The sequence below is a fragment of the Ovis canadensis genome, chromosome 14, assembly GCF_042477335.2.
Source record: "Ovis canadensis isolate MfBH-ARS-UI-01 breed Bighorn chromosome 14, ARS-UI_OviCan_v2, whole genome shotgun sequence".
Classification (NCBI taxonomy): domain Eukaryota; kingdom Metazoa; phylum Chordata; class Mammalia; order Artiodactyla; family Bovidae; genus Ovis; species Ovis canadensis.
Genome location: NC_091258.1, coordinates 70,004,574 through 70,061,813, shown reverse-complemented (window position 1 = coordinate 70,061,813; position 57,240 = coordinate 70,004,574). Strand labels below are relative to the sequence as shown.

The 57,240-nt window shown below is 52.3% G+C and overlaps 6 protein-coding genes and 1 non-coding gene across 12 annotated transcripts; all 7 read left to right on the top strand.

Moving 5' to 3' along the window:
* Window positions 1-932: 932 nt before the first annotated feature.
* Window positions 933-1,005, top strand: TRNAG-UCC (transfer RNA glycine (anticodon UCC)). Its single transcript has one exon. It is a non-coding gene; the product is annotated as a tRNA-Gly (tRNA).
* A 2,814-nt stretch (window positions 1,006-3,819) lies between these two features.
* On the top strand, window positions 3,820-11,929 carry KLK13 (kallikrein related peptidase 13). 3 transcript variants are annotated; one of them, XM_069551395.1, is made up of 5 exons: window positions 3,820-3,871; window positions 7,764-7,953; window positions 8,269-8,315; window positions 10,084-10,223; window positions 11,741-11,929. In XM_069551395.1, exons 1-5 carry the CDS (start codon window positions 3,820-3,822, stop codon window positions 11,927-11,929), a joined length of 618 nt encoding a protein of 205 aa, XP_069407496.1. The 3 variants fall into 3 exon arrangements, with proteins under 3 accessions (XP_069407496.1, XP_069407495.1, XP_069407497.1); XM_069551394.1 differs by having other exon boundaries at window positions 8,269-8,537; window positions 10,087-10,223; XM_069551396.1 differs by lacking the exons at window positions 7,764-7,953; window positions 8,269-8,315 and having other exon boundaries at window positions 10,087-10,223.
* Window positions 11,930-20,970: 9,041 nt separating this feature from the next.
* Window positions 20,971-26,036, top strand: LOC138419140 (kallikrein-12-like). Of its 4 annotated transcripts, none has more exons than XM_069551403.1 (6): window positions 20,971-21,605; window positions 21,770-21,825; window positions 22,387-22,546; window positions 23,392-23,651; window positions 24,538-24,671; window positions 25,576-26,036. In XM_069551403.1, the coding sequence occupies exons 2-6, from the start codon at window positions 21,789-21,791 to the stop codon at window positions 25,729-25,731; spliced, it is 747 nt and encodes a 248-aa protein (XP_069407504.1). In that variant the 5' UTR covers window positions 20,971-21,605; window positions 21,770-21,788; the 3' UTR covers window positions 25,732-26,036. The 4 variants fall into 4 exon arrangements, with proteins under 4 accessions (XP_069407504.1, XP_069407507.1, XP_069407506.1 ...); XM_069551405.1 differs by having other exon boundaries at window positions 21,377-21,605; window positions 22,387-22,513; window positions 23,395-23,651; XM_069551404.1 differs by having other exon boundaries at window positions 21,377-21,605; window positions 22,387-22,513.
* A 2,747-nt stretch (window positions 26,037-28,783) lies between these two features.
* Window positions 28,784-31,373, top strand: KLK11 (kallikrein related peptidase 11). Its single transcript, XM_069551419.1, has 5 exons — window positions 28,784-28,835; window positions 29,255-29,411; window positions 29,756-30,021; window positions 30,549-30,685; window positions 31,210-31,373. The coding sequence occupies exons 1-5, from the start codon at window positions 28,796-28,798 to the stop codon at window positions 31,360-31,362; spliced, it is 753 nt and encodes a 250-aa protein (XP_069407520.1). The 5' UTR covers window positions 28,784-28,795; the 3' UTR covers window positions 31,363-31,373.
* Window positions 31,374-33,063: 1,690 nt separating this feature from the next.
* KLK10 (kallikrein related peptidase 10) lies at window positions 33,064-38,093 on the top strand. The gene is made up of 6 exons (XM_069551385.1): window positions 33,064-33,269; window positions 33,722-33,832; window positions 34,979-35,162; window positions 36,068-36,342; window positions 36,531-36,664; window positions 37,533-38,093. Exons 2-6 carry the CDS (start codon window positions 33,736-33,738, stop codon window positions 37,683-37,685), a joined length of 843 nt encoding a protein of 280 aa, XP_069407486.1. The 5' UTR covers window positions 33,064-33,269; window positions 33,722-33,735; the 3' UTR covers window positions 37,686-38,093.
* Window positions 38,094-41,847: 3,754 nt separating this feature from the next.
* On the top strand, window positions 41,848-48,256 carry KLK9 (kallikrein related peptidase 9). Its single transcript, XM_069551407.1, has 5 exons — window positions 41,848-41,890; window positions 42,025-42,181; window positions 44,677-44,942; window positions 46,715-46,851; window positions 47,484-48,256. The coding sequence occupies exons 1-5, from the start codon at window positions 41,848-41,850 to the stop codon at window positions 47,634-47,636; spliced, it is 756 nt and encodes a 251-aa protein (XP_069407508.1). The 3' UTR covers window positions 47,637-48,256.
* A 1,493-nt stretch (window positions 48,257-49,749) lies between these two features.
* On the top strand, window positions 49,750-55,520 carry LOC138419134 (kallikrein-8-like). Its single transcript, XM_069551392.1, has 6 exons — window positions 49,750-49,825; window positions 50,245-50,322; window positions 50,777-50,936; window positions 51,124-51,383; window positions 53,272-53,405; window positions 55,312-55,520. The coding sequence occupies exons 2-6, from the start codon at window positions 50,253-50,255 to the stop codon at window positions 55,465-55,467; spliced, it is 780 nt and encodes a 259-aa protein (XP_069407493.1). The 5' UTR covers window positions 49,750-49,825; window positions 50,245-50,252; the 3' UTR covers window positions 55,468-55,520.
* Window positions 55,521-57,240: the final 1,720 nt, after the last annotated feature.

Below are 57,240 nucleotides of genomic sequence, written 5' to 3'. Positions count from 1 at the left end.
TGCCTTTTTTTTTTTTTTTTTGGTCTCTCCTTGCATTTCCTCTGCCTACCCTCTCCCATCCACTTTGTTTTTCTACCTCTGTGTATTCTCCATGTCTTTCTCTGTCTCCCCTTCCCTTAGCGTTTGCACCACCGGGGCCTCTGCTCCAGGCCTGGGTGTGGGGCCAACTTTCTCACCCCAGCCAGCACTTCCAACCAGAACTTCCAGTTCCTGCTTGACAAAGAATCTCATTTTGAAGCCAAGCTAGGGTGGGGCACCCCCCCCACCCCCCATCCCGGGAACCTTGGGCTGCCTCCATCTCCAGGTTTACTTATATAACAAGTCACGTTTGTGGCCTTTGGTTCATATCAAACTCTGGTCTAAGCATCTTCAAACATTATTAACTCATTTACTCCTTCTCTATGAGGCAGGTGCTACTGAGAGCACCGTTTTACAAATGGGACCCTGAGTCACAGAATGGCCAAGTCACTTGAACCCAACTCTGAACCACTAGGAACACTGTCTCTTTTTCTAGATCTTTCCCTTTCTTTCTCTGATCCATGAGACCCTCCTGGATTCAAATTGGTAAGTGCCTGTCAGCAGCTCACTGCCCTCCATGGGCTCAGATTCATCCAGTGAGGGGGTGGAATACTCCTAGTCCTTAGTGGGGTCCATGACCTCACTTCAGCAAGAGTCAGCCAGTCATAAGCCGTAATGTCAGTGTTGACCTGGTACTCACCCCCTCAGCAAATACCAAAACCAGCCACCCCCACTCCAAGTTCCAGCTCTTCCCAAGTGAGAGAGCTTTTTTCTGGAAATGTGAACCCAGGCCACCAGAGGGCACAGGTACCCCGACTTCCCAGGCAAGCCTGTCACCTCACTTAACCCCACATCTTCCCTCCTGGCACTCATCCTGAACCCAAACTGATTGGAAAAGAGTGAACTCGGGGACTTCCCTGGTGGTCCAGTGGTTAAGACTCTGTGCTTCCAATGCAGGGGATGCAGGTTTGATCCCTGGTCAGGGAACTTAAGATCCCAGTGCAACCAAAAAACAGGGGGGTACTGAACTCAGTCTCTACTCTGGGCCCAGTCCAGGGAGGTGGGCTAATTCCAAGGTGGGGAAAGACAGGGACCTCTCTGTCACCTTGAGAGGCATTCACAGGTATGACCCAGCCCACTCCCACCAAAACCTGATCCCAACACAGACACGTCTAGTGCTCATTATCAGTGTCAACGCACAATATCAGCTCAACCGTATTTCAACACTTCCATATCCAAACACTCAGTCTTGGCCTCTTCTCCAGCCCCAACCCAACTGGACTCCATCAACAACATTATTCCCAGACCCATCCCATCTACAACTCAATCCTATCCCCCAAACCAACTCCAACCCCACCTTCACCCCACATCCATTCTCTTCCCCCCACATCCATTCTCTTCCCCAAACTTGCAGGCTAGCATCAGATCCCCCCCACCCCCAATTACACCCCCTACCATCCTAAACCTGACCACAAACTTTTCGTCCTAGTGTAGGGAAAATTTGTGAAATGCCTTAACATGGACCCAATGATACCATCAATGGAACACTAGACGAGTTATGATTGGGTGGGGTCCCAACTTCCTTTACTGTCTGAGCTACTTTACCACCCTGTGAATGATAAACAGTTGATAGCAGGGCAAATAATTCTCGTCCATAACCGAGTGGATGACTTTTGTCAGGTGGAAGTACAACTCCCCCCCCACCGCCCCCCATATAGAATAGGGCTTCCTAGGTGGTGCAGTGGTAAAGAATCCGCCTGCCAATGCCGGAGACGCGGGTTCCATCCCTGGGCCGTGAAGATCCCCTGGAGAGGGGAATGGCAACCCACTCCAGTGTTCTTGCCTGGGAACGCCCGTGGACAGAGGAACTTGGTGGGCTACGGTCCATAGGGTGGCAGAAAGTTGGACACGACTTAGCGATTCAACAACAACACAGAATAAGCCACTTTTGCATCTCTTTGTTAGTTCATTTCAGCACTTCTTGTTGCCCCGATGTGTATGGTTCTTTGTAACACCTTACTAGCTCCATCACTCATTAGTGAATCCAAATAACATCTTTGACATATGTTCATTTTATAGACGCAGGGGTGTCATGATTAGAGCCTCTGTTTTTGTTTTAAAAATCTTTTACCACTAGATTTGACCCTTATATACAAACCTTTAAGCTCTCAATATGGCTCACACCAGTTTTGAGATGAAGGCTTACTCCATCCATCTCAGTTCCTCATCCCCATGACACCACCACTGTCTCTCCAGACTGCATCTGATCCCCATCTCTGGCTTTCTTTCAAATTCTGACCCCACTAATCCTCTCTAATCCCTAATCCTGCCTCCTCCACCCCCTGGGATTAGCTCACCCAGGATCCACCCAGGCCCAGTTCCAGGAGACGCCTTCTCATTCCTCAAACACCTAAAACCTCATCTCTTCCTCCTTCCTCTTCCCTCTCATCCAGCCCCCAGACGCCCCAGAGCTCTCTGATTCCTGCTTCTCCCTCCCCACCTATGCCCCCGTGGACTGCTTCATCCCTGCTCCTAAAAGGCCACGTTTATCCAAAATGTTGCTTTTGGGGATGGGTCTGAGGGATGGGCTGATGGTAAGTGCGGAGAATGGTTAAAATTAGGTAGGGAGGTGGGAAGAGGATGGAAAATGGCTGGGAACTGATGTATATTAAGAATATGGGTAGGGTTGGGTGGGAGGGACCTCCCTGGTGGTCCAGTGGCACAGAGGAACCTGGAAGGTTACACACAGTCCATGGGATCACAAAGAGTGAGACACGACTGAACGGCAACAAGGTTGGAGGGGAGATAAGAAAGTGGAATGGAAAATTGGGTTGATGTTGGAGAAGACCCCCCCACCCCCACCCCAGGGGATTTAAGGTGGATCTGGGGAAGGAACCAGGCTCTTCCCTTCTCTCCCAGATGGGTTCTGCTGCCTGAAAGTTCACAGTGGGTTCAACTTGGGTGGAGCCAGATCTGGGTCCTAGCTTGTCCTGGGAGCTCCGCCTCACTGAGAAGGGCCAAGCCCAGGCTGGGGGTGTCCGGGGACAGCCTGCTGAGCCATTGGGGGTGGAGAAGGGAAGGCCAGCAACAGGGAAACGCTGAAGGCGCTGGGGGAGGGAGTTCAGGGGTTAAAAGCCATGGGTTGAGGCTGAAATTGGAGGCAGCTGGCAGCAGAAGTCACGCGGGGCCCGACCCAGGTAGGGTCCGCCTATGGCAGGGGCAGGAGCACTGGGAGGGAGGAGGGTCGGAGAGAGCGGGAGACAGCTGAGTCAGGGAGATGGAGGCAGAGGCCAGAGGCAGGGTTCCAGACAGAAATCTGCAGAGGTTTGAGAGGTGAAGCAGAAGAAAGATAAGATGCTCAGTTTTACACCAGACATCCGAGAGGGGAAAGGTGCCTGCAAAGGTCAGAGAGGGGCAGGAGAGTGCACCAAGGATCCAGCCGGCTGGAGGGCTGGGGTGGGGGCACTGGCCACCCAAGGTGAAGGGCAGGCCAGAGAGCTGCAGCCCCAGGGAGGGATGTGCAAGCTGCCCCTCCCATTGCGTTACCGGGACCCCCACCCCACCCCCACCCCCACACACACACCAAGAATGGAACTGGGAGATGGGGGGTCGGTGCAGCTTCCAGGGTCAAGGTTTTCAGAGAAAAGCAGAGGACACTCAAGACTGGGAAACCCGCAGAGCAGAGCGAGCAGGGAGTATCCAGAGGGTAGGGAGTATCCAGAGATGGAGGGTTCTGGCCCTCTCTTACTCCCTTTCAACTTCGCAGGCTCCGCCCGCCCTGCCCCCCACCACAAAGTCACCATGTGGCCCCTGGCCGCCGCGATCTCTTTCCTGACGGTGGCCTGGTCAGGAGGTAAGAATGCAATGCGCGGGGGCGGAGGCGGGGTGGCCGCCGCAAACAATGGTAGGAGGCGGGAGCGGCAGGGAGCCGCAAGCTCCGCCCCCAGCCCGCTGGCGGGGGCGGGGCGAGTCCTTGCTTCCTGCGTGTCCCTGTGTGACCTGGTGACCCAGCTGGGGTCAGTCCATGCTCCCCACCTAGCCCAGACCTCTCCCTGGGGTATCCAGGTTCAGCTGGGCTTGCCCTATTGTTAAGCCTTGGAGACCTTCCACACCAGCCCTCTCACTGACTGGCGTACTCTGTACCGGAAAGTCCATCCCCAAGACCTTCCCAAGTTCAAGAGTTAGAAGACATAGACAGGGGTTCAAATCCCGACACTGCCACACTGAGCAAGTAACTTAGCTTCTTTCTTTCATCTGTAACATGGAAACATTACCACAAAGGGTGGTTGTAAATATTGAAAGATAGAAGGGACTGGGAAGTTAGTCGTCATTACTAACTCATTACTAGCTTTATTGGCTTCCCCGTGGCCCTAGTGGTAAAGAATTCATTCACCTGCCAATGCAGGAGACACAGGGGTTCCATCTCTGGGTGGGGAAGATCCCCTGGAGAAGGGCATGGCAACCCACTCCAGTATTCTTGCCTGGAGAATCCCCATGGACAGGGCACCCTGGGGGGCTACAGTCCTTGGGGTCACAGTGGGATGACTGAGTGAGCATGTGTATGAGCGTACATACACACACACACACACACACACACACACGCACACTGCTTTATTGGTAGTATTCTGTCTCTAGTCTCAGGCCCTTCCAGAACCTAGATTATTCTTTAGTCCTTGATAATCATTAGTGTTAGTTGCTCAGTCGTGTCTGACTCTTTGCAACCTCACGGACTGTAACCTGCCAGGCTCCTCTGTCCATGGGATTTCTCCAGGCAAGAATACTGCAGTGGGTTAACATTCCCTTCTCCAGGGGATCTTCCTGATCCAGGCGTCTAACCCATGTCTCCTGCATCTTCCAACTGACAGGCAGGTTCTTTCCTATCTGAGCCACCAGGAAGGAGACCCCAAACCTGATTCCATGCAGAGCTGGTCCCCAGATATTCCTCTCCTCCCATTTAAGTCCCCTTTCCCTGCCTTGGCAGGCAAGTTGTCTGGAAACCCCATTCATCCATTCATTCAACAGACAGCTGAGCACCAGGCACTGTGCTGGGTGCTGTACGCGTAGACAGAGTTCCTGTGTTCAGCGCCCAGAACCTAGCAGAGATGGATGCTGACATCATTCAGACAATTCCCCTAATAGTTAGTTAAAACTGTGATGCGAGGTGATGGTTTCAAGGAGCCAACCTGGAAGCCCAGAGATGTAATGGCAGTTCCTGGCCCAGAACCGGGGCCCCCAAAGGACTTGATGCCTGAGCTGGGACCTGAAGGAGGGGAGGTCCTCAGGCACCCATCACCACTCTTGGGCTGAAGGCAGGGTAGCTTCTCTCTTGTGGTGACACTCCTAGGACTCCCGTATCCCCTCCTGGGTGCCATGCCCTGGAGCTAGGAGCTCCACAGGCAAGGCTGATGGAGCCCTTAACAGCCTGGGGAGGTAGGTGCATGGTAATTACTCCAGTGTCATAGCTGAAAAACTCAAAGCTCTCAGACAGCAGGGTCCTGCCCCAAAGTAACCAGCAGTGCCTGAGTCAGGACCTTAATCCATGTGGCCCACCCTGTCCTCCACACCCTGGACTTTATGCTCTGGCAAACCATCTCTAGAGTAGAAAATGGCAACCCCTGCCAGGATTCCTGCCTAGAGAATCCCATGCTGGAGGAGCCTGCCGAACTACAATCTGCGGGGTCACGAAAGAGTTGGACACGACTGAAGGGACTTCACACAAACCATCTTTATTATTTTCAACCTAATGGTCTTCATCAGTTCAGTTCAGTTCAGTTGCTCAGTCATGTCCGACTCTTTGCGACCCCATGAATAGCAGCACGCCAGGCCTCCCTGTCTATAACCAACTTCCGGAGTTCACTCAGACTCACGTCCATCGAGTCAGTGATGCCATCCAGCCATCTCATCCTCGGTCGTCCCCTTCTCCTCCTGCCCCCAATCCCTCCCAGCATCAGAGTCTTTTCCAATGAGTCAACTGTTCGTGTGAGGTGGCCAAAGTACTGGAGCTTCAGCTTTAGCATCATTCCTTCCAAAGAAATCCCAGGGTTGATCTCCTTCAGAATGGACTGGTTAGAGGCAACTTTTTTTTTTTTTTTTTCACTTAGAGCATATTTGAAGTTAATATCACTATTCTAAGTGGAAAATAGCATCTTTTGCTATAAATAAAGGTAAAGGAAAAGGAAGACAGGAGACGTTTGGATGGCATCACCAACTCAGTTAACATGAATCTGAGCAAACTCCAGGAGATAGTGAAAGACAGGGAAGCTTGGTGTGCTGCAGTCCATAGGGTCGCAAAGAGTCAGACGGGACATAGCGACTGAAGAACAACAATGGAAAAGAAAACCAGTTCCGCACAATGAACAAAAGCAGTATTTATTGAATTGGACCAATATTGTTTTCAATTATAATGTTTATTGAATTGTCTGTTGATGATAGGCAATTTCCCTTTCTGACCTCCATCAATAATAGGCAGTTTCCCTTTCTGACCTCCCCCATAATAGGAAAGGCAGCTGGTTCTACTTAATTTAGGGGGTTGCCAGCCAAAGGCAACCTTCTGCTTCCTCCTGGTTTGAAAAGGTGACCTCAGCAAGACAAGAGAGATGTTAAAAGGATATGAGCACCATCATGAAAACTTTCTCCTGTCAAAATCAGGTTTGAAAGAGAAGTGATGATGACTCAGTTTCTGAGTGTGCAATTAATAGCACTCCCTGCTTCCTGAGTGCTTGCTCCACACCAGGTCCTGTGTGTGTCTTGAACGTAGGATCTTATGGAACCTACGACTGTCCGATGAGAGACGAACTATAACTTTCCCTCCTTTACAGCAGAGAAAACTGAGACTTGTACCCAGCCAGGAAGTGGCACATTCAGGATTAGACGTCCTTTTTTTTTAATTTTTTTTCAATTTCTTTGCTTATTTTATTTGTCTTGACTGCACTGGGTCTTGGTTGGTGCACTGGGCTTTCCCCAGTTGTGGCAAGCAGGGGCTATGTTTCCTTGCGGTGCTCAGCTTTCTCAATGTGGTGGCATCTCGTTGCAGGGACTCTAGAGCATGCAGGCTTCAGTGGCTGCAGTGCACAGGCTTAGTTACCCCTCAGCATGAGGGATCTTCTGGGACCAGGGATCAAACCTGTGTCCCCTACGTTGACAGGTGGATTCTTAACCACTGGACCACCAGGGAAGCCCCAGGATTAGACCTTCTTTGTCTCTCTGTGGACTGCTGTGCCTCCAACCTGGGTCTCCTGTATTGCAGGCAGATTCTTTACCATCTGAACCACCAGGAAAGTTCCCTTCACAGAGGTTATGAATGGTATTTAAGGTCATGAAGGCACTCCGTAAATGTGTTTAGAAAGCATGGAGGAATGGATGGATGGGTACTTCCTAGGTAGATAGGTAGGGTAGGCTCACCTCTACTCCTGGAAATCAATCCCTATGGTGGACCAAGAGAGAAAATTCAGGTGGGAAGAAATCAGGCTTCTGCTTACGTATCAGAAGCTTCCTCATTCCCCACACACTTCTTTTAACCTCCAGTGGAGGGTTTGGTGCTTCTAGAACGAAGAGACATCAACCTCTTCGCCCTGGCTCATCTCCACTGTGTAGAAAATGGCAACACCCAGAGACCGACACATGAATCATCAATTCCTGGCCACCCAGAGCAAAATTTTGACTCGCTCCCCAAGCCCAAGAACCATAATGCCTGGCCTCCTTTCCCTGTGAACCCCAATTCTCTAACACGTTCTCTCCTCTACCAGGCATCTCTCGGGAGTATCCCAAGATTCTCAATGGCACCAATGGGACCAACGGGTTCCTCCCTGGTGGCTACACCTGTACCCCCCACTCTCAGCCCTGGCAGGCAGCCCTACAGGTGCACGGGCGGCTGCTCTGCGGGGGGGTCCTGGTGCACCCCAGATGGGTCCTCACTGCAGCGCACTGCCTAAAGGAGTATGTGGGGCCTGGGGGAGTGAGGGGTGGGGATGAGACTGTAACTGGTGTGGTGCGTGGGCGGAGCTGAATTGGAGGATGAGGTTGGAGTTGGGCTGTGTGATGGGCATGGGGTGAGTGCGAGGTTTGGTGGAGACGTGGAGGTGTGGGTATGGAAAGGGAGTCCCGGCAGAGGATTTGGAGGGAACTGGAGTCAAGGATGTGGGAGCAGACACCTTTGGAAATAAGGAAGTGGGGTGGGCAAGGCTGAGACTGGGGATGGGAATGGAGGCAAGCTCCTGGACCCCTCTGACCACCTGCTTCTTGCACTCACAGAGGGTACAGAGTGTACCTGGGCAAGCATGTCCTGGCGCGTGTGGAGGCTGGGGAGCAGGTGCGGGAGGTGGCTCGAGCTATCCCCCACCCTCAGTACCAGAGCAGTCCCACCCACCTGAACCATGACCACGACATCATGCTTCTGGAACTGAAGTCCTCCGTGCAGCTCGCCAGGCACATCCAGACCCTGCCCCTCTCCCGCCAGCGCTGCCTGCCCCCCGGCACCTGCTGCCGGGTGTCTGGCTGGGGCACCACCACCAGCCCCCAGGGTACGCACCCGCATGGGTGGCCGGCGGCCGCACGGAGCTGCCGGGGAGACTGGGGCAGATACGGGAGGGCAGGTCGGAGCAGGAGTCTTCATAGATAAAACTAGATTTATTAGACATGGGATAAGTCATGAATCACATAGTGATATATAAAGGTGTATCTATCCTTCATGTAAATTTTAAAGTGTCAATATATAAAAATATAAATATGAAGTTATATAATGTTACATATAATGTATAGTTTTGTATATCCTTTATAGAATATATAAATAGCATATATGAATATATATAAACATAAATGTATATTTATAAAGAATATGCAAATGGGTGAATATATATCAAGTTATATTTATATTCTATATTTATAAAGAATATATAAATATAATTGTATATATAAGGTTATATTTATAGTCTATGTAAAGAATACTTAAATGTAAAGTTTTATTTATAAAGAATGTATAAATATAAATGTATAAGTATATATAGTTATATTTATAGTCCATGTTGAGAAAGAATATGCAAATCTAAATGTATAAATATATATAGCTATATATAATATGTCATATCATGTAAATGATTAGTTATATTTCCTTTTATAAATATGCATAAATTTACCAATACAGAGCTATAATTACATATGTTATATACCATATATAAAGTTATGTTTCCTTTATATAAATATATATAAACTTATATGTAAAATATATAATATATAGTATATGTACATATTTATTTGGATCATATTTATATGGATTGACATAGTAAAACATCTGTATATAAATATGTAAATTATAGAAATTAGATTTATTTCCTAAGCTATAAATGATATGTTTATTTAAATACATTGTATTCAAATAATATATATTATATATAAGTGTGTATTTAAATATATATGTATCATTTATAATTTAGAAACTAAATTTAATATATTGGTTATTAAGTATAATAAAATATAAATAAATACATCTTTTGGATATAAGTATATATATATATGACTGTAAGTTGAGCTCTATAGCAGCAAGAGCCTTTTGCACCTCCTTAGCCGTCCCTCACTCTCCCCTCATCTCATCCCCATGTCTCTCTTCCCAGCGTGCCCCACCCTTCTTCCCGCCACTCTTTCCTGCTCTCCTGCGTCTCCTTCCGTCTCCTTCCGTCTCTCCTCTTCCCTGTGTTTTCCCCATCTCCGGCTCTCTCTCATCACCGCTGCCTCTCTGTCTCTCCCCACCACCTTCTCTCCATCTTTCTGCATCACTTGCTCCACCTCTGTCCTCCCCTACCTCCCCTCTCATATCTCTTGCTGAGATGTGTTTATTTACCCCTGTACCATTCCTCTCCATCGTTCTCTCTACTTCTCATCCTTTCTTCCAGCTCTCCCCCACCTTCTCTCCACATTTCTGTCTTCCACCACTTCACCCAAATACATATCCCATCTCTCCTCCCAGTTTTGTCTTCCCATCATTATTTTCTACAGACTTGCCGCCCATCCAATTTCCACCCCATTAAGCTGTCGAGAATAGACATCCTTAGACCTTGCTCTCTCTCTCCTCCTCAGTGACTTACCCCCAAACCCTCCAATGTGCCAACATCGAGCTTCGCTCAGATGAAGAGTGTCATCGAGTCTACCCGGGGAAGATCACACCCAACATGCTCTGTGCCGGCACAAAAGAGGGTGGCAATGACTCCTGTGAGGTGAGGCCAAGGGGGTGGTGGGTTGCCACAAGCCAGGAGGTGGGGACTGATGCTTGGGGGGAAGGATTTGCTTCCAGCCTTGGGCAAACCAGTCTTTTGCAAGGTGAGATGTCTCTTAGCATAGAGAGTCAGGATAAAAAGAGGGTACCCACAGCTGGCAAACAGAATTCATCTTCAGCCTGGGCTTTGACTGGCAGTGGCTACCCAGATCCTTGTGTTGAGATATATAAATGTTGGATCTCCTTTGGTTGTGAGTGACAGAAACCCAACACAAACTAGCTTAAGCAAAACCTTGGCTTTTGTGACTGAAAAGTCCAGGATGTCTTATTTCAGGCATGGGTGGATCCAGGTGCCCACATGATGTTTAAGAATCTGTCTCTCTTTAACTCTCAGCTCTTCTGTTTTGGTTTCATTCTCAGCTAAACTTTCCCCATGCCATATAGCATATTGGCCCCAGCAGCTTTGGTCTTAAATCTTACCCTCTAAGGAACCATCTTTGAAAGAGAGAGTGTCTCCTTTCCAACTGTGTACATAATCTCTGAGCATGATTCTCTTACTAGGCTGACTTAGCATATCTGACCCTTGAACAACAGGGGTTGGGACTGCATGGGTTCACTTATACATGAAGTTTATTTCAATAGTAAGTCCTACAGTAAATACACAATTCAAGGCTGATTGAATCTGCAGATGCAGAACCTCAGACAGTGAGGAACAGCGTATATAGAGAGGGCTAATTACAAGTTATAGGGGGAGTTTTACTGTGCAGAGAATCCGTGCCCTTAACCCTTGTGCCATTCAAGGGTCGGCTGTATTGTGTCCTGAGGCACCACTCTAGCCAGAGCTGTGGGGTTCTCTGATGGACCAAGTCTAAGTCGTGTGACTAGCCTTGGGGGCAGACAGAGGCATGGACAAGTTGTATGGATTGAAAGTGGGAGAGAAGGCAGTCTCCAGATGAAAAAATCAGGAGGCTGTCATCAAAATAAGGGGAAATGGGTACCACACAGGCAAAACAAAATTTTAAAAAAACCTATTCCCAAGAGAGAGGGGCTTCTTAAGATTGAGTTTTGGTTTCATGGGAAAGGGTATGAGAATGAAGTAGTAATATGAGCCTTATCAGTTAGTAACGTCTGCCCTGGGCCCAGAGGGAGAAGTGGTCCTTCAGGTGTATTGCATACCCTACCAGGAGCACGGCTGGATTAACTCAATAGTAAGACGATACCAAGGAGCCGTAAAGCCGACGCAGGGTTGGGGGGTGGGGAGCGGTAGCAGGTGAGATGTGGGGCCAGAGAACCAAGAACAGTGGTGTGAGGTACGCCATCACCATTTTAACGGACTGAAGACCAGAAAAACAGGGAGAGACACAGAAATGTCTGTCTGTCTGTCTCTCTGTGTCTGTCAGCTTCTCTGTTTCCCTCTCTCACCCTCTCTCTGTATTCCCGTCTCTCTCTGTCTCTGCCTCTATGTGCGTCTCTGCCTTTGTTTAGGACACCCCGCCTCTCTCTCTTTCTCCCACTTAGGGTGACTCCGGGGGTCCCCTGGTCTGTAATGGAAAACTTCACGGCATCATCTCCTGGGGAGACTTCCCATGTGGGCAGCCCAACCGGCCTGGTGTCTACACCCGAGTTTCTCAGTATGTTCCATGGATCCAAGAAACAATCCGAAAGGGGAAAACTTGGCAACAAGAATGGGCGAAGGGCCCACAATAAAAGTCGGGTTGGCGTCCCTGCCCCCTTCCTCGGTTTGCCCAGCCCTTCTCTGTCCCTCCCAAAGTGTTCCACTTGCACTAGCAACCTATATTCTCCACACTTCCGATCCCAGCTGACATTGCATGTTTCAAAAGCATTCAGTCATTGTCAGCATCATGCTCTCCCAGACGCTGCATCACTAAACATCCCAGTCCCCTGAACGTCCCAACGAAGACAACATTCCAGATGTCCCAACTGTTTCAACATAAAACCTAGATCACCATCTGAATGTGCAATCTGTGGAACACTTGGATGCCTCCGTCTGCCCATCTCAACGATATTCTATCTTCTGTGAATGGAACTTCCTTGACAACATCCTATACCCCTTCAAGTATTTATTCACCGCCAATATTCTAGATCCTTCTATGTTTTGTACTCAAGAAGGTTCTAGACTCCCAAGACATTTCTTCCTGAAAATATTCTTTCGTCTGCAGCATCTTCTGCCCTGACAACATTATGTGCACCTCTGATTCATCACAGCTAACGTTGGAGCCGCATGATGGGGAAATTCCTGGAGACAGTTCTGGGTCTCCCCAGTTGTCCCATTCCTACCTACAGTCCATGTTCTGCCAATATTCCCTGTCTCTGAACCCCCATGTGCATTCAGTGTCAACAGTGCTCTAAATTCTAGGGTGCTGGTGCTGACTCTTCCAAGAGGCCTCCATGCTCCTTTGCTGATGTTGCTGTTCAGTTGCTAAGTCTGTCTGACTCTTTGTGACCCCATGGACCGCAGCACAATAGATTCCTCTGTCCTTCACTATCTCCCTGAATTTGCTCAGATTCATGTCCGTTGAGTCAGGGATGCCATCCAACCATCTCATCTCCTGCCCGCCCCCTTCTCCTCTTGCCTTCAATCTTTCCCAACATCAGGGTCTTTTCCAACGAGCTGGGCTCTTCACATCAGGTGGCCAGAGTACTGGAGCTTCAGCTTCGGCATCAGTCCTTCCAGTGGATATTCGGGGTTGATTTCCTTGAGGATCAACTCAGGTTTGGTCTCCTAGCAGCTGTTGTCCACCAAATCTTTGGTTCTTTTACCCACAATCTTTGTTCAGTACCCTGGGCTGTTACATCTTTGTCTGTGACCCTCAAGGGCGTGGTTCAATGCCCAAGTGGAAAGTATAACAAAGGCAAAGACCGTGAGGCAGGAGCCCGCCTGATGTGCTGGAGAAGAGGGTGCCGAGGTTGGTGTGCAACGACTACCATGGGCCAGGTGACAGCCGATGGTGCTTGGACCAGGGTGACATCCTCGGAGGAGTTCAGGGGTCAGATTTTAGATCTGTTTGAGGGGATTGTTACACAGCGTCTGTTGACTTCAGCCAGAGAATGTGAGAAAAAGAGGAGGGTCGAGGGGGCAGGAGGGATAAATTAGGCGCTTGGGATTGATGTAAACACACTGCTATATATAGAGGAGATGATCAACAAGGACCTACTGTATAGCACAGGGAAGTCTACTCAGTACTCTGCAATAACCTATATGGGAAAAGAATCTGAAAAAGAATGGATATATGCATATGTTTAACTGAATCACTTTGCTGTACACCAGAAACTATCTCAACATTGTAAATCAACTATACTCCAATATAAAATAAAATAATATTTTTTTAATGTTCAACATTAAAAAAAAAAAGAAGAGGGTCGAAGATGACTCCAAGACTCTGGCCTGAGCAACCGGAAGGATGGAGCTGCCATTTACTAAAATAGGAGGAAGCTGAAGGAACAGTTTTGCAGGGAAAGGCCAGGAGTTTTGGTTTCAAACTGTGTATCAGATAACCAAGCAGCCGTAAACTCTGCCCTCAGCGGTTTCACAGGAAATAAACAACACAAACTAAATAGCTGCAAATCGTGATTGTTGTTATTCAGTCGCTCAGTAGTGTCCGACTCTTTGCGACCCCATGGATTGTAGCCAGAGGCTCCTCTGTCCCTGGAATTTCCCAGGCAAGAATACTGGAGTGGGTTGCCATTTCCTTTTGCAGGACATCTTCTCACCCGGGGATGGAACCCATGTCTCCTGCATCTTCGCATTTGGCAGGCAGATTCTTTACCGCTGAGCCACAGCGGGGGGCGGGGGCGGGGGTGGGGGTGGGGTGGGAAGCCTGCATTAGCAATAATAAAAATAAATTAAAATAACAATAATAAAAAGCGATCACAAAGGATACGGAGTGACAGAAATACTGGCAAAAGATATACAATAATAAAGGTCACGGCAGAAGGAAATGAGGGCAAAAGGAAAGAAGGAAAGCAAAAGCAGAGGCTTGTACAGATCATTAACAATAATGTGCCACCAACGAGTTCACTTCTCCCCATCTGAGGATGAAGAACCGTCTCAGTGTGTTAATAAAGTTAAAGAGAACATCACCTGCTTCAGAGGACTCTTGCGAGGATTGATTTCATACGTGAAAGCACTCAGAAGAACACCTGGTACTGAGTGAATGCTCCCTAAGTGGCAGCTGTCACGAGTATTATTGTTATTATTGATGTCATTGTTATGGTGCCGTGTCTCCAAGGCTCCAGCCCCGAGCAGGTCGCCTTGGGTGGCAGCTGCAGATCTGAGAACGGGAGGCGGCGGCCCAATCCTTCCTGCGGAACAGAAAATAATGACATACCTGAACAGGAGGCTCCGATTGCCAACAGGACTTTAATTCGAGAAGGCTAGCCAGGTGGCAGGCTGTTCAGACCGCCTGCCTCCCTGGCATCTCCCAGGGACTCTGTAATCACTTGCCCGCTCCTTCCTGTTCTGCCCCAGGGGGATTTTTAATAACAATGAGATCCTGTGCAAGAAGGAATTTGGAGGCCTGTGGAGGGAGAGAGGAGGTGAAAAGATGGGTGGTGGGGAAGAGGGAGACCAAAGCAAAAAGAGAACACACTTCCTGTCATCAGTCCAGCAGATAATACCCTCTCAGATCTTTCTCTTGAGGCCTCAGTTGGGGAAATATCAGTTCCCCCATTTTACAGCCATGTGGACCTATAGACAATCCAGCAGTGAGTCGAATCCCTCCAGGCTGATGGAGACACCTTCCTGTATTTCTCCTCTGAGAACATCCCCAGGGACATTCCTTACCACCCATCACTCACCTCTGCGCCACCCCCGCCCCCCTGCAAGTCTGGAAGGACGCCGGTCCAGACCAAGCTGAGCCACTGCCCCACTTGTGAGGCCCTGTTTGGTTTCACTTTTTGCTAAATTAATTAATTGTTTGGCTGTACTTGGTCTTCATTGCTGCTCGGGCTTGTCTCTAGCTTTGCTGAGTGGAGGGGACTACTCTCTGGCTGTGGTGAACGGGCTTCTCCCTGCGGCGGCTTCTCTTGTTGCGGGCCACGGGCGCAAGGATGCGCAGGCTTCAGTAGGTATGTGCTCGGGCTTAGTTGCCCCATCACATGTGGGATCTTCCCAGACCAGGGATCGAACTCGTGTGCCCTGCATTGGCAGGCGGATTCTTAACCACTGGACCACCGGGGAAGTCTACGTGAGGCCTTGTTTAAGGGACTAGGCTGGACTCACCAGGTGAATGGGAGCAATGGGCATATGAGCCCACAATTTCATCCTAACAAATTCAATGTTAAGATAAAAGAAGCAGATGGGTTGTGAGCAGGTTGAGGAGGTTGGACACTCAAGTCAGGCTTTTTGGAGGAAGGGAAGCACGCATTCATGCTAAGTCACTTCAGTTGTGTCCGACTCGTTGCAACCCTGTGGACTGTAGCCCACCAGGCTCCTCTGTCCCTGAGGATTCTCCAGGCAAGAATACTGGAGTGGGTTGCCATTCCCTCCACCAGGGGATCTTCCTAACCCAGGGATTGAACCTGAGTCTCTTATATCACCTGCAGGCGGGGTTCTTATATCATTGGCAGGCGGGGTTCTTTACCACCAGCGCCACCTGGGAAGCCCAGGAGGAAGGGATAATGAAGGATAATGTAGTCGCTCCCACAGAAGTAGGATGGACTTCCTCATCCAAGGGTTGGTTCAGATGCCATGATTCATGATGCTGCACATGCACCAAAGGGTCATTTCCACCTCCAAGGGGGTGACCACAGTTGGCACTGTAAGTGGGAGCCTAGCTAGGGCCACCACCTTGTCAACTGAAAAAAAAAAAAAACGCACAACCTCAAAGCTGAGAATTAAGTTTTATTTGACAAATATACTGAGGACTTAACCCCAGAAGACAGCCTCTCAGAGAGCTCCAGGGGACTTTCCAAGAGATAAGGGAGGAGCCAGGATACACAGCAGTTTTTGCAACAAAAACCAGGTAGTTGGAACATCAAGAGATTACTGTTAAATAAAGAAAAACAAATATCCCCAGTTAGTGAATTTCTTGCTTTTCTATGTATGTTGCTGTTTAGTCACTAAGTTGTGTCTGACTCTGTAACACATAGACTGCAGCACGGCAGGCTTCCCTTCCCTTCACTGTCCCCTGGAGTTTGCTCATATTCATGTCTATAGAGTCGGTGATGTCATCCAACCATCTCATCCTCTGTTGTCCCCTTCTCTTCCTGCCCTCAATCTTTCCCAGCATCAGGGTCTTTTCCAATGAGCCAGTTCTTCGCATCAGATGGCCAAAGTATTGGAGCTTCAGCTTCAGCATCAATCTTTCCAATGATTATTCAGGGTTGACTTCCTTTAGGATTGACTGGTTTGATCGCCTTGCTGTCCAAGGGACTCTCAAAAGTACCACAGTTCAAAAGCATCAGTTCTTCACCGCTCAGCCTCCTTCCCCTACCACTTGGGAAATTCCAAAAAATTTTAAAACCTCCATGACCAGAATCCAGGAGGAAAATCAAATGCATACCAGGAACCCACAGGAGGGGTGTGAGCTGGACCAGAGAAGTCTCTAGATGTAGAAAGATCCCTCCAGGGCTTTCTGAGTGGTGGACTAGGTGGGGAGGGGCAGTCAGAGGCTGAGAATCCAGGTAGATGGCTTGGGTGAGGGTCTAGGAGGAGGGAACAAGGCCAGCTGGGGCCAAGTTAGGGTTTGAGAGAATCGGAGACAAGAGGAACAGTGTGAGGAGGGGTAAGAAGGGCAGTGTCTGGATTCAGCCTAGTTAATCGGTAGGTGGTGGGACCTCCTTGAGATAAGACGCAGAGCTCCTGGGGGACACAGAGGGAGATGGGCTGTGAGCATGCCTGAGGGCCATGGCTGCAGAGGGCCAGAGCTCAGGAGCCAGGTTTCAAAGATGCAGAGGAGGAAGTGTTCGAAGCCCTCTTTGGGGAGGATGATGCCTTCAAAATCTTCCCTTTCTCTCCCTGCCGAAAAGTCAGAAAAGAAAATAACAGAGTTCGGAGGGAATAGAAATGTGGCTTTAATCCTCAGCTGTTGGACGGGAGAACAAGTAGGCTTGTGCCTCAAGAACTGTGCCCTCCCACCCCCACCTTCCGTGAGGAATGTGGGGGATTCTGTAAGAGGAGGGCTCGCAGTCAGGGGTAGGTGATGGGGAACAAAGGTGGAAAGATCTTGTCTTCTTCCTCTTGCCTTATTTCAAAAACAGCCATGGGCTGGCATCAGGCAGCCCAGTAGTCGGGTGGTGATTGGGTCTGGCAGTCCTGTAGCCCACTGTCTTCTGTGCATTGTTCTTTCTGTAATGCAAAAACAGAAAAACTACAAGCGGTGGTCTGCGAAGAGAGTGAGAGAAAAGAAGCTGGGTTCCAGAGAGAAGAGTCTGGGCAGGGGACCGGGGGGATGGTGGAGCCAACCACAAAGATGGATAATGTAGGGTCTGAGAACAGGTCGGTGGGGAGAGATGGCGAGGTAGGTCTAGCTTGTCCAGAGGGCTGTCGGATGCTCAGGAACAAAGCTGGGGAGAGACCTGAGAACCAGCCTGCCCCAGGTGATGGGTGAGACTGTCAGCTGTACACACTCAGGTGCAGAGGACACGGCTTAGGACAGAGCCCTGGGAACACCCTTGTTTGTACTGACACTGATGGAGGAAAAAGGTCCTATTCATGAGGGAGGCTGGGAAGGAGAGTCAGGAGTAGGAGGGAAACCAGAAATGCACGGTGTCCCAGAAGGAAGCCGGGAGAGGAGGGGCTGGCCGTGTTTTGAACACTGCCCGAAGCTTGAGTAAGACGGGGACAGACAGGTGACCTTTGGATTGCTCAACATGGAAATCTCTGGAGACCCAAGAAAGACTGTGGCTGTAGGGTGCAAACAGTGAGTAGATCTCCATGGAGAAGTTTTGCTGGGAAGGATGCTAGAAAAACAGGGCAATACCTGGGAGGGGGTGTGGGGCTGTGGGTTCTGATTAAACTCTGTGACCCCAGCATCACCCAGCAGAGGGTCAGGTAGGTACACAGGGCAACCGCGGAATGTTTGTTGAGTGAATCAATGAGACAGAAATAGAATGAGAAGTGTAAGGATAAACTGAAGACTGCAGAAAGATTCTGTCATGTCAGCTTTGAAACCTTCTTTATAAAAAGAAATGAATGGATGGGGCAATCTTACTCATGTCTGCATTTAGAATACATGATACCCCATCCATCATTATTGAAATTTTTTTCATTTGTGGCTGTGCTGGGTCTTTGTTGTTGCTGTGTGTGGGCTTTCTCTAGTTGCAGCGAGCTGGGTTATACTCTCTAGTTACAGAGCTCAGGCTTCTCATCGCGGAGGCTTCTCTTGCTGCTGCAGAGCTTTGAGCTATTGGGCCCGCAGGCTTCCGTAGTCAGGCACACGGACTTAGCTGTCCCGAGATATGTGGGATCTTCCCGGGTGTGGGATCTTCCCGGCAAGGGATCGAACCCATGTCCCCTGGATTGGCAGACGGATTCTTAACTACTGGACCACCAGGAAAGTCCCCGCAAACATCTTTAATGTCTGTTTTCACTTTTTTCTTGAAGTGTGGTTTACGTTGTTATGTTAGTTTGAAGTATACAGCAAAGTGTTTCATATATATATATTCATATATACTTTTTCAGATTCTTATCCATTGTAGGTTATTATAAGATACTGAATATAGTTCCCTGTGCTATACAGTAGTCCTTGTTTGGTTGTTTTTTTTCCTATTTTATATATAGTAATGTGTTTATGTTAATCCCAAACTCCTAATTTATTTTCTCCCCTCCCATCCATCTTTTGTTGCCTTGTTTGCTGACCCCAAGGGGAAGTGGTGGGTAAACATTTAGCTTCCTCCCAGACGCATTTGTCTGACGGACAAATAGAGGACAAGACAAGAGAGTGTCCCATGGTCCCCAGTGAGTCACGAGATGAACTGAGGTTTCAACCCTGTCTGTACATTTCCAAAAGCTCACTCTCTTTCTTTGAAACCCACAGCAACATCTCTACACTCATCTATTCACAGGTATATTTCTTCAGTTAGTCATGCTTTTGTTCATTCACACACTTGGGAAATGATTAACAATACAAGTTCTGGAGCCCGTCTGCCTGGGCTCTAACTCCAATTTTGCCTCTTCTCAGCTGTGGGGCTGTGAGCAAGTGGCTTCATTCAGTTGCCTCTCAGTTTCCTCACCTATGGTGGTCTCCGTGTTCGGGGACGTCACCCCTGAGTTCTCCCTATAAATGGGCTGCATAGTGAGCTTATGATGATGCCCAAGAGGAAAGTGTGAGGCACGGGGACTTGAGAGCTCTGGGGGGCTCCCCGGGAGAGGTGACAAAGGCTCTCGGCGCTTTTCTTGAAAGCAGGAGGTCTGTCCTCTTTGAGCCTCCAGCTACAGAAAGGAATTGGCTTTATGTGGAGGTCACAAGCTGCAAATCTGTGTGTCAAAGAGAACCACCAAGCACTCACTCCCCATCCCCACTCCCCGTGGCCCCAGGCGACCACTGAACCACTTTCCTTCCATCTCCACCAGTTTGCCTTTTCTGAGCATTTCAAATAAACGAGATCGTATGGTTTGTGGTCCTTCGTGACTGACTTCTTTCACCCTCCACAGTGTTATCAAGGTTCCACCCACGGATGATGCTGGTTTAGTCTCTATGTTGTGTCCGACTCTTTGCAACCGCATGGACTGTCCCCCGCCAGCCTCCTCTGTCCATGGGATTTTCCACGCAAGAATACTGGAGTGGGTTGCCATTTCCTTCTCCAGGGCATCTTCCCCACTGAGGGATCTAACCTGGGTCTCCTGCACTGCAGGCAGATTCATTACCGACTGAGGCACCAGGGAAGCCCTTCTCCATGGATAGCAAACATCGGTACTTGTTCCTTTAATATTAATAGTTGAATATATAGTGGGCTTCCCAAGTGGTGCTAACCAGCCTGCCAGTGCAGGAGACGCAAGAGATGCAGGTTCGACCCCCTGGGTGGGGAAGATCCCCTGGAGGGAGACAGGGCTACCCACTCCAGTATTCTTGCCTGGAGAATCCCATGGACAGAGGAGCCTGGTGGGCTACAGTCCATGGGGTCGCTAAGAGTCAGACATAACTGAAGTGACTTAACACCCATAAACGCCATGGTAGGGACAGACATTTTATTTGTCCACTCATCAGTGGATAGGCATCAGCTTAACAGGTAGAGGGTGTTCTTTGGGGGTGATGAAAATATTCTGGAATTAGATGGTGGTGATGGTTGCAAAACATTCTGAGTACAGGAAAATTCACTGCATGGTAGACTTTAAACTGGTTCAAAGGCTGGATTTTTAAAAAATATTTATGTATTTGGCTATGTTGGGTCTTAGTTCCAGCACGCGGGATCTTTCATAGTGGGCTTAGTTTCTCTGAAGATTGTGGAATCTTAGCTCCCTGACCAGGGATCGAACCCATGTCTCCTGCATTGGGGACTGGACCACCACAGAAATCCCCAAAATCTAGATTTTATGTCATGTGAATTTTATTTAAGAAAAAAAAAAAGATGATGGCAGAAAGAGAATGAGAGAGAAGGACTCTGCCCTAAATCTCTTTCATCCTCCCTCTCTGTTCCCTATTCCATTTCTTTCTCAGTGGAAGTACCCATGCAAAACAATTTTCATGGAATTTGATAAATCGACCTGATATCATAAGACCTGTGCTCTGAAAGCCAGGAAAAGAATTGTTTGCATTTTAAGACTTCCGTTAGAACCAGACTTCCTTAGATCCCGGTTTGGAAATTCCTATCTCACCTATTTTGAAATCTCTTCCCTTTCCACCTCTTCTTTCTCGGGCTCTCTCTGCCCTCAGTTTCCCTGACTCCCATTTCTACCCTTCCCTGAGTCCCAGGGATCCACCTCCCCAACCCTCCCTGAGGCTTGTCACTGGAGTCAGGATTAGAACTCGGCTCCCAGTTGGCCGTGAGTCAGTGGCTGCTGGCTGGTCTGGAGAGGAGGGGAGAAGGAGAGGGGCTGGGTCTTCCCTCCAGAGTCATCCGGGCCTCCTCCCCCCTCCATTTAACTGTAAATCTCAGTCAAGTGTCATTAGCCTAGAAGAGTTTTCCCGGGATTAGAGGGCGCCCCACCCCATGACTTCCTTGCCCCTTCCCTCAACCCGGAAAAACAGCATGGGCTGGGACAAAGAGAGTTAAAAGCTGTGTCAGCCGCTGGTCTGGGACAGACAGACAGAAGGAGGGAGACAGGTGGACAGCATGACATGTGGACAGCGGGAGCGTGGACTGGCAGGGTAGCCGGCAGATGAAAGGACAAGCTGGTGGGTGGGTAGAGATAGCAGAGAGAGAGAGACGGACAGGCTGATCGCAACAGACACCTGGAGGAATCGGCAGGCAAAGAGACCAGGTGAGAAGGAGGCAGGCAGACACCGGTGGGAGGCAGGGTGGGGAGGGGACCCTTGAGGGGGTGGGCGTGTGGACCGTCCCCTCCTCGTGGAGTTGCTGGTGGAAGGGATGGGAACGGGAGGGTCCCCTTGCCATCTCTGAGATGCTGCATCTCGTCCCCCCCAGAACCTGGAAGTGGTCCACCATGAGGGCCAGCATCTTTTTGCTCCTGTGTTTCGTTGGTGAGTCCCCCAGAGGGAAGGTGGGTCCCTCCCTCATGAGAATGCCGAGCACTGAGGAGGGGAGGGTGGCTGGCAGGTCGATGTCTCCATTCATTTCCATCTCCCGGGGTCATGTGCCTCTCTCTCCCCTCCATCCTCTCCCCTCTGTCTCTCCCTGTCACCACGTCTCTGTCCTTTCTCTCTCTGAATCTCTATTTCTCTCTGTCTTGAAGCATCACTCGCCTCTCTCTTTCTCTCTGTGTCTCTGAGTGTTTCAGTGTGTCTCCCTGCCTTTGACCCGGCCCCCGGCCCCCGCTGTCTCTCTGTTTGCTTCTTTCTCTCACCTTTCTCTTACCCATTCTGTATCCCTCTTTATTTTTTTCCAGATTTATTTATTTGCCCGCATTGGATCTTAGTTGCAGCACGTGGGATCTTCGTGGCTCATGTGGGATCCTTCATTGAGGCACGCAGACTTCCCAGCTGTGGCTTGTGTGAACCAGAGCTGCGTACTCCTCTTTCTATCTGATCCATAGTCTCTAAGCCTCTGACCCCCATCTCTCTGCCCTGTGTCCCTGTCCTCAGGGTTCAGCCACGAGGCCAAAGAGAAGATCACTAATGGCACAGAGTGCATTCCTCACTCTCAGCCTTGGCAGGTGGGGCTGTTTGAGGGCACCCGTCTGCGCTGCGGGGGGGTCCTCATTGACCGCAGGTGGGTTCTCACGGCTGCTCACTGCAGCGGCAGGTAAGCCCCCACCTGGGAGCCTCCCTACCCCGGGTGGTCAAAGGGAGCATGATGGGGAGGGGAGGGGCTCACAGGAGTAAGGAGATGGTCCTGCAACAAGAGAGCCTGAGGTTAGACCGGAAGTAGGACTTCCTTACAATGGGCCTGGGGTGGACCTGGGTGGGGAACTGTGGGGTGGAGGGCAGGGGCCTTGCAACCTGCCCACCCCACCCCTATATTCCCTCATGGCTCATTTCCTTCCCACACGGTGTGTGTCACCAGTCTAGTGTCCCCTGGCCCAGTCTGAGCCGTGGACCCATGTCTAACCCAAACTCTCTGTGCAATGTCAAAGGCTACACCTGGTACCTCTCTGGGCCTCAGTGGTCCCATCTGTAAAATGAGGGGATTGGGCTTTATAAGTCTGACGCTCTCAGATATGGATGGAGAGACAGAGAGATGTGGGGACAGGGAGGGACACCAGCAAGACAAACAGAATCTACTCATTATTTCCCCCTTCATTTAGTTGACAATAGTGATGACCCAGGCCTTCTGCTGGGTGGCAGAAGGTACCCCATTCCGGGGCAGTGAACAGGACTAACAGACATCCCTGCCTCTGTGGGCATCACCAGCTAAGAGAATCAGAGTCAGAAAGTGACACAGGGGCTTGGAGAGGACACACAGGACAAACGCTGGAGAAGGAGAGATGGCAGTGTGAATGGAGACCGAGAGATGGGAAGAGACAGAGCGAGCGAGGGCAAGGGAATGAAGGAGCGAGAGAACAGCCAGCAAGGTGCAGAGCGGCAGAGAGGGGCAGGGGGGCTGGGAGCACCGGGACAGCCCACCTACCACCCGCCGTGCCCCCATAGCAGGTACTGGGTGCGCCTGGGGGAACACAGCCTGAGCAAACTGGACTGGACAGAACAGATCCGACGCAGTGGCCTCTCGGTGACCCACCCCAGCTACCGAGGCAACCTGGGGAACCATGACAATGACCTCCGGCTTCTGCGACTGGGCACCCCTGTCCGGCTGACCACCAGCGTCCAGCCCCTGCCCTTGCCCACGACCTGTGCAACAGCTGGCACCGAGTGCCACATCTCAGGCTGGGGCACCACCAACCACCCATGGAGTAAGGGGGTCTTGGGGTCAGCAGGGACAGAGCTGGGGGTATAGGGTGAGAGGTCAAGGGTCTTGCCTTCTCAGAGGAAGGATGGATAAACGGTCCCCCATCAGGATCATGCCCTGGGGTCTAAGAATATGGTGCATCAAGGGCCTTGGGAATCAAAGTGTTTCAGTGGTTGAATATGGAGTCGGAAGTCATGGGTCAGGGATGAGATCAGAGGTGGAGAGATATCAAGGGTCATTAGACAAGAGCAGAAGGCATAGATAATAGGATCTTGGGGTCATGGGTCATGGGCTTTGGTGTCAGTCACTGCGGAGTTGAGGTCATGGGACCCAGATGTCGGCCGCAATCTGAGGACGGAAACTGGGGTTCCATCAAGCGTCACTAGTCCAGGACTGGAAGCCATAGGGTTTGGTGTGTGGAGCCAAGGGTTAGAGGTCATGGAGTCTGGGGTCAAGTAAACTAGGATCAGAGGCCACTTTGGAGTAGGAACCAGTGGTTTAGAGGATGCAGAGCCGAGGTCAGAGGTTAAGGTGAAGACACAGAAGACGGAGAGAAGACATGAGGCCAAGATGGGCTCAAAGGGTTATTTTAAAAGACTGGAGGTCAAAAGTCACAGTAGCTGGGATTGAAGGAGAAGGTCAGGTCTGGAGTTACTATATCTGAGTCACAGGCTAAAGGTCGGGGGGACTGGGCCAATGAATTGAAATCAAGAGCCACTATGTAATCAAATCATCTGAAATTTAAAGGCCTGAGGATTGTCTTGGAGATCACAGGGAGGGAGTGGAGGATAAACTTGTATCGGGCTTTTCCATGTGGCCTCTTTGGGGGAGAGGGGTGCAGGATGAGGGAAGCACTGGGGGATCCTCCAGCATCCATCTTCCATCTCCAGGCCCGTTCCCAGACCGACTCCAGTGCCTCAGCCTCTCCATCGTCTCCAATGCCACCTGCCGGGCAGTGTTCCCTGGGAGAATCACTGACAACATGGTGTGTGCTGGCGGCGAAGCTGGGGAGGATGCCTGCCAGGTGAGCGACTTGCAGGCAACACCCAGGATGGGAGGAAGGGGAGGGAGAACGGGGTGGGGTGAGGGTGGGGGGCGGAGAGGGCAAGTCAGAGAGAGGAGACGGGGAGAGAGATGAGGTCAGAAAGGAGAGGCACAGAAAGCGCCAGGGAGAGAGCCCAGGGAGTGGAGGGCAGAGACAGGGAGCGCAGGTACAGAGCAGGAGAGATTTGGGGTGGGGCACAAAGTGGGGGAGAGCAAAAGGTAGCGGACATTCGGAGCTCAGGCAGGTGACCGCATGTCTCTCCAGTCCTGAGTCTTCCCAATATCATCCATCCTCCTGTTGGTGCTGGCCCAGGTGAGAACGATTCCTGGATGGAGCAGGAGAGAGGGGCTGGAGGGCTCTCTCATTCTGTAATTCCACTAGCTTGTCCTGTTGGTCCTCCAGCTAGAAGGCTGCCCCTCCCTACTGGCCAGGGTCCCAGCCAGAGTCCTTGAGAGGACTCTTGAGATGTCCAGTCCTCCTTCTCTACCATTGGTCACTGGTACCGGTGTCCACTTCCCTCATTGGTCAGGGCCCCAGCCATGTTCCTTGAGCCCGCATGGAGTCCCGCCCTCCCCCACTGGGATTGGTCATTGGTGCCTGCACTCTCTTCCCTCATTGGTCAGGGCTCAGGCATTGTCTCTGAGAGAACCCTCTACCCTGGCATAGAGGCCCGCCCTCCTTCCCTGGGATTGGCCCCTAGGGACAATGTGTTCTCTATTTAGTCCCTGTTGTCCTCTGGGAACCTGGCTATGCTTGTTTTCTCTGATGATAAGGCTTGGAGCCACCGTCCTCAAGGCCCAAGAAATGGGTGAAGGGGCAGGAGGCAAACTGGAACAGGGTTTCCCCATGTTCACACCATGCTCCTTCACCTCTTGTCTTCCAGGGAGACTCCGGAGGTCCCCTGGTGTGTGGCGGGGTCCTTCAGGGTCTGGTGTCCTGGGGATCCGTGGGGCCTTGCGGACAAGAAGGCATCCCAGGGGTCTACACCAATATTTGCAAGTACGTGGACTGGATCCAGACAGTCATGAGGAGCAACTGACCTGCTGTCTGCATCGTCATATCTCAGCTTGGGGGCCACTCTGACCCGCAGAGCGCCAACACCGTCTCCATCGTCACCTCTAGCTCCCACTCTTCTTGAGCTGGGACTCTTCCTGGCAGAACTCCCAACTTCAGCCAGCCCTCCTAAGACCCACGGTTGAAGCAGAAGAAGTGTGTGACTGTCTGGAATAAACAAACCTGGAGGAGAGACTGTGTCTATTTGAAAACCTCTGCTTGTTGAGATTAGAGGGAGGGCTCATCAGTTACCTTACCCACAGGTGTTGAAATAAAGATGAGAGAGGTTAAGGGTTTTCCCTCAGGAGCCTCACGTGAATGCACTAGAGAAAATTACATTAGAAATTAAGGCCATTTTTCTCCATCTGCCACAAGAGGAACTTATAAGTTTAGAGCTTATAAACTTTTCAAAGGGCCATGAAGGACCTGACATGGGGCGGTGTGTGTGTGTGTGTGTGTGTGTGTGTGTGTATGTGCATGCTGGAGGTGGGGGGGAAGGGACAGGGTTGTCAGCTCCAAAATAGCAAATGAAAGCTGCAAGATCAAAATTCACTACCATTTAATTAAATGTCTATAAAACATAATGTTCTTCCCACAAGCCAATCGCAACTTGGCTCACCCGGAGTTGAGCATGTGTTATGTTTAATGTGGGGTGCAGGTCTGTTTTGATGTCTGTGATGCTAGAGGAGGGGGTGTAGCCCTAGAAAGCAAAAGGACCCAGCCTTAGTCTTAAAACAGTTCTGCCCACCTCTTAGGGTCAGTCTTCATAACCTCTCCAGAAGTTAGAAAGAGAATTTCTTCTCCCCAGTGAATGGAAGGGACACTTGAGATGGGAGAGGGAGAGGGGCAATCAGGACAGCCGTGGCAACATTTTGCTGGATGCCTACTGTACCCGGCTCTCCTTAAGTCTTCATCCCAACCCCCTGAGGCAGAGCTGTCACCCCCACCTCACAGATGAAGAAACTGAGCCTCAGCCGGGTGGAGTCCTTCATCCCACGTCACTGTGGTAGGAAGAGGCAGTGCCCAGATTTGGGGCCAAGGCTGGCTGCTGTCAGAACCCAAGCCTATCCCCTAGTCTTGCTTCACATCTCATTAGGGGAGAGAGGAGGGCAAGACAGAGGGAGATCTAAGTGATAATAAACAAGCCTGCAGAAGTAGGGATCGGCACTTGAGTTTTGCAGGGGGGAAGCTGAGCTGGCTCAGATTCCAGAAGTCATCGGACCTACGTCACAGAGTGAGTAAGGGCCACAGCTGGCTCCCGAGGACCCTGGGAGAAGGGTGGGCAGGGAAGTGAAGCCCCGGAGGAGCCCTGATGGGGAGGGGTGCCAGCCCAGGGCGGACTTCCCTCTCCTGGGCCTGGAATCCCACAGGCCCCAACCTGCCTCCCCCACCCTCCTGCCTGCCCCTCCACCTGGCAGCAGCCCCACCTGTGTGATGCCCGAGTCCCCCCACCCCTTGGAACGGTGAAGGAAGGGGCCAGGGCCACCCCTGGGCTTGGGGGCTGTGGGAAGGGAGGAACAAGGACAGGAGACACAGCCAGACTGGGAGAGGAGGAGGACTGAGAGGGATTTAGACATGGATGTGGGGAGAGATGGAAGGACAGGGATGGAGGGAGGCAGGGACGAGAGAGAGGCACAGAAAGACGGAAAGAATTACAGGAGATGTGCAGGGACTGGGAGGGAAAAACAGCACTGGATAAAGAGAGAGAAAGGATCAGGAAGAAAAATCACACACACACAGAGAATTATAGGAAAGTGGGAGAGATGAAGGCGGATTCACAGTGACTGGGAAGGAAGCAGACAGATGGATGCAGGCGTGTGAGGGGACACACGCACAGAGCAGACAGACCTGGGGACACGACAGTGGCAGGTGGGCAACACATGAAGGGCCCGGGCCAGGCTGGGGAGTGCCCCCACACCCTGCCCCCCGGGCGCTGAGGCAGGGCTGGGAGGCCAGTCATCCTGGGCCCGCCCTGGGCTGCCCTGCCTGCTCACCTTCCTGGTGCCTCCCGCTCCAAGACCTGCTGCCTCAGCCACGCTGCTGCCCCCCGAGCCCCAGCCCCAGCACCCGTGAGTCTGGGGGTGGGGTGGGAGGGCAGAGGGAAGGTACCTTGCTGAGGGTGCCAGGCCTCGCCTGGCATCATTCCTCCTGCTCCGTCCTTCTCGGGGTGGAGGGATTGTGTCTGTCTGCCTTGATCTGTATCTCCAGCAGGCTGCCCCCCACCCCAATCTCAGTGTCCTCTGACCCCAGCTTCCATCACCAAGTCCAACCCTCCACCCCCACCCCCCCTGGCCAGGTGACCTGCCCCACTCTGCCCTGTGGTCTAGCTGTTCTCCCAAGGGGCAGGGGTTCAGCAGGGTTGGGGGTCAGAATGCTGTCCCAGGCTGAGCTCCCTCTTACACCACAGATAGCTCTGGGGTGGGTTCTGAATGGAGCCTGGTTCCTTTTATCCCCCCATCTCCAGCTGGCTGGACCCTAAGTCTCAGGTGGGCAAGAAGGGCCTCCGAGGTCCCATGGCTGACTACACAGGGTCAGCCCATCCCTTGCCCTGGGCAAAGCCTTCCCCTAGCTTCTGGAGGTTCCAGCTGGGATCACGTGCGTGTGTCCTCAGTCGCTTCAGTCGTGTCCGACTCTTTGCGACCCCATGGACCGTAGCCCGTCAGGCTCCTTTGTCCATGGCATTTTTCAGGCAAGAATACTAGAGTGCATTGCCATTTTCTTCTCCAGGGGATCTTCCCCACCCAGGGATGGAACCCAGGTCTCCTGCATTGGCAGGCGGATTCTTTACCGCTGAGCTACTGCAGAAGCCCCCAACTGGGATTGGGCCCCTGCAAAGCCACCCTCCATAGTAGAGATTTATTTTAAAAATTTGGAGGTTGGGGTGCTGTGAGAACCAGGGAATTCTGCAAACCTGGCTGTTTCTCCCTGGGGGAGCAGGCGAGGGGGTGAGAGGGTCGTGGACCAGCCCTCCATCTCCCCAGGAAGTGATTTGACCCCTTGTCCCTCTTGTCCCCAGAAGAACCTGGGGCCTGCCCTCCCCGCTCCAGGCCATGATGACTCTGCAATTAATCATGTTTGCTCTGGTGACAGGTACAGTAGCAGTGGGGGCAGGGGGGACGGGCAGGGGCCTCCCAAGTCTCTAGGATTCCCAGCCCTCTGTGTGTAGACACTGATGGAGCGGATATTAAAAATACAGAATAACAAGGCATCTGAAAGAGTAGATGAGCCCTGCCTGGATGCCCCCTGCCACCTAAAGGTGTATTCCCTTTAGAGCTAGAATAGGGAGAGGGCAAAGAGGGTCCCAGAGGAGGGGCTGGGGCGGCTGAGGGGGTGTGGGAGATACTCAGAGAGCTCAGGACAGTGGCTCCTGAGCAACTGGTATGGAAGGATTTCATCTGATACCCAGCCTGTCCACACAGTGCGTCCCCAGGGTTATGATCCTCTTCCCGCCATTTCTGGGAGTCCTCTCATGCCTGGGCCCCCTCCTTTGCTTCCCCACCCCTTTCTAGGGCACGTCGGGGGAGAGACCAGAATCATCAAGGGCTACGAGTGCCCCCCTCATTCTCAGCCCTGGCAGGCCGCTCTCTTCCAGAAGACGAGGCTGCTCTGCGGGGCCACGCTCATCGCCCCCAGATGGCTCCTGACAGCAGCCCACTGCCGCAAGCCGTGGGTGCGGGGGCCGGGGCGGGGCCGGGAGGGGAGGCGGCTGGAGATGGAGAGATGGGTGGAGAGGGGCTCGAGGCCAGGGAGGACGGAGCTCGGGTGGGGCCGGTGGGGTCAGGGATCCACGGTGGGAGGAGGAGGAAGGATTTCGGAAGCCGGGATGGCGCTGGGCTCGGGGGTCGGATGTCGTGCTGAGGATAAGGTCGTGGTGGGCGATGGGGGCGAGGTTGGAGGTGGAGCTGCGCTTCCTCATTCTCTTCGTCCCTCCCCCCCACCCCCACGCCTCTCTCCATCTCCTGTGTCTCCCTCCCCTTCCATCTCTGACCCCTGCGTGTCTCCCACTTCAGCCGATACGTGGTTCGCCTGGGAGGGCACAGCCTCCAGCGGCAGGAAGGCTGTGAGCAGACCCGAACTGCCACCGAGTCCTTCCCCCACCCAGACTTCAACAACAGCCTCCCCAACAGAGACCACCGCAACGACATCATGCTGGTGAAGATGAGGACCCCGGCCCACCTCACCTGGGCCGTGCGACCCCTCACCGTGTCACCATGCTGTGTTCCCGCTGGGGCCAACTGCCTCATTTCCGGCTGGGGCACCATGTCCAGCCCCCAGTGTAGGGGCTCCAGAGGGGAACGTGATGGGGAGTGGGGGGGCACGGTGGTTGAAATCGCAGAAGGACAGCGGGAGCCAGAGGAACCTTCAAAGGAGAGCACTTGCAGTAATACAAGAGGCAGCCATGCGGGGGTGTCAATAGTGGGATAAGCCGAAAGGAAGAGTGGAAAAGTAAGGGCTGGGGAGGGCAGAGACAAACGTTTGGGGCCTGGATTCAGCAGATCGGATGTGCAGTTTCAGATCCACGACCTGCAGAATTGTAGGTCCTTAGGCGAATGGCTTCTCTATGAGATGAGAATAATCACAATAGATAATGTTTATAGAGCAACGGGCATAAAGAATTTTACTTAATGGCATTACTGTTACTGTCGCTACAAGCAGAGAGGTGAGTTGGCTGCAAGCAAGTAGGATGGGAGCTGGGTGCAGAGAAAGGGCCTTGGTTCTCTGCTGGGGTTAGAGGCAGCCCCGCAGACTGGGGAAGGGGACGAGGGGTTCTCATTCTCTCTGCCCCTCATGTCGTCTCTACAGTGCACCTGCCCCGTTCCTTGCGGTGTGCCAACGTCACCATCATCAAGCACGGGGAGTGTGAGGACGCCTACCCTGGCAACATCACAGACACCATGGTGTGTGCCAGTGTCCGCAAAGAGGGCAAAGACTCCTGCCAGGTCAGAGGGCAGGGCCTGGGTCTCTGACCGCATTCCCATTGCCAACTCCCACCTCAGTTGCATCTTCATCAGCAACCAGAACCTCATTCCCCAACTTTCCCCGGCAACCCCCCAATCCCACTCCACTCCTGGTTCCCATTTCTACCCTAAACACAATCCCCAGCTCCACTCCCATCCCCATCCCTATTTCCAATCCCAACCATCCACAGATCATTCTTTCTCTAGTTGTGGACCGCAGGCTTAACTGCATGTGGGATTTTAGTTTCCTGACCAGAGATTGAACCCAAGTCCCCTACATTGGAAGGCCCATTCTTATCCACTGGACCACCAAGGAAGTCCCCCCAATCAGTTTTCTGTACTATCTTTGTTCTCACCTATAACTCTAACCTCATCCTCAATCCCACAGCCAATCCCATCTTCAATCTCTACCTCTCTTCCAACACCATCCCCACCTCCTCTCAAAGACCATGAACACTTTCCCCTCTCGCCTCCTCTCTAACTGGTTCTCTTTTCCCCATCTCCAGGGTGACTCTGGGGGCCCTCTGGTCTGTAACGGGTCTCTTCAAGGCATCATCTCCTGGGGCCAGGATCCATGTGCTGTCTCCAAAAAGCCTGGTGTTTACACAAAGGTCTGCAAATATGTGGACTGGATCCAGAAGACCATGGAGAACAATTAGCTAGGACCGGCTGATCACAGCCCAATCCCCTAATCCCTACTTGGGGCTGTGGTTTCCTGTTCATTCTGTTAATAAGGAAGCCTGAGCCAGGACCCCCTTCATGTACTTTGGTGGGGGTGGGGGGCGCTTCTTGACCACAAGAGATGCTGTTAACTTGGTAATCAATGTGAGGTCTGGATTGGGAGACTTGGGTTCTATTCCTACATCATTCTAACTTGTGACTCTGGAAGTGAAAATAGCTGTCTGGTTCACTGTTGTACCTCCAGCTGCAAACCCAATTCCTGGCACACACTAAGGTTTCAATAAATATTTACTAAACAAATGAATCTTTTGAATGTTCCCTGTGTGCCAGTGACCCTGGTCCCAGGGCTTTTAAATATGTTGACCAACACAATCTTCACAAAACCATATGAGGTTGGTGCTGTTATTATTACACCCATTTTGCAGATGAGGAAAACTAAGGCACAGAGATAGGAAGTTGCCTATTCACAGTCACACAGCCAGCAAGTAAGAGGAGCAAGGGATCATTTCTTAACAAAACTGCCTTGATGAAGACTCCTTTCCTTATCTGTAAAATCATGCACACAGAAGTATGCACACTACGTCAGTCAGCCTGCACATAGCTGAGACCCAGTAAAAGGAAGGGATCATTGTTTTCTTTCCAACCTTCATAATAGGTAGTTCATCAGGACCTGTGCAGGTCAATACAATAGCCACTAGACACATGTGGCTATTTAAAATTAAATTTAAATAGCCTAAAATCAGAAATGTAATCCTTGAGTCATACTCGTCACATGTCAAAACCCCTGTAGCCACCTGCGGCTGGTGGCTACCACCTTGGATAGCAAATACGGAGCCTCTTCATCACAGCCGAAAGTTCAATTGGATGGCACAAGAGCCAGACAAACCTCTGGAATTAACCCACTTCTTGCTGGAGAAGATGCGTCACAAACAGTCCAGAACTAGATCTCTCCTCACATTCTGCTCAGCTGGCAGGGGAGGTAGTTGGCATGAGTAAGAGCCCAGAGCTGGAACTGGGGCCTCTGGGTGGTTACGTGGACCTTGCTGTGTGACCTCCTGTGAGTCACTGCCCTCTCTGAGCCTCCCACTCCTCACCCGAAATGAGGGAGTTGGCTGAAGTGCCGTGCGATGCCCCTTGCCGCTTTCGGCCTCCTGTGACTCACGGGCTCGTGTGTCACCTGGAGACCCACAGGTGGCAGGAAGGACGGGAAGTGACCGCACGGGATGCGGAACCTCCCCCTACACACAGGGGCCGGGACACACAAAGACTGCTCTGGCTGTGGACGGATGCGCACCCGAGCACAGAGCATCCCTCTGTGTCTGCACCTGCCTCTCTGTGTTTTCTTTTCCTTGTGTGTGTGTCTCTTGCTCCCACTCTTTTTCCTTCAGTCTGTCTTCTCTCTCTCCTTCCCACTTTTCAGGTTAGCACTCCGGCTTTTCCCATTACGTCACTATAGGTATGCATTCCCCTGTTTATTTATTTCCCCCTCTCTCTGCTTACAGTCATCCGTCTCCAACACTATGCCGGTGACCCCCGGGAAACTCCTGGGGATGTGGCCCCCCCTCTCTCCTCACCTAAGAAGGCTTCTGGAAACACTGGACCTGGGGAAATCCCACGAAATCCAAGTTCAGAAAGGGTGTTTCAGGCACTGGGAGAAGCCTGTATTCCTGGCCCCTCCCAGAGCAGGAATCTGGGGCCCAGCCTCACCCACGGCATAATTAGGGAGAGGGAAAGGGAGCGGGTACCTCCCTGGGGGGAGGGTGGGGAAACAGGCTCTTCGGGGTTAAAAGGGGAGGCCTGCCCAGGGGTCCCTTGGCAGAGGAGTCCAGCGGCCCACACGGCAGGGCTGAGGCACGTCTTCCCCTCTCCCCTCGACGGCTCCCAGGTGAGCGGCACGCTCCTCACCTTGGTGCGGGTGGGTCGCCAGAGCCCAGGTGGGCACCTTCGGGTGGCGGGTAGGAGACTTGTTGAAGACTCAGCTTCTTTATCCTCTTTATCCTCTGAGCCTCGAAGCTCCAGCCCATTTATATGAAGGAGGACAGGAACCTGAAGCGCCCAGAGGCTGGCACCCCGGCCAGCCCGGGCCGGGAGGGCGCTGCCCTCGGGCGTGGGAAGGGGAGTGCGGGAGGACGCCAGAGGGGCGTCATTAGGGTAATTGCGCCCATCACTGACGGTTCAGGCCCGAATTGCCAGGCTACCCACCCCTGCGCCAGCCGGCCACAGGTTAAACGGGTCCCCAGCGGTTGGGGTGGTCCAGGATGCGCGGACGGGCAGGCAAGGTGGGGGTCTCGGGCCCGGCAAGTGTTTTGAACTGCCCCCGTCGCTGCTCCTCCCCAGCATAGGTCCTGGCCATGAGACCTCCGCATCTCCACCTCTCCGCCGCCTCCGGCGCTCAGGGCGGCCTGGGGAAGCTGCTGCTGCTGCCGCTACTGATGGCGCAATTCTGGGGTGAGGCGGGGAACGGGGCGGGCGGCGGGCCGGGGAAGGGGAGGCGATGGGAGAATGGGCTGTTGTTACCAAGCCTGCCGCTCACTTCTCCTCCCCTTGGGACCCCCAGCCCTCACCCACCGGTTCGGAAAGGCCGGCCCCAAGTCAGACCCGCCTCTCTTCTAACTCCGCCCTAGCTATCCCAGCCCTCTTCACTCCGCTAGGATCAGTACACCCCCGACTTTGTCCTCGCCTCTCCCTTCCCCGCCCCTTCTTACTCTGCCCTATTTTAATCCCAAGTCTTTTCTTTTTTTAAAACATGTATTTATTTATTTGGCTGCGCCGGGTCTTAGTTGCAGCACACAGCTGCAACTTTTAGTTGGGGCATCTTTTTAGCTTCGACGTGTGGGATCTTCAGTCGCTGCCGGCCAACTCTTCGTTGAAGCCTGTGGAATCTAGTTCCCTCCAGAGATTGAACTCCTACGCCCTGTGCATTGGGAGTGTGGAGTCTCAGTCACCGGACCCACGGGGGCGGGGGCGGGGGCGGGGGGGGGGGTCCCTATCCCAGGCCTTTGCCCTCTCCCCTTCTGCTAACGCAGTAGCGTTATTCCCAGCCCTAACTGTCACCCGCCCAGCCCGGGGTTCTATCCCCGCCCTTCGCCACGCCCCCACACCCCCGCCTCCTCCCTTGTATTCCTGACCTTCCAGTACTCGGTTCAGTCCTCGCTCCTCCAGAATCAGCCTCTTGGGTCTCCTTGCAAGTGAAAGTGAAAGTGTCAGTCGCTCACTCATCAGGCACTGTAGCCCGCCAGGCTCCTCTGTCCACGGGATTTCCCAGGCATGAATCCTGGACTGGGTTGCCATTGAGTCCTCCGGGGGATTTTCCCGACCCAGGGACCGAACGCGAGTCTCCGGCCTTGCAGGCAGATTCGTTTCTGTCTGAGCCACCAGGGGAAGCCCCTTAGGCCTCCTTTCCCCTCTCACGCCGTTCCCCGCCCACTTCCATTAGGTTGCCTCGGGACCCCCAATTCCCACACACACCGTCGGGTTCAGGCTGTGCCCACCACCCTCCAAAAAGCTCCGTCCTATGGCCCCACTCGGATCCCAAACCCAGTGCTTGCCATCCTGTCCTGCCTGCTCTGACCCCCACCTGCTTTCTTTCTCCAGTCTCGGAGGCTCTGCTTCTCCCCGCAAACGACACAAGCTCCAACTTCGTGGCCTCCGGCGCCCCGTGCGCTCACGGCTCGCAGCCCTGGCAGGTGTCCCTCTTCAACGGCCTTTCGTTCCACTGCGCCGGCGTCCTGGTGGACAGGAGTTGGGTGCTCACCGCTGCACACTGCGGGAACAATAAGTAGGGGGAGCTCCTCTGGGGCGCTATGGAGGGGCTGGGGAGACAGGCCCTGGGGACCGAGCGAGAGGGCGGGAGCACGTGATGGTATGGACCTGCCAGCTCCACGTGGGGGCAGTCCTCGAGGGCTTCCTGCACGAGGAGAGGTGGGGTTGTGCTGAGGCCACGAGGGGGCAGTGTGGTCTTCCTCAGCGTTTCTAGGCCCATCCAGAGTCACTGCCTAGCGGAACCTCTTAGGGTTCCATTTGTCTTGTTTTTGTTGTTCAATTGCTAAGTCATGTCGGACTCTGTGACCCCGTGGACTGCAGCATACCAGGCTTCCCTGTTCTTCGCTATTTCCTGGAGTTTGCTCAAACTCGTGTCCATTGAGTTGATGGTGCCATCCAACCATCTCATCCTCTGTTGCCCCTTTCTCCTCCTGTCCTCAAATCTTTTCCAACATCAGGGTTTTCCATTTAGGTGTAGACAGTTGTGTGCAACAGACAGAAGTTGGGGTCTAGTGTGATTAGGACTTTAAAACTAAAAGAAGTTGTTCACCTTGTGAGTCCTCACTGAAGGAGGAAAAAAAGAGTAGGTTTACCCCTGGAGACCCTCTGCCCTCAAATCCTGCAGAACTTAGGGACCCAAACCTGTGATCACACCTCCCCATGCCCCCACCTCAGGTCTGCAGCTCCCTTCTCCCCTACACACTGCTTCCTCAAACCTAGGAGTCCCAGCCCCCTCCACCATCAGACCCAGGAATCTAGGCCTCCAGCGCCTTCTCCCTCAGACCCTGGAGTCCCAACCCCAGCCCCCTCCCTTGCCAGGACCCGAGTCCACCCGACCCCATGCCTGAACCCTCCTTCCCAGGGACTCGGGGTTCAGTCCCGATGAACGTTTGGCCTCCTCTATGGCTCTTCCCTCCCCAGGCCCCTGTGGGCTCGAGTCGGGGATGACCACCTGCTGCTGCTGCAGGGCGAACAGCTGCGCCGGACCTCTCGTCCTATCGTCCACCCCAAGTACCAGCAGGGCTCGGGCCCCATCCTGCCGAGGCGCACGGACGAGCACGACCTCATGCTGCTGAAGCTCGGCAGGCCCGTGGTGCCGGGGCCTCGAGTGCGGCCCCTGCGCCTGCCCTTCCGCTGCACGCAGCCTGGGGATCAGTGCCAGATCGCTGGCTGGGCCACAACATCCTCCCGGAGAGGCAAGAGCCAGGGGTCCCGGGGTGGGGCCTGGATCTCGGGGAAGGAGTATGAGGGACCGGAACTCCTCGACGGAGAAGAGGTTGGGAGCCTGGGGCCTGGGAGGGGCATGGTCTGGGTGTCGGGACTCCTGGGGCCTGGGGGGTTGGGGGACCGGGGCCCAGGGTTACTCGATGCTTTCTCCCACCAGTGAAGTACAACAAGGGCCTGAGTTGCTCCAGGGTCACTATCCTGAGCCCTAAGGAGTGTGAAGTCTTCTATCCCGGCGTGATCACCAGCAACATGATGTGTGCAGGCCTGGATCAGGGCCAGGACCCCTGCCAGGTACAGACTGGCCAGGGGGGATCTCTGACTGGTGGGAGCAGGACAGGGAGGCTATGGGAAAACAGACACCCCCGACTCCCAGCCCAGTTTCCTCCCCACTGTCCAGCACTATCCCGCTTCTACCCCCAGCATCAACCCCTGTTCAACTCTACTTCCTTATGCCCTTCCTTTCTGCTTCCTTCTCACGCCCAACCCTGTCTCCAACTCCACTCCCAAGCCCATCTCCCCATCCTGTGTGCGTTGCTCAGTCGTGTCTGACTCTGTGCGACCCCATGGGCCGTAGCTCTCCAGGCTCCTCTGTCCACACAATTTCCGAGGCAAGAATATCGGAGCCAGTTGCCATTTTCTTCTCCCAACCCCTTCCTACCCCATCCTAAACCACATCCCCATCCTCAAGCCATTCCTAAACGCCCACGTGCCAAGTGGCTTCAGTCGTGTCTGTCTCTTTGCAACCCTGTGGTCTGTAGCCTGCCTGGCTCCTCTGTCCATGGGATTCTCATACCAGAGTGGGTTGCCATGCCCTCCTCCAGGGGATCTTCCCAACCCAGGGATCGAACCCACACCTCTTACGTCTCCCGCATTGGCAGGCGGGTTCTTTACCAGCAGTGCCACCGGGGAAGCCCTCCTAAAGCGCGACCGCATCCTTATCTCTAGAGCCTGCTCCATCCCTCACCTACCATGAATGACAGTCTCAGCGCCATCCTATCTCCAGCTTCATCCTCACCCCATCCCACCTCAACCCGACCCCAACCTCAGCTTTATCCCAAGGCCTACCCGACCCCTCCCTTTCTCATCAGTACCCGAGACCCCCAAGTGGCAGCCTTTCCGTTGGTGAATTTATTTGATCTCTCCTTCCTCCCACTCCCAGAGTGACTCTGGTGGCCCTCTGGTCTGTGACGAGACCCTGCAGGGCATCCTTTCATGGGGCGTTTACCCCTGCGGCTCGGCCCAGCATCCAGCCGTCTACACTCAGATCTGCAAGTACCGCTCTTGGATAGAGAAGACCATCCGCTCCAACTGACGCAGGAGCTGCCCCGCAACCCCCTCTCCACCTGCCCTCTTCCTCCAACTTCCCCTCCTTCCTCCAGCTGGGCTGGGCTCTCCCCCGCCCCACTCAAATTTCTGCCGCCCATGCACACCTGCTAACATCTCCCCTCTTTCCTCACACCCCTTGCCCAATGCTGCTCTTTGCCCATGCTGAAGCTGAGATGCAGAAAGCGGTCGCCAAGTTTTGTTCACGAGAAATGAAGCTGGTAGTCACTAGTCTCTGAGAGAAGTTATCCATCACCTGACCTGGCCTTCTTCACCGCTGCCTGCTGTGTGACCTTGGGCAAGCCAAGTACCTTCTCTGAGCCTCAGTTTAGCCTCACTTGGAAAGCCGGAACAATGAAGTGCTTACCTCATAAAACATGTCACGAGGAGACTATAACATGTGTGTGTAGATTGTCATGGAAATTGCCACGTCAAGTATTAACATGGTGGGTGGTGAACTCTGACTAAATGGCCCCAGGTCCTGGTGGGCATGTGTGTGATTTTTGTGACCTGGGGAGAAAAGCGCAGGGGTAGCCTCTAATCCTAACCACCCTTTGCATTCCCAGCCCCGTCCATCAGGAATGATGGGAGAATCGCATTTCTTTCTTCCTGTCAAGTTCTGTAGGGCACCTCTTAACCACTTCCTTCTTCCCTCCCACTGTTTCCCATGTTGGGGTCCACCCAACACCTGTTCCTCCTGTCCCAGGAACTGGGCTGTCTCTGAGTCATCTGGTACCTTCCATGCCTGGCTAGGGCCACCGAAACTCAAGGGACCTCAATTACAGGCATCTTAGCCTCTAAGATGAGAGGACCTCTCCCTACCTCAGTTGCTAAGTTTACGCAAAGAAACCCTCTGACATTTAAGGGAAATGTTTTGGTTTCTTGGCTAGATCCATCCCCATCCAATTCCATCTCTAGCACATCTCCATTCTCATTGGCCCACCTGACAACCAGACACTCCAACTCCATCCCCTCCCCTCACCTAAACTGGCTTTGAGCTTTTTGCCCTGAAAATTTGGGACGAAGGGTTTCTTGTCCTCTCCCTGAAACTGTTACAGTGTAAATATTCCCATGCTAGGGGCTAAATGGGACTTCCCTGGTGGCACTAGTGGCAAAGAATCCACCTGCCAAAGCAGGAAGATCCCCTGGAGGAGGAGATGGCAACCCACTCCAATATTCTTGCCTGGGAAATCCCACAGACAGAGGAGCCTGGCGCACTACAGTCCATGGGGCCACAGGGAGTTGGACATAACTGAGCACACAGAACAGGGGCTATTATACACAGAATCCAAGCAAAGCTAACAGAAGTCTGGGTGTCTCCTCCACTGAGCCTGGACTTTAGAGTGGCAACGCAAGCGGAACACGTGCACGATAGAAATTTTCTGACCTGCACTGGTTATTTTGTTTTCTCTTTCCAACATCAATTTATTGAGCACCAGTTGTATGGCAGGCTCACTACTGCATGCTGGGAACCCAGTGGTGACCAAAAGGTCCCTGCCCCCCCAACAGAGCCCATGGAAGATTGGGGTACAGCGTTTGAGCAGAGTCTACACAGCTCTCTTCCACTGTTTCCCCACCCCTATTAGTACACCCAGGAAACGCCAATGAAGCATATCAGCTGAGCTTATTATGCAAGAATCAGAGCACAGTAGGTGGGAACTCAAAAACTCAATTCATTTTTAAAGGCAATTCACCCATTCGTTTAGTCACATCATAAGTGTCTATTGAGCTGTGTGCCATGCCAGGTCCTGGAGGTGAATCAGACTAGGCTCTACCCTCAAGGAGCTGCTAGTCTGGTCCAGGAGACAGGCAAGCCTTACATTCCTGTCATTCAGGTCCCTATTCAAAGTCACTTCCTCAAGCAGGCCTTCCAGGATCTCCCTGGCTGAAAGCTTCTCCCCACTGTACTCTTCTACACTGGTCACTAATCCATCGTTTATTTCTTTTGCAGCACTTGTTATAGCAAAAATGATCTCAGTATCTGTTTACTCCATAATGGTCTGTCTCCTTCCCCTCACCCAGTCAATTCGGGCAGGGACTCTGATTTATTCACTGTGATTGTCTGATGCCTGACACATAGAAGGCACTCAACACATCACCAAATAAACAAATAACATAAAATGACCAATGCTGTAACAGAAGAAGGCCCAGGGTTTCCCAAGAGGGCCTGAAGACTCCTTCTGAAGGAATCAGGGAAGGCTTCTCAGATGAGGGGACATATGCATGGGGTTTTAAAGGATAAGTAGGAGTTCACCAGGTAGAGAAAGAAATATATTTCTGTAACTCACTGACTGTGTGACTTGAGCAAAATTCTTGAGTGCTGTCTCTACCTCAGCTATCTCCACTGTGAAATAGAGATTGGTTAGACTCTTGCGAGAATGTAGTGAGAAAACATATGTGAAATGTTGACCCAACTGCCAGCAAAGAGTAAATAGTCAAAAAAAAAGCTAGCTATCAAAATATTCTATAAAGCAGTTAGTATGGCACTTAGCACATAGTAGGTATTCAGTCTCTGGTCTCAAGGACCTCCCAGCCTGCAGAGAATAAAGGCAACTGCAGTCGTGATGGAGGCAGCGCAGGGCTCTGTAGAAAGGGGACAGGCATGTTTTTTGAATGCCTACCACTGTTGTGCTTCATATGTGTTAATCCTCCCACAACCCCAGTTATTATTGCTACTTAGTAGATGGAGCAACTGAGAGAGGTTCAGTGACTTGCCTAAGATCACACACTTAACAATTACCATCACTGAGGTTTGGACCCAAATGGTCCAGTTCCAGAGTCCATGCTCCAAACCACTACATCATGATGAAGTATACACATTCGAGGGAGCCCAGACCCAGTTTGATAATCAGTCTTACACCAACAGAAAGTAGAAGGGCCAGGGTGGAAGTGCCCAGTGTGGAAAAGATGTACTCTGCCTGGAGGAATCAGAGAAGGCTTCCTGGAGGAGGGGGCATTTAGGTTGGGTTGTGAAGGATGAGTAGGAGCTCACTACTAACAAGGATATGGAGAAAGACATTCACTCACCCAATTAACGTCTCCTGAGGCCTCCCATGAGCCCACTCCTGAACAGGGTGATGCGGGGAACACAGAGATGAGTCGGATCTGGGCTTGGCCCTCAAGGGACTGCTCATCTGGTGAGAAGGAGGGATGGGGAGAGAGGCAAGGCACATGGGGTGATATGAAGAACACTGGAAAGATGGAGATGGGTGGAAAAGAAACAAGACCATGTTCTCAGGACTTAGCCAAGAGCTGGTGGTATTAATGGGAAAAGTGCTTAGTACCAGCTGGGTTGGGCACCTGGATCCTTGGGGTGGTAGAGATGTGGAAGCGGAAGTAGGTTATGACAAGAGTAGGTCAACCCAGACGGGATCATATTGCTCAACCTCCTGGGAGAGGCCTCTGTCCTCGCGGGAAGGGGCGCAGGTCCCCGTGGCAGGGAGGGTTCTGTGGGTGTGCAGGTCCCTTTGCAGTCTCTGCCAGGCCAGGCAGTGTTTCTGTCTCTTTTTCTTTTTCTCACCTGCATCCTTCAGTGTCTTTGTCTCCCTGTTTTTTTTTGTTTTTTTTTCTTTCTCCCTCTTTCCCTACCTCACCCCTATCCTGCCGGGTGGTTTGCCTTCTTCCCTCTGAGTCCTGATTCTTTCTCCCACTCCTAGTCTGATTCTTGGGAGGTCCTGCTAGGGAATGCTCCAGCCTGCCCAGTGCATTGGTCCTAGCCCACTGCAACTTCATTCAAAATGAACTTGCTTCCACCCTAGGACTCCGCCTTAGGGACCTTCCTCCTTTCTCTCTTCCTCCTCCAGGCCACAGAATATCCTGCAACCAGATGCTGCCACCCTGAAGTCAGGGTGAATCAGGGCTGCCCTTTCTGGAAAGCCCACTTGAGAAGGACAGTCTCACCCAGGGCCCCTCCCCCATTGCGCCAGACCCCTGATGCTGCCAGCCCCTGGCTCATCCTGACGAAGGGTCTACCGGTGCTGTCTGCCTCCCCACGGCCCCCAGTCAAGGCCCCTGGGCTTCCCCCTCCTTCCCGGGACATGTCCCAACCCAGATTAATCATGGGGCGGCCCCAAGGAGGAAGACAGCATGGCTTACCATAAAGAAGCAGGGCCACTGAGCACAGGCTCGAAGATCCAGGCACCGCAGAGGCCATGAGGCTGGCATTCCTCTGTGCTCTGCTTTCGCTCCTGGGAGGTGAGGTTCCCTCCGTCATGCTCCCCTCCGTGGCCCCCCCAGGACCCTTCCATCAGGCCCTCTGTCCAGCGTCTCTCCCCTAGCCCTCCCACCTGGCTCTCCGATAACCCTTCTGCCTCCCATCCCCACCCCAGGGCAGGGCTGGGCAGACACCCGAGCCATCGGGGCCAAGGAATGTCGCCCCAACTCGCAGCCCTGGCAGGCTGGGCTGTTCCACCTCACCCATCTCTTCTGCGGGGCGACCCTCATCAGTGACCGCTGGCTGCTCACAGCTGCCCACTGCCGCAAACGGTGAGTGACCCAGAGGGGGCTGGAGGTCAGGAAAGAGAGAGAGGGCTGGCGACCTCTGTAGAGGAGGGAGGGAGCCATGGGCAGGAAGGGCCAAGCCTCCACTTCTGTTCCCCGAAGTTCAACTCCTCGAATGACAGAGAGCTGACTCTGAATCCTAGCATCCCAAAGAACCTGGTCCTCAGGCTGTACATTTTGAAACTTTGACTTTTAGGTGAGCTTCCCTGGAGGCTCACACGGTAAAGAATCTGCCTGCAAAGCAGGAGACCTGGTTCGATCCCTGGGTCGGGAAGATCCCCTGGAGAAGGGAAGGCAACCCACTCCAGTATTCTTGCCTGGAGAATTCCATAGACAGAGGAGCCTGGTGGGCTACAGTCCATGGGGTTGCAGAGTTGGACATTACTGATCATCTTCACTCACTCAGACTCCTAGACGCCTAGACTCTGACCTGGAGAAATCCAGAGCTGTACATTCCTAAAATCTTGCATCCAGATTTTACACTCATGTACGTAAGTAATTACATTAGTGATGTTGCTGAATTGGAGAAACGTAGATTCAGGGACAGGTAGAACCTGAGTAGTCTGGAGCAGCACTATCCAATGGAAATAGAACCCTAACCATGTAGGAAAGTTTAAGTTTTCTAGCAGACACACCAAAAAGGCAAAAAAAAAAAAAAAAAGAGTAAAACTAATTTTAATAATAGATTTAACTTGCCATACTCAAAATGTTATTTCAACATGTAATCAATTTTAAATACTTATGAATGACATAGTTTAGTCTTTTTTTTTTTTAATACTAAGTCTTTGAAACCAGGCTTGCATTTTACAAGTATGTTGCATCTCCGTTTGGACTAGTCGCATTTAAGCACTCAATCACTGTGTCAGATAGCACAACCCTAGGATCTTAGATTCAAAGTGTTCTAGCTAGCTAGGTTCATGGAGTAGGGAAGCTTATAGTCTGAATTACAGTGTCCTAGAATACTGTGGCTTGTAAATTCTAGAATCTTGAACCAAGAGAATTCTAGAAACTTATGTTTATACATGTCTAGAATCTGGTGGATTTACTATTCCTGCATGCTATCATTCAAGATTTCTAAACTCCCCAACGTGTTAACCAAGAGAATTCTAGAGTTTCAAACTATTTGAAACCTAAATTCTTACACTTGTAAAAATCAAAGATTTCTAGATTTCTAGAATGATGAAATTCTAGTTTTACTGTCCCAGAATATTAGAACCCTAGGTTTTTATGTCCTAGATTTAATTCAGATAATTTAAAAATCTTAGACTTTTTGATTCAGGGAAATCAAAAGCATTAGAATCACAAATTCTTAAGATACTAGGGCTTGAGCCTCATAGAATTCTAAAACTGTGGGTTTCCAGGGTATTAGAACCTTAGAGTTTTAGAATCTTAGATTCTGGGCATTCTGATAGAATTCTGGAATCTACCTGATGCAGAAATCCTTTTTATATTATCTGGGGAAAGGAGCCGTGACTCCTGTTGGATATTTTCCCTCTAGAATGAAGCCTAGGTGCCACCGAGGCTGCTCTGTGAGAATTTCCCATCATACATCACTCCATGCTGGAGCCTCTTTAGCTCAGGCCTGTACATCAGGCTAGGAAAACAAGGGCCACATTTCAGTACCAGAGACAGAGGGGAGAAGCAGCAACATGGAGGAGCAGGAGATTCAGGAGCAGGGACAAGTCGGGGCTGCAGGGTGGGGTTGGGACTGACTTCCCAGACACAGAAACCAAGGCCACAGTGTGACAGAGAGGGAGAAGGCAGAACTAACACCTTACGTTCCTCAAAGCCTGAGTTCTCAGTCATTAGCCTGGTCCCTAATGTCAGAGGTCAGGCATTGGGCGATGGACATGTAGACACCCTGAGGGTCCCTGGCTGTCCAGGGCAGGAACCCAGAGCAGAGCAAGTGGGTTCTGCCATTGCAGGGAGAGGGTCTGAGACCAGATTTCAGGAAGAAGTGCATTGAGAGATCAGGGATGTAGCCGACAGGAAAAGTCTGAGGCCGCAAATGAGCCTAGCTTGGGGATTTTCCATATCCCACCCTTTCCACATACACACACAGCGCCACTCCCCACAGAAGCCACCAGTCCTGTGGGTGCAGGTTGTGGGGCTGTGGTTGTGTGGTGGGCGGAGGCCTCACCTGCCTCCATGGTTCCAGGGGACCCAGGTCACCACTGAGGCTCCAGGTGGGGCAGAGAGGAAGGTGGTTTACTTGACATGGGGCTAGGAAGAGGTGTGAGCTTTGGCAGAAAGCTACGAAGGTAGAGGCAAAGGGTTGGAGTGGGAAGCAGGGGCCCAGAGAGGGTGTGTGCCTTGCTTAAAGTCACACAGCCCTGTGGGTCACGGACAGGTGACAGGGACCCAGAGAGGGTGTGTGGCTTGCGGAGTCACACAGCATCCTGGTGGTCAGAATAAAGAGGATCAGGGCCGAGAAGACACCTCGCCTTCTCCCACCTTGACCTCTGACACCTGTCCAACAGGTATCTGTGGGTCCGCCTCGGGGAGCACCACCTCTGGAAATGGGAGGGTCCGGAGCAGCTGTTCCGGGCCACAGACTTCTTCCCTCACCCTGGGTTCAACCAGGACCTCACTGCCCAGGACCACAACAATGACATCATGTTGGTTCGTCTGCCCCGGAAGGCACATCTAGGCCCTGCCGTGCAGCCCCTCAACCTCAGCCAGACCTGCGTCTCCCCAGGCACCCAGTGCCTCATCTCAGGCTGGGGGGCCGTGTCTAGTCCTAAGGGTACAGCCTTGCCCACTGAAGACACCCTGATGTCTCATGCCAGGGGTCTGAAGCCCCTCTCTGCCTGTCTCTGCTTTTTCACCTCTATGTTCTATCATCTATCTATGCATCCATATATTTCATCAGATCTAAATGCTATGAATGATAAGATGCACCATTATCTTACAACCCACCAGGAATGAGAAAAAGAAAAACAGGTTTCAGCCATCCTTTTCCTACAAAATACACAGAAGTACCTATAGCTGAAAGGGCCTGCTTGCAATTTTTTTCACTTATCTTCTTTTTAAAAAAATTTTATTCCTTCTTATTTATTTTTGGCAGCACTTGGTTTTTCTTGCTGTGCCAGGGCTTTCTCTAGTTGTGGCGAGCTGGGGCTCCTCTCTAACTGTGCTGTGCAGGCTTCTCTTGTTGCGAAGCGCAGGCTCTCGGGCACGTGGGTTCAGTGACTGCGGCTCGCAGGCTCTAGAGAGCCAGCTCAGAAGTTGTAGTGCGTGGGCTTGGCTGCCCCACGACAAGTGGAATCTTCCCAGAGCAAGGATCAAACCCGTGTTCCCTGCACTGGCAGATGGGTTCATAACCAGTGGACCACCAGGGAAGTCCCCATCCATCCCTGTATGACATCATTTACTGGAAGGCACATCCTGATTTCAGAGATGTTTACTTGTGAAAATACGTGCATCTCAGAACTGAAATAAGGTCTATGTCACTCAGAGTCAGAAATCAGCACATCCATTAGTCAAATTTGGCTTCCCACGGCAGTACTGGCTTTCAAAGGGCCGTGAAAATAAACAAAAACAAAAACGTCGGTTTGTGGCTGCTAACAGTTAAAACCTGAGCAATGTGATATAAAAGCCAAGTTTCTTGATTTGCTTGAAAAATTCAAAACTGACAATGCTGGGTCCGTATTTCTAAAATAACGACCGCTGTTGGGCAGAATTCAGCAGAATTCAGTGGAGGCTGTGCCCTTCAGACAACACGTTTCTCCCCCAAGAACCGCTGTTTCCGTAGACAGCCCCTACCCCACTTCCCCATCTCTGGTCTCTCCGCGTCTTTGTCTCAGTCTCCAGCGACAGCCATCTCATTGTAAATGTCTCCTCCCCTTGATCTCACTACTTTCTCGCTGGATGTCTCTTGGTCTCTTTCTTTCTTTATTAAAGAAATTTTTTTATTCTATTTGTTTCTGTCGCTGCATGTGGGCGTTCTCTGGTTTCAGAGAGAGGGGAGTTAGTTACCCTGCAGCTATGGTGTTCAGGCTTCTGATTGTGGTGGCTGATCCAGGCAAAGCCTGGGCTCCAGAGCATGTGGTCTTCAGTAGTTGCAGCATGCGGGATCTAGTTCCCTGCAGGGATAGACCCTGGGCCCCCTGAACTGGGAATGTGAAGTCTCAGCCAACTGGACCACCAGGGAATTCCCACCTCTGAGTCCGTTTCTCCCTATTTCTTCATTGCCTCCTCTGAGAATCCTCTTTCCCCTTCAGTGGTCTATCTTCCCATCAAGGTCCCTCTTTTTCTCTGTGTGAGTTTTATACATATCTCTTATCTCTTGGCTCTCTGCGTCTTTCTTTCTTTCTTTCTCTCTCTTCGGCCCTCTCCACTTGGTCTCCATCTGTTTCTCCTCCACGCTGTGATTCTGTTGCTTTCTCACTTGTTCCTGTCTTGGAGAGTCTCGGGCTGTGGCACGGTGGGTCTGCCTTGGGAAATCGGGGGAGGGGGGCGGTGCTGAGTTAAGATGGAAACAGCTGCTGACCTTTCACGGACTTGCTTTCCCCACAGTGGAGTACCCACTGACGCTGCGGTGTGCCAACATCAGCATCCTGGAGCCCCGACTCTGCCGCCGGGCGTATCCAGGCCACATCTCCGACAGCATGCTCTGTGCAGGCCTGTGGGAGGGGGGCCGGGGCTCCTGCCAGGTGAGACTGCTCTGGGAAGGACAGCGGTGGGCATCCTGCAGCAGCTCTAGGGTCCTGGTGGAGAAGGCAGTTGGAGCCCCAGAATTCCTAGAACCAAGCATGGAAGGATCTGGGATACCTGGGTCCTGAGAAGGGCAGTGGGGGGTGGCCAGTCCTGCCAGGATTCCTGGGCCTAAAAGAGGAAGGCACTGGGGGTTGGACTCTATGTCCTGGGAGAAGAGGGGTTAGGATCCACGATGCTAGGTCCTTGGGGGAGGTGGGGGCCATGAGATTTTACTCCTGCGTCTATGGCCTTCCTGGGTGGTTCAGCGTAAAGAATCTGCCTGTCAATGCAGGAGACACAGGAGACGTGGGTTCCATCCCTGGGTGGGGAAGATCCCCTGCAGGAGGAAATGGCAACCCGCTCCAGTATTCTTGCTGGGAAAATTCCATGTACAGAGGAGCCTGGCGGGCTACAGCCCATGGGGGTCACAAAGCGGTTGGACAAGACTGAGGGAGGAGGGACTGGAGACCAGGATGCCTGGGTACTGGAGGAGAAGGGAACTGGAAGCTTCCTCGGAGGGAGCAAATGCCTTGTGTCAGGTCCTGAGTAGATCGGCCTAACAGTTTCTCTGCTCTTGTTCCGCGTGCAGGGTGACTCTGGGGGCCCCCTGGTTTGCAATGGGACCCTGGCCGGTGTAGTGTCTGGGGGCTCGGAACCCTGCTCCAGGCCCCGGCGCCCTGCCGTCTATACAAGTGTGTGCCACTACCTGGACTGGATTCAAGAAACCATGGAGGACAACTGAGCCCTCGCGCCTTGGATGACCGGAAGAGGAGGGTGGGGCAGGGCAGGTGGATTTGCAAGACTCCAGTCTCAACGGTCTAAGCCCCTGGCCTCTGCTGGCCTGGAGACGACTTCTGGATATTCAAGTTCCCAGTTTCTGGATATTCAGACCTGGGTTTCCGCGTGAACTGTATAGCTGCCCCCCAGTTGAAAGGAGCGGGAAGACACTTCCGCCCTTCTTGGCCGCATCTCTGAGTTACCAGGAACTGGCACCGCCCCCCAAAAATAGGGTTCCCTGCGGTCTACCTCGGGAAAGACATCTACTAAACAGCTTCAGGTGCTTTCCTGGTGGCTCAGTAGTAGAGAATCTGCCGGCCAATGCGGGAGACGCGGGTTCGATCCCTACCCTGGGAAGAAGAATCCCACGTGCCCGGGATTAACCAAAGTTCCGGAACCACAACTACTGCGCCTGCGCTCTGGAGTCCAGGGCCTACAACTGCTGAGCCCACCGCGCCCACCGCAGCTACAGAAGCTGCGGCACCGAGAGCCCAGGCTCCACAACAGGAGAAAAGCCCAGGCAGCAAGGAGACTCCAGCACAGCCCCAAATAAATAAGTTAATTAATAAATAGCGTCTCCCTCCAGAGCTTTGTCCAATGAGATTTCCCCTTACGGCCCCACCTCCTTCGTTAGCGACCCCGCCTTACTGGAGGGTCCCTTCCCCCACGTGGAACTCAAGCAGTGGGTCAGTCTCTGCCTACTCCCACCACCCTGCACCATGGCCCCTTCCTGGGCGTGTCCAGGGTGTTCATCCTGGCGGGGACCGGCCGAGAGGAGAGAAGCTGGGAGAGGCTCTCAGTCCCCGCCGATCTAAGGGACAATTTTGCATTAAACGTGCGGAGTCCGGCCTTCCTTCTGCCGGTTTTGTAGGATAAAAGATGGGCATCGGGTGGGCGATGGACGGCAGAGAGGGAACACGGCCGCTGCGTTGCGATTCCCCATAAGTCCTGAGTTCAGTTCAGTTCAGTTGCTCAGTTGTGTCCGACTCTTTGCGACCCCATGAATCGCAGCACACCAGGCCTCCCTGTCCATCACCAACTCCCAGAGTTCACTCAAACTCATGTCCATCGAGTCAGTGATGCCACCCTGCCATCTCATCCTCTGTCGTCCGCTTCTCCTCCTGCCCCCAATCCTTCCCAGCAGCAGGGTCTTTTCCAATGAGTCAACTCTTCGCATGAGGTGGCCAAAGTATTGGAGTTTCAGCGTCAGCATCAGTCCTTCCAATGAACACCCAGGACTGGTCTCCTTTAGGATGGACTGGTTGGATCTCCTTGCAGTCCAAAGGACTCTCAAGAGTCTTCTCCAACACCACAGTTCAAAAGCATCAATTCTTGGGTGCTCAGCTTTCTTCACAGTCCAACTCTCACATACATGACTACTGGAAAAACCATAGCCTTGACTAGACGGACCTTTGTTGGCAAAGTAATGTCTCTGCTTTCTAGTATGCTGTCTAGGTTGGCCATAACTTTCCTTCCAAGGAGTAAGCGTCTTTTAATTTCATGGCTGCCCGGAGTAGGTCCTGCCTAAGTCTAGCTCCATCAGCCCTATTGCAGCAAGGCTCCTGGGCTCTGCTTGGGCCGGTCCCGTCGCCCCCAGGGGAAGGGGAAACCAGGTCACAGCGCCTCCCAAACCTGCCTTCCCGGAATCTGGACCTCGCAGGGGGCAGCCAGCGGGCGGGGCGCTCCGCCCTCAGAAGTTGGGACCCAGAAAACGGGCTTGACTCCCATTCGGGTGCACCCTCCTCCCACAAAAACCCAGTCTCCGAATCTCTCCTTCCAAAAAAATTAACCGTAAGAATTCAGCCTCCAGCCCCTCCTCCCTCAGCTCCAGGAGTCTGGGCTCCCATTCCTTTCTGATTCAGATCCAGGAGTCACAGTACTAATCTCCTTCCCTCCCAGACCTCAAGAGTTGGAGATTCCAGCCCCTCCTCCCTCAAGATTTCCCGTTTAGGCCCCCAGCCTCTCCTCAGCCGTACCCAGGGTTCCAGTTCCTCGGTGCTCTGCCGGCTCCGGGTGGGAGGAGTCGGAGCGGGAGGCGGGCCGTTCCAGTTAAAAGGCTCCAGGATCTTGTACCAGGCACGCAGAGCTGAAGTACTGGGAGCTCTTCCTCTGGGTCCCAGTCAGTAGGTGACCCCGCCCCCTGAGTTCTATAAGGTGAGATGCCAAAGTTCTCAGGCACAGGGTATCAGACCCCCGCCCCCTACCCCAGAACCTCAGCTCCCTTCCTCCTTGGAGACCGAGCAATCAGCACCCCAGCCCCATGCTCTCCAAGACTTAGGAGTCTCAGCTCCCAATTGGCTCTTCCTTCAGACTCAGGAGTCGGAGACCCTGACTGCCTCCTTCCTTGGAATGTGGGAATCCAACCCCTTGGGCTCCCAGCAACTCAGATTCAGCAATCTGGAGCCCCATCTCACTCTTCTTCAGAACCAAGACTCTGGGTCCTCAGCTCCTGCTTCCTGCAAGACCCAGAAGGATGGTCCAGGATCTTGCTTCTCCCCACCCCAATCCTGAGAGTACCAGGGTTTTGGTCTCCTCTTTCCCCCTCCGCTCAGCCCTGTCCTCTTGTCTCCCAGGCCCCACCATGGGACGTCCCTCACCTGCTGCAGTTTGGATCTGGATGCTCCTGCTCTTGCTGTTGGAATCCCGGGCAGGTGAGGGGGCCCAGAAGGCATCGGTGGAGCACATGAGCCTGGGGGAACACCGTGATGGTGGCTACGTGGGTGCCTGCAGCGGCCTGTGGGGAGATGGGAAGCGTGAGATGACATGTGGGAGTTCCTGTGGGGTGTCCAGAGGGTGGAGGCCTGGTACACGTGGCAGCTGGTAGGAATGTGTTCGTTTCTGCTGGGTATTGCAGGAGCACACCAAAGCCAGCGAGGCTGCCTGCTGAAGGGCGCAGTTATTCACGAGAGTCTATGGGGCGGGTGCACGCAGGCTCAGGCGTGTGGCTCCGTGTTTGGTGACTCACGGCCTTCCACGAGTGTACGTGTGCATCTGTGCAGCAGCATGTGCAAGCCGGGTGGCAGACGCCGGAGGAGGGTGTGTGTGTGTGTATCCGTTTGAACCCACCGTGTTTTCCTGCCCCAAACTTTTCCCTCCTGCCTCCAGGACACTTGAGGGCACAGGAGAGCAAGGTGCTGGAAGGGAAGGAGTGCAAGCCTCACTCTCAGCCATGGCAGACGGCCTTGTTCCAGGGTGTCCGGCTCATCTGCGGGGGTGTTCTTATAGACGACAACTGGGTTCTTACAGCAGCCCACTGTCAAAAAGAGTGAGTGGATTCCTGCAGCAGAAGTGGTGGAGAAAGAGCGGGCTGGGGCTCCTCTTGAGAAAGGGCGAGCTGGGGAGCGGGTCTCTGAGAATGGAAGTCTGAGAGAAGAGGGGACCTGGGTCTCAGAGAGGAGGGGGCTGGGAGCCCAGATTCCTGCCTGGGTGCCCAACCACCCCCATCATCACAGGAAATACACAGTCCGCGTGGGAGAGCACAGCCTGAAGAATAAGGATGAGTCAGAACAAGAGAGGGCCGTGGCTCAGTCCATCCCGCACCCCTGCTACAACAGCAGCAACAACGACCACAGCTATGACCTGATGCTCATTCAACTACGTGGCCGGGTACCCCTGGGGCCCAAAGTGAAGCCCATCAAGCTGGCGGATCACTGCCCTCAAGTTGGCCAGAAGTGCACCATCTCAGGCTGGGGCACTGTCACCAGCCCCCGAGGTAGTGGGAAGGAAAGGAGGAGCTGGTTGGCCCAGTGGACCCCAAGCCGTTGGCGACACTTAGCCTCTAGAGCAGATGAGGAAGGGAACATGATTGTGAGGTTGACAGTCATGGGCGGTCCACGTTAGAAACCTTCAGGACCAGAATACTGACAGGCATGATGGGGGAAAAGGAAACAGATTGTTTAATAGGGCTCAGAAAAGTGGATGGATGGATGGATGAATAGTGGATGAGTGAATGCGTCCCTCCACCTTTAAGTTAGAGAGTTATGAGACTTTCTGTTGTACAGAAAGTCAAAGTGTTCGTTGCTAGTCGAGCCTGACTCTTTGTGACCCCATGGACTGTAGCCCGCCAGGCTCCAGTGTCCGTGGAGTTCTCCAGGCAAGAATACTGGAGTGAGTAGCCATTCCCTTCTCCAGGGGATCTTTCTGACCCAGAGATTGAACCTGGGATTCCTGCACTGGCAGGCAAATACTTTACCATCTGAACCACCAGGGAAGCCCTATTTTGTTGTTCAGAGTTTTATGTAACCTTCACAACAGACTTGGGATACAGGGACTCAGTGGCCCAGGAAAATAGGCTCCCTCTTCTCCATCCTGAACCCAAGATTCTGGCCCCAGATCCCGCCACACCCAGGGGTACGGGCCTTTTCTCCCCCAGGACGCTCAGTCTAGATCCTCAGCTCCCTCCTGTTTCTTGACTCAAGTCTGGACTCCACTGAGGTCCTTCCTCTGGGGCTTCAGAGTTCAGGGAGCCCTTAGCGCTTCTTCACAATGAAGAGATTGGGGCTCAGCTCAGAGGTGAAGCGATTTGCTAGGAAAGCAAAAATCAGGATTCAGGTCCCTGCCTGTCTGACTCCTAAGAAAACAATGGGCTGCTGTGGAAAGCTACCTGCTCATGAATCAGGCAAGTCAGTTCAAACCATGGTTCTGCCCCTTTTCTCTGGGCAAGTCCCTTCCCATCTCTTGACCTCAGTTTGCTCAGCTACAAAATGGGCATAATTATTCAATGGGTTTCTAAGCTCCACGAGGACTCAGATTATATCTGTTTTCTTCATTGTATGTTCCTAGTGTTCAGGGTGGTGACCGGGATACAGTATGTCTTCGGCAAACATTTGTTGAGGGAATGCATGGATGAAAGAATGAATGGCTCCCTTCTTCCAAGAGCTCATGTGAGGATTAAATGAGATTCTGGGCATATAGCTTCTGGTACATAGAAGTACCAGGTAGAATTTTTCCCTCTGAAGTCTGTTTTTCAAAGGTTAATAAGAAAAACTAGTTCCACTGCCCATCATCTATTTCATCACTTATTTTGTGAGCATCTGATATGCCCCAGGTATTGTACCATACAAAGCCTTGTGGAGTTGCATGCTAGGTTGAGGAATAGATGATAAACAAATACATATAAAATGAAATATTAGGTGGAGCCAAGTGCTATAATGGAATATTGTAGGGGGGAGGTGAGAGGAAAGGGAGTGATGGAGATGTGGTGTTGTAGTTAGAATAATCAGGGAAGGCTTCTAGGAAGAGGTGATATTTGGAAGAAGTAGGACCTAGCTGAGATGGAGGACTTGCTGGTCTGGGAATGGGAAGATTGGAAAGATTCAGAGGTGTCACAGAGGGGTGCTTCCAGGTCCCCCTGTCATCCGACCCCTCATTTGAAAGGCAAGAAACAAACAGTAGGGTCCAAAGGTCCTTCTCTGGGTGGAGAAAAAGAAACAGCAGGGGCCATGGCTTTGTTTCCTGTGATGAGAGGAGAACGTGCCCTCCTGTGAGATGTCTCAGAAAGCCCTGTGCAGCTATGGGTGTACAGATGGGAGGTTAGATCCCGACAGGGATGGAGGGAAAGGATTGCTGTCTCTGGCAACTTACAACCTCTGCTCCCTCAGAGAATTTTCCTGACACTCTCAACTGTGCAGAAGTAAAAATCATTTCGCAGCATCAGTGTGAGAAAGCCTACCCAGGGCAAGTCACGGATAGCATGGTCTGTGCCAGCGACAGCAGTGGGGCTGACACATGCCAGGTGAGTGCCTTCGGAAACTCCCTCTTTTATTTATTTATTTTCGGCTGTGCTGGGTCTCTGTGGCTTTGCTCGGGCTTTCTCCAGTTGCAGCGAACTGGATGGGGTGTGTGTGGGGGGCGTGGGTTCCTCGTCACTGAGGCGCAAGAGCCTCTCATTGCTCTCTTGTTGCCGAGCGCAGACTCTAGGCGCGTGAACTCAGTAGTTGTGGTGCCCAGGCTTAGTTCCTCTGCAGCACGTGGGATCTTCCCGGGCCAGGGATCAAACCCGAGTCCCCTGCATTGGCAGGCAGATTCTTATCCACTGGGGCACTGGGGAAGTCCTGAAACTTCCTTCTTCCCTCACTCGCCTTGCAGAGATGTGAGGCTTGGCAGTGGGGTGATCCCAAAGAGTCAGCACCCCTGTCTCTACAGAGTGGGAAGCGAGTTCAGAAGAGGCACACTCTCCCTGCAGGCTGCACAGCGCAGGAATCAGAATAATTGAATCGGCCTTGCTGTTTCCTTGGGAACGCTTGCCAGCCGGGGAAGGTGCAGGGAGGGGTAGGGGATTAAAGGGAGGGAGAAGCTAAGTCCTTGAGGGATAAGCTCCCTGCCCTCTTTCCTACTGTTAGCACTTGGAGTTTGTGCAGACTTTAGATGAGCGTAGAGTGAGCTACTTTTCTCCAGGTCCTGACTGGGTTCCCTAGCATGGCTACCTTCTCCTATGACTGGTACCTTGGGGAGCAATGCTGTCCTCCCAACTGGCCAGAAGATGGCACCGTTGATTTCAGGGCTCCCTCAATGGGCTCCCCATCCTCAAGATGACACATCTTGGGCTTTGCCATTGATACAGAACTCTCTAGCCTACTGGCTTCAAGTTCAGTCCTCACGGCTCCACTTGGATTTGTCCCCACCCCTTCTGCTAAGGATTGGTCCCTGAAGACAGTGCTTCAGTGCTCCCTTTCCTATGGGCCAGGAATAGAATCATTCCCTTTCCTATTGGCCGAGAATAGAATCATTTCCATTAGATGCTGCTGTGGAAGCTAGTCTTTTCCGGCTGATTCCTTAGAGACAATAATGTCTTCCCACATACTCACCTTTTCCCCTTGGGTGTGTGTATATCCACAAGAACCCGGCTCCTTTCTCCTGTGTTTTGTAACTAGACGATCTCTTCCAGATTGGCCAGGAATTGTTGTTGTTACTGTTCAGTCGCTCAGCCATGTCCCACTCTTTGCGACCCCATGGACTGCAGCATGTCAGGCTCTCCTGTCCTTCACTATCTCCCAGAGTTTGCTCAAACTCATGTGTACTGAGTCGGTGATGCCATCCAACCATCTCATCCTCTATCATCCCCTTCTCCTGATGTCAGTCTTTCCCAGCATCAGGGTCTTTCCCAGTGAGTCAGCTCTTCCCATCAGGAGGCCAAAGTATGGAGGAGCTCAGTCTCCCCGATGCAATTGCTACTCTCTGCTCTGTGGATTGGACCCTCCAGAGAGCATTCTCTTCCCGCGTTGATCACGATTTCCTCCATTGCCTTTAGACATCCTGTCTGTATCCCCACACGTGGAAGCCCCACCCCTCTCTCTCACCATTGGTCCCAGGATACAGCGATCTTACGTCCGGGGAACCAATCACGTGAGAGAGATGGTACAAATGCTGGTGTGTGTGTTTCCATTAGTTGCTCAGTCAGTCCGACTCTTTGTGATCCCGTGGGCTGTAGCCCCGCCAGCCTCCTCTGTCCAGGGGATTCACCAGGCAAGCATGCTGGAGTGGGTAGTGATCCCCTTCTGGGATCTTCCAGACCCAGGAATTGAACCCAGGTCTCCCACATTGTGGGCAGATTCTTTACCATCTGAGTCACCAGGGAAACCCATGATATGCTGGTAACAGTTGAGCAACTTAGGTGAAAATCTTCTATTCTCCCCTTCTAGGGAGATTCTGGGGGCCCGCTGGTGTGCAATGGCGTTCTCCAGGGCATCACATCGTGGGGCTCAGACCCCTGTGGGCGGCCTGAGAAACCTGGTGTCTACAGCAAAGTCTGCCACTCCTTGGACTGGATTAAGAAGACCATAGGCAGCAGGGGCTGATCCCCAGACAAGCTCTAAACCTCCCTCAATAAACTCACAGCATCAGCCTGGCTCCCTGCCTGTCTGTGCTTTGGCCTTCCTGGGAGGGGTGGAGGGGCAGAGGGTCTGCACCCTAGAGATGGAGAGATCAGAATCCCCATGGTCATTCTGCCCATCACCACTGTCCAAAATTGTTCCCCTCCCCCCTGCCTTTTTTTTTTTTCTGGGAGGACTTCGAGAAATGGGAGGTTAGTTTCAGAGGAGAGAGAAGATGTAAGGATTTTCAGATGTCCAATGGACTGGCCTGAAAAAGACCATTAAAAGAGTTTCTGTTCGGTTTTTCTGAGCAGCTAAACTTACTAAGCTCTGGGGGGAGATGCTGTTGTTGTTCAGTCATTCAGTCTTGCCTGACTCTTTGCGACCCCATGGAGTGCAGTATGCCATGCTCCCCTTTCTTTTGCTGTCTCCTGGAGTTTGCTCAAATTTATGTCCAGTGAGTTGGTGATGCCATCCAACCATCTCATCCTCTGTCATCCCCTTCTCTTGTCCCCAGTCTTTCCCAGCATCAGGGTCTTTTCCAGTGAGTCAGCTCTTCCCATAAGGAGGCCAAAGTACTGGAGCTCCAGTCCTTCCAATGAATATTCAGGACTGATCTCCTTTAGGATTGACTGGTTTGATCGCCTTGCAGTCCAAGGGACTGTCAAGAGTCTTCTCCAACACCACAGCTTGAAAGCATCAATTCTTTGGTGCTCAGCCTTCTTTAGGGTCCAACTCTCACATCTGTACATGACTACTGGAAAAACCATAGCTCTGACTATGGGGAGATTTATCCTTATAAACTGTGAGATATGCAAAGTAGGGTCCAGGAAATATATGAATAGCTAACATATGCCCCCATGAGCATCCATGAGACTGAGGCAGCACAAAAGCTGGAAGGACCTATTTATGTCAAGGAGCTTTTGCATACAAGTGGCTAAGCCACAATTCAAACTGGCTGTATGCATAAAGGGGGATTGGCTGGTTTAGGTGCTTAGGAGGGCCTTGGAAATGATTCACAGTATTAGAGGAAGTGACATGGATATCAGAGTCTCAAGTATCTGAGTTGACGTGTGTGTCTATGTGCTCAGTAACATCCGACTCTTTGTGACCCCATGAACTGTAACACCACCAGCCTCCTCCGTCCATGGAATTATCCATGGCAAGAATACTGGAGTGGGCTATTATTTCCTACTCCAGGATATCTTTCCAACGTAGGGTTCGAACCCACGTCTTTTGCATCTCCTGCATTGGCAGGTGGGTTCTTTACCGCCAGCGCCACCTGGGAAGCCCACCTGAATTGGTGAGTTAAGTCAACCATCTCTCTGTCTCTCTGTGACGATTTCTCTGTCTCTCTCCCTGCTGTCTCTGTCTCTCTCTCTCATACGTGTGGACTGTTTCTCATCTCGGCTCATCTCTTTTCTTCTCCCGTGGATCTCATTTCAGCCTCTATAGACAAATGTCTTCACACTCAGGGAACATAGTAGCCTCAGACAGCCCCAGTTCAGCAAACCCAGCAGAAACAAAGATCTCTTTTCTTCCAACATCTTAATATGAATCCCAGGGAAGAACTCTGATTGGTCCAGCTTGAGCTGAGCCCACCCAATGGATCGATCATTATTTCTAGGGAGGAAACCATGATCTTGACTTAACTGGGCCATGTGTCTATACCAATGGGTGGGAGGGTTTTGGAAAACTAGGATTGACGGTTTCACCAGAACTATATGCATGTGGGGGCAGCTTTCCAAAAGAAGTGGG

Coding starts and splice junctions, on each gene's coding strand:
- KLK10 (XM_069551385.1), top strand. CDS start 33,736: ATGAGACCTCCGCATCTCCACCTCTCCGCCGCCTCCGGCGCTCAGGGC. Junction 36,343..36,530: donor CACAACATCCTCCCGGAGAG/GCAAGAGCCAGG, acceptor TTCTCCCACCAG/TGAAGTACAACAAGGGCCTG. Junction 36,665..37,532: donor AGGGCCAGGACCCCTGCCAG/GTACAGACTGGC, acceptor TCCCACTCCCAG/AGTGACTCTGGTGGCCCTCT.
- KLK11 (XM_069551419.1), top strand. CDS start 28,796: ATGATGACTCTGCAATTAATCATGTTTGCTCTGGTGACAG. Junction 28,836..29,254: donor CATGTTTGCTCTGGTGACAG/GTACAGTAGCAG, acceptor ACCCCTTTCTAG/GGCACGTCGGGGGAGAGACC. Junction 29,412..29,755: donor GCAGCCCACTGCCGCAAGCC/GTGGGTGCGGGG, acceptor CTCCCACTTCAG/CCGATACGTGGTTCGCCTGG.
- LOC138419134 (XM_069551392.1), top strand. CDS start 50,253: ATGGGACGTCCCTCACCTGCTGCAGTTTGGATCTGGATGCTCCTGCTC. Junction 50,323..50,776: donor GCTGTTGGAATCCCGGGCAG/GTGAGGGGGCCC, acceptor TCCTGCCTCCAG/GACACTTGAGGGCACAGGAG. Junction 53,406..55,311: donor GTGGGGCTGACACATGCCAG/GTGAGTGCCTTC, acceptor CTCCCCTTCTAG/GGAGATTCTGGGGGCCCGCT.
- KLK9 (XM_069551407.1), top strand. CDS start 41,848: ATGAGGCTGGCATTCCTCTGTGCTCTGCTTTCGCTCCTGGGAG. Junction 42,182..44,676: donor GCTGCCCACTGCCGCAAACG/GTGAGTGACCCA, acceptor CCTGTCCAACAG/GTATCTGTGGGTCCGCCTCG. Junction 46,852..47,483: donor GGGGCCGGGGCTCCTGCCAG/GTGAGACTGCTC, acceptor TTCCGCGTGCAG/GGTGACTCTGGGGGCCCCCT.
- LOC138419140 (XM_069551403.1), top strand. CDS start 21,789: ATGAGGGCCAGCATCTTTTTGCTCCTGTGTTTCGTTG. Junction 21,826..22,386: donor TTTGCTCCTGTGTTTCGTTG/GTGAGTCCCCCA, acceptor CCCTGTCCTCAG/GGTTCAGCCACGAGGCCAAA. Junction 22,547..23,391: donor GCTGCTCACTGCAGCGGCAG/GTAAGCCCCCAC, acceptor GTGCCCCCATAG/CAGGTACTGGGTGCGCCTGG.
- KLK13 (XM_069551394.1), top strand. CDS start 3,820: ATGTGGCCCCTGGCCGCCGCGATCTCTTTCCTGACGGTGGCCTGGTCA. Junction 8,538..10,086: donor CACCACCACCAGCCCCCAGG/GTACGCACCCGC, acceptor TCTCCTCCTCAG/TGACTTACCCCCAAACCCTC. Junction 10,224..11,740: donor GTGGCAATGACTCCTGTGAG/GTGAGGCCAAGG, acceptor TCTCCCACTTAG/GGTGACTCCGGGGGTCCCCT.